A 69,102-nucleotide genomic window follows, 5' to 3' on the forward strand; every position below is an offset into this window, starting at 1 on the left:
AAACAGAGCTCCATATTTGTCATGTTGCAGCAGCTGTTTCTTAAGGTTAGATTTGCCAGTTGCTTTTTGTGATTACATCAAGTGATTCTAAGAAGGGATTCTAAAAGGTGGAGGCAAGCAAGGAGGGAGAACGTTCCATGCATGAGACACAAGCAGTGCAAAAATACAGGAGATGGAGTGTCTTGTTTGAGAAATGAGAAAGACAAAACGATTGGAATCTAAAATGAAGGAGAGCTTCATGTAAACTGATACCGAATGAAATTAAAAAAAAAAAAACAGGAGAACAATTTAAACAATAACAACAACATTGTAAAGACAGCAATGTTGAAAGATTTAGCATCTCTTATTAGTGCAGGGACCAACTATGATTGCAGAGGATCCATGATGAAGAATGTACCTATCTCCTAAAGGAGAGCTGATAGACTCAAGAGATAAAATGAAACATTCATGTTTGGGTATCAACAAAAGAGGGATTAGTTTCACTTACCTACTTGTATATTATAGAGATTTTTTCTCTTTTTTTTTTTTTCCTTGGGGGGAGGGCAATGGAGAAGGATGGAGGAGAGAGAGAAAATAAGTGTTCACTAATAAAAGTAAAAGTGAAAAACTTTGGAGCAATTTCAGACCTCAAAGTATTAACAAGAGGAAAATGGAGGAGATTAGGAGGAAAATAGCTTTTTCTAGGAGTTTGACTATAAACAGGAAGATATTTGAAAACAGGTTGAATGTAAGGTAGGGTCAAGAGAAGGTCTTTTAAAAATGGGCAAGACCTGGGCATATTTATAGGGAGTTGGGAACTAGCCCTCGGAGACAAACAAGATGGAGAGAACATGAAGCTTGTCAGTCCACAATCTCTCACCTAAGGTTGCCATGGTTCCAAAACCTTGGCAAAAGGCCACACTGCCTTTTTCAAAAGTCATCCCTTCATCCCATCCATGAAGAGTTCACTAATTCACAAGACAATGTACATTGTGGGTTAGCTCTAATTAATGTGTTTTACTCTGATGGCTGAAAAAGCATAGTATATGAATATAATTAATTTTTTTCAGTAAGAAATGAAGAATAAAACAAATTCAGAGAAATATGGGAAATACAGGTATTGCAACAGAGTGAAATAAGCAGCATCAAGAGAAAAGATATACAATTATGACAATAATGCAATTGACAAGATCTTCTGAGTGATAGAAAAACCACCATGGATCTCAGAGGATAGTAATGAAATACTCCTTCCCTCTCCCCTCATAGGCCAGAGGGATTTGGAAACAGAACACTGTATATATTGTCAGATGTGATCTCTGGGAACATGGTACTTTTTTTTTTTTGTCCCTCAGGGGAAGAGTGAAGTGGGAAATCATGACAAAAAGACGTCAATTAAATGTATTTTTAAAAATGAAAAAAAAAAGTTTTTCCTTAAAAATACCCAAACACATGCAGAAATATGCCATGTTCATGGCTAGTTTGAAGAAAAACAATTTTAAAAGTCAACATTTGCTATTAATTTATAGATTTAATTCATTAGCAATCAAAATACCAATAGGCTACTTCACAGAAGTAGAGTATTACAACAAAATATATATATGGAAAAGTAGCTGGGCAAGAATAGAAGAAACAATGAAAAAGAGACTGGATCATGGGAGACTTACTGCATCAAAATTCTGAATATATGAGGAAGAAACAATTATACAAACTGTCTGGTACCAGAAAAAGAATAGAGAAACAGGTCAATGACATAGAATAGTGAGTCCAGAAATAGAACCCAATATATAGAAGAGGATAGTACTTGATAAAAGCATGTCTAAAAATACCACTGGAGAATAGAATCAATCTTCAGTTTTTTTTTTTTTTTAAATGGTTGAGAAAATTGCATAGCTGCAAGGGCAAAAATAATGTAAAGACTTAAAGAAAAAGAAATAACATTTATTTTAATTGTGGAGGGAAGGAGTATTTTTATCAATCATAATTGAAATATGTCTCAGTGACAAAATTGATGAATCTAATTATATAGTGAACATGGGATTTTATACAATAAGTAGTAATAGTCCCCAAATTAAAAAGAAACATTGTGAAATAATATTTGTGGTAAATATAAAAGATATTTGTGGCATCTGGGATCCATAAGGCTGTTAGAGGGATATATACATTCTCCAATGGTAAAATGGTCAAAGGATGTGAACAGGCAATTTTAAAAGGTGGAAATACAGACTGCTGTAATCCATAATCTCATGGAGAGGAGACATGTTATAGTAAATAGAAAACAGGCCTCAAGTCAGGAAGAGCTGAGTTCAAATTCCACCTCTGAGAAATTACAGTTAGATGACTGGGCAAATCATTTAAATTCTCAATGACGTAGGCAACTAGGTGGTTTAGGAACTGGTTAGAGTAGTTTTAAAGTTTTCTGTTCAAGACATTGTTTTCCTAAAAGGTTGTTTGACAAAGTTTTCATCATTCAGATAAATCTAGAAAGGTATTTAGATCGAAGGAATATTTATTTCTTAATTATCCTAAAAGGAAGGAAGTCTTACTTAGTATGCTTCTACAGACCACATGAGGCAGAACAATTGATGATATACATTCATGAGGGGATCTTACCAGGAGTTTACTATCTTGATGAAATCATAAGTCTAGATGCAGATTCCCTGATACTCAAAATAACCTTAAAATACCATCTTTCACCAATTAAATTTGGGAAACAAGCAAAAACTACCCACAATCAAGGGCTGGGAGTATTAGATCTCACACAGTGAGGGAACAAACCATATGGATTGAAGAACCCTTTTTTCAAGAGAATGGATTTGCAGGTGAAAGATGCAGAATCAGATTCCTGCTTCCCAACAGTTAGAACTAGCCATAAATGGAATGGCAGTCTCAGAGGGTAGTGAATGGGTCCCCTCCTTTCTTGGAAGGGCTTCAAATAGAGTCTCAGTTTTTACTTCCTTTGCTATTGTACAGATTGTTATTTACATATAGGTGGGTGGTCAATGAGAATCCTTCTAGGTCTCTCTGAATCTGTAACTCTGAGAGTAATAGACACACACAGGAAAAGTCAAAAGCCTGAATGTGGTGAAGACCCAGAACAAACATGTGTTTTATTAATTTATTGTTCCATTGTTCATTTGTTTGGTTTTATTTACTTGTTGAAATAAAAAATAAAATAAAAATGAAGTTTTAAACTTCTTTGTTAGAAAGCTGGCTTTCTAAGAGAAGGAAGGGTAAAGGATATAATCAGAAATGGAAGTCATGTAAAAACCAAAAAAAAATCATTATTTTAAGCTTGAAATATAAAATGCAAGTATAAGATTTATTGATTTTTTTTTCCTTCCTCAGCTAATTGAGATTTAAATGGTTCAAAATCTAATGTTTTGGTTGCTCTGTTTTGATGCAATGGTTAATTGGTTATGAATGCTGACTTTACAGTAATGTGTATGTGTGTTTTTTTAATGTTCTACCTTCTACTAAGTTGAAATCTGTCCTCCTATTCTCTCCAGTAGTTATAGCTCTCAGAGTACAAATTATTGTGACAATTTTAGCTTATGGAGTAAATCAGTTGGGATTAGGGCTCCCCTAAGACAGGTGGAATTTAGGAGGTAGGCAGCAGGGAAACAGAGGCTGGAGGAAATCCTGGGGAAAATCCTAGGGAGATTTGTGCCCTGTTGCAAGTAGGAGAGTAGGATGTGGTGCTCAAGTCTATAGAAAAATTCCCTTGGAAAGGAGAAGCTTATAATGCACATGAGGCAATGTTAAGGTGATAGTATGGTGATCATTGGTGTTCACTTTTATTTGGTCCTCATCCTCAGTCATTGACCAGATGGGTCTCTAGATATAAAACCTCCTTCTTCACTCTGGAAAACATTTTATCTCTCTCTTTTTTTAATTTTAATTTTTATTATTATTATAGCTTTTTATTTACAAAACATATGCATGAGTAATTTTTCAACATTGACCTTTGCAAAACCTTCTGTTCCAACTTTTCCCCTCCTTCCCTCCATCCCCTCCCCTAGCTGGTAGGTAGTCCAATACATGTTAAATATATGTTAAATCCAATATATATATATACATATTTATAGTTATCTTGCTGCACACACACACAAAAAAAAAAAAAATCGGATCTAGAAAGAAAGAAAAAAAACCTGAGAATGAAAACAAAAATTCAGCAAACAATAACAGAAAGAGTGAAAATGCTATGTTGTGGTCCACACTCAGCTACCACAGGCCTCTCTCTGGATGTAACTAACTCTCTACATCACTGAACAATGGAATTGGTTTGAATTATCTCATTGTTGAAGAGAGCCACATCCATCAGAATTGATCATCATATAATTTTGTTGTTACTCTGTATAATGATCTCCTGGTTCTGCTCATTTCTGGAAAACATTCTTAAAAGATCTGCTATGGTCTTTATCTTTTTTTGTTTTATCTTTGTTTGTTTGTTAGCTCCAAGCCCTCAAGCAGAGACAGAACTTCAACAAAACACTTCTATATAAGATCTAGTTCTAAGTCTTCTCTCTCTTGTCCGTATTATATGTATGCCTGTCTCAAAAATGTCAGAGGTTAACACAGTTTATAGAGTCAAAATAAACATTTAAAGTAGCCTTTCCTTATGGCCAGAAGAGAAGGCACCAAGCTCTCATAAAAGAACTCAAAGGGAGAAAGGAGATACAGGGTTAACCCTTTGGGGTTTATATTGTTGATGGAGGAAGTGGCTCAGCAACACTGTTTCTGGCTCAATGTAGTTTGTGTCTGTTTGGGGAACAGGCAGGTACTTTTCTTTGTATTGGTTTCGTCTACTTGGGTTTCCATTCTTCTAGCTCTGTGTGACTTCTAACATCTTCCCATTCTTTGGTTTCCTGTGTCTTCCTCTCATCCTCTCGTCCAGTTATAGGAACTGGGGCACAGTGAAATAAATAGCACCAAGAGAAAATTTATACAATGATGAAAATAATGTAAATGAAAAGATCATTTAAAAAAAGTTCTGAGTAATGGGAAAAAACCAACAAGGATCTCAGAGGATTGATTCACTTCTTTTTTTCAGTTAAAAAGTCCTATTTTTTCCCCTCCATAGAGAAAAAAAAATCAATACTCTTTTAACAAATATGCATAATCCAGAAAAATTTCCCCATTGGCCTTTTCCAAAAATACATGTCTCATTCTGTACCTTTAGTCCAGGTACCTGTCAGGTACAGGATTCATTATGGTCCTCTGAAATTGTGATTAGTCATTTCAATGATTAGAGTTTTTTTTTTTTTAATTGAAGTTTATTTTCAAAACATATGCATAGATAATTTTTAACATTCATCTTTGCAAAATCTTGTTCCAATTTTTTTTCCTTCCCTTCCCCTACCCTCTCCCCTAGATGTCAAGTAATCTAGAATGTTAAATGTGTAATTCTATACATATTTCCACAATTATGTAAATTAGCTGCACAAGAAAAATCAGATCAAAAAGAAAAAAAAAAACATGAAAGAAAACAAAATACAAGCAACAATAAAAAAAGTAAAAATACTAAGTTGTGATTCAATCCCCACAATCTTTTGGGTGTAGATGGCTCTTTTCTTCACAAGACCATTGGAACTGGGCTGAATTACCTCGCTATTGAAAAGAGCCACATCCGTCAGAATTGATCATCGTATAATCTTGCTCTTGCTGGATCAGAGTTCTTAAGTCTGTCCAAGTTGCTTATCTTGGGGGGCAGAGGGGAAGGGAGAGAAAGCTGCTTGTATCGATGTTATTATAGATATGTAATTGTTATAATTAGATATATAGATATATAATTGTGTATAAGTCTTTACAAGTTTCTCTGAAAATCAACCTTTTATCCATTTCTTATAATGGTATTCATTATATATAATAATTTATGATCATAAATTACATATATGCAATAAATTGTTCAGTCATTATTCAATTGATGGTCAATCCCTTAGTTTTCCATTCTTTACCACGACAGGGGAAAAAAAAAAAAAAAAGGCTGCTTTAAATATTTTTTGTATATGTGGGTTCTTTTCTTCTTTCTTTGAGTTCTCTGGAGTAGAGCCCAAGTAGTGGTATTATTGGATCAGAGTATGCACAGTTTAGTAATTTTAAGTAACTAATGGAGATAGTGCCAGTTGTATCCATTCACAAATCTACCAATTATAATAATGTGCCTGTTTTCCTATAGCATTTTCCTGTAACATCTATCATTTTCCTTTTTTTTTTTAAATAACTTTGCCAATATGATAGGTGTAAGATAGGATCTCAGAGTTCTTTAATTTTAACTTTTCTAATTGTTTTCATATGAATATAATTTGGATTTCTTCCCTAGAGATCTCCTGCTCATATGTGTTGACTATTTACCAACTATGGAACAGTTCTTATTTTTTTTTATGTGAAAAAATGTATATTGTTCCAATTACATGTAAAAACAACTTTTAACACTCATTTTTCAAAATTCTGAGTTCCAAGTTCTCTCCTTTCCTTTTTCTCCCTCCTTGAGAAAGCAAAGAATTTGATATAGATAAAATACATGTGTGACTGCAAGCTATATTTTTATATTAACTATGTTCCTAAAGAAAACACAGACCAGAACCTAAACAAGAAAAATTAAGAATCTTTTAAAAAGTCTGTTTCTTCCTGAATTCAGATCCCATCAGTTCTTTCTCTGGAATTGGATAGCATTTTTTTTTCAATCATAAATCCATCAGAATTATCTGGAATCATTGTATTGCAGAGAATAACTAAGTCATTTGTAGTTGATCATTGTATGAGATTGCTGTTATTCTGTACAATATTTCTCTGGTTCTGCTTATTTCATGTTGCATATAACACATGTAAATCTTTCCAGGTTTTTCTGAAAGTTTCCTGCTTGTCATTTCATGTAGTATAATAGTATTCTATCACAATCATATGCCACATCTTGTTCAGGCATTTTCCAATTGATGAGCATCCCATCAGTTTCCAAATCTTTGCCATTACAAAAAGAACTGCTACAAATATTGTTATTACTCATATAAATTTAATTCAGTTCTATGTAGATATTGTAAATGAGACATTTATCATAGAAACTTGAAGAAAAGGCTTTTCTTTTTCTTATCTAATCTTAAATGCATTGGTTTTATTTGTGCAAAAACTTTTTTTTAAACATTTTACGTAATCAACATTCCTTATTTTATCTTCTTCACTCCTCTTTATACCTTATTTCATGGGGAACCATTCCCCTATATCATATTACTTCCTTGCTAATCTGTTTATGATATTACCCTTTATGTTTAAGTCATATGGCCATTTGGATTCCATCTGGAATATTATCTGAGATGCTGATCTTTAGTTTCTGCCAGATTATTTTCTATTTTTCTCAGCAGTTTTGGTTGAACTGTGAGTTCCTTTTTTCAGTAGCTGGGGTTTTCTGGGTTTGTCAAACATTGTACTACTGTTTTTGTTCGCTTCTGCTTACTGTGTAGCTAATCAGTTTCACTGAATGACCTCACTATTTCTTAACCAGTAGCAAATCATTTTGATGACTACTTTGTAATATAGTTTGAGATGTGGAACTGTTAGGTCTCCTTCCTTCCCACTTTATTTCATTATTTCCCTTGAAGTGCCTGACTTTTCTGTTCCTTGAGATGAATTCATTATTATTATTTTTAGCTTCATAAAACAATCTTTTGGTAGTTTGGCATGTAACTGAACAAATAAATTCACATAGGGAGTATTGTCATTTTTATTATGTTAGCTCATCCTCCCCAAGAGCAATTGATATTTCATTCTGTTTTTATTTGTGTAAAGAATGTTTTATAGTTTTTGATAAGAGTCTTTTTGTATGTCTTGGCAAGTAGACAGTCAAGTATTTCATATTCTCTGTAATTTTTAGAATTCTATTTTATTTTCAATTCTATCTCTTCCCCTTTCTAAGCCATTAAGAAAACAAAAATAAAAAATAAAACCCATTTTTATAGTTATTTATCTGGAATTCTATTGCTTTCTGTCAGGTTTTGTGGATAATATAAAAAAATGCTGATTTCCTCTTCCTGGTTTGGTCCTGAACATTCAAGAGTCACACATGTATAGATAATTACTTCCTATTTTTGTTAATAAAGTGATAAATTCAGTTGTCTGTACCTTGTAGAAGTGAATATACTGCCATACCCTTGAAAACTGAGCCCTCTTATTTGGACATTACCCAAGTTGATCCATCTCAGTAACGGAGTAACGGCTCTACTAATACAGCCCGCCAGAAACCATATAGAACAAATCTATTCCTTTACATAAACAGATCTTCACTCATTCAAAGATAGTGATCTTGTTTCCAGACCTTCTTCCCTATCTCTCTGAACCTTCCCCCCCCCCAACTAAATCCTTAAATGACATGCTTTCTAGACTCCATACCATGCTGGTCACCCCTAATCTGGATACATTCTAGTTTATATCAGTTTCTCTCCCTTTTAAAATGAGGTGCCCAAGGTTTGATTTTCCCAAGGCAATTCACAATGGATTGCTTGCTTCTTACAAGCAAAGTAGGAGTCAAGGTCATTTGTTAAGAGATAAGATAGGAAGTGTGGGTGATGGGGCAAGCTGAGGACTTTAGGAGAAAGAAAAGAGAAGTAGAACAGGGATTCTAGAAACACTGTGTTGGCCACAGAGATGAAGAAAGCAGGTTTTTTGATTCAGACTTGGGGATTAACAAACTGAGTCCAACAGAAGGGCAAAGGCATGAAGAAGTCCTCACCGATTTCCAAAGAGGATCACAGGCAGAGAATTTAAGCTAAAAAACTGCATCACTGTTGGTGGAATCCGTGCAGTGGATGCATAGTGTGCCAGGTAGAATTGGGAGGATTACTTAGGGGTAGAGGGTTTCCAGAACCCTTTAAATCATGTCACTGCTTACAGCTTTATCTCTGATGGAGGAGCTCAAGTTTGGGCACCTTTCCAGTCCCTCTGGAGCATACACATCCCTGCGGAGGGCTTAGCAAGTGAGTGCTGCCTTGGCTCATTTGGAGAAGGCATGAAATACTTCATAATAGAAAGTTAATCGTTTATCAGGTAGGAGGAGCAGAGCTAAGGCCTTTCACACCAAACACATGGATTGACAGCAGGAGGCAATTTCATCTGTGGTCACTGTGTGGCCTGTGCTTTTTTCAACCTCCCAACAAAGAAGTAGGAAAGGCATTTAAAAGAAACAAAGATGTTCTATTAAATGAGTTTTTGACCTAGATTCAGAATATTAGCTTCAGTTGTCATTTACTTTGTGACTGTGGATGAGCCACTTTTTGGTTCTCTGAGCCTCAATTTCTACATCTGGAAAATGAGGGGTCCACATTCTCCTAGCAATCTTTCCATCATACAATACCTAGAGAAGATATTGACCAGAAACATCACCTTGGTTTCCAATAGTTGGAAATTTTTCTAGCATTCCTGACTCCTTTCTTGGATTTTGTCTCTATGCCTTTTTTTTGTCGGTGTCTTGTTTTGGTATATCTAATAAAGTCACCACAAATAATTAGGGTGCTTTACATTTTATATCCATGCTAACTCCATAACCTTCCCCTCAGATCTCTCCATTTTAACTTCTTTATCGCAACTGGAGGATCACTTAATCCAGGAGGCTTTCCCTGATCCCTTCTCCTCAATACCATGTGGCAATGACCTTTCTTCGTCATGATCCTCCAGAAGTACTTTGTTCTTAAAGCACTTCCATTGTGCTGTTCTTTATGAGAGGGGGGCAGGTTCATCTCCTTCAGATGTCAGCTCTGAGGTGCTTACCCTAAATTTCCCATCTCCCTAGCCCTTCTGACAAGTCTTCTATAGACCAGGAGCCTTTAATAAGTAGCAGTCTTGTTGAATCAATTTCCATGGGCGTTTTGTTCTTGCCACAATTCTCAACCATTTTTGGTCTTGGAACCCAGGACCCTTTTATATTGTTAATTATTGAGAATCCTGCTCACAAAGAGTATTTATGTGAGCTGTTTCTGTATTATGGGGCATATTAACTGTATTAGAAATGAAAATGTCTTGCCATTATTGTAAAGTTTTGTCCTCATCCCCTTAAAACATCCAAGGATACCCAGGGTGTCCCTAGACCACACTTTGAGAAATCATAATTACAAATAGCTGAGGGCCATCTCTCTGGATCTATATCTGGCCACTGGACCCAGATAGCTCTGGGAGGGGAATTAAGGTAGGTGACCTTGCAGACCCTCCCTCACTTCAATCCAAGTCACTTGCATGCCATCACTTCCCTGATATCATGATCCTCTTCAAGAAACAGTTATGTGTCAAGGCAGCCTGGTGGCTCAGTGGACAGAGCACTGGGTGTGAGTTAAGGAGACCTGAGTACAAATCCAGCCTCAGATCTTCACTGGGTGACCCTGTTTGAGACACTTAACTGAAGTTTGCCTTAAATCTACTGGAGCAAGAAAAGGCAAAGGGGTCCAAGATTTTTGCCAAGAAAACTCCAATGGGCTCAGAATCTGATATGAGTGAACAGCAAGACTATGTGCCAGGTACCGTGTAAAGCATTTAGCCCTCACAACATTCTTGGCAGGCAAGTTACTGTTACCCACTTTGCAGATGAGGAAATTGAGGCACTTACCTCTCACTGCTCAAATTTCTCATTTGCCCAAAGGGTCAAATAAATTCTGCTTAATAAGGTGGTTGACATTTGTTGCTCAGTGTTATTAAGGAGAATCCAAGCCTTTGGTGCACAGCTATATAGAAACAGCTTTCCTCCTTTGGGTCTACTTCTGTAGTTACCTGTTCAATCTGGCAGAAGGAATATAGGATTTACCTGGAAGTTAAGGAAACCTGGGGTCAAGTCTCACTTCTGCCATTTAGAGCTGTGTGACCACAGACAAATCAATTCACCTCTCTGGACCAACTTCCCTGTGGTTTTGTATATCGGCAATAATCCCATAATTCCTTGATGAACTTTCCTTAGTTTGTCTGGGACCTCACAGGAGACAAGACATGTAAATCATCATTTCAGGGTCAGCTCTTGTCAGCCTGCTGGCCTGGTCCTTCCAGAGCCACAGCTCCAAAGCTTTGCGCCTCAGCATTTTACTCCCCTTTGTTTATGTTCTCCCAGTCATTCCCCACTTCCTTCACCCCTTTATTGGTCCATCTTGGTGTTTCTTCCTCCATCTATATCTTGGCTTCTACACCTGACTCCTGTTTCAGGTTCCCATCTATCTCTGCCTGTTTTTGCATATCGTGTTTGTCCAGTCCTGCTCCTGACCTATCTGTAGCAACCTTCTTTTCCATTTCTGCCGTGTCTTTCCTATTTCCCCCCTTTCTCTTTTTTGCCCTTGTTTCTGACTGTTCTCTTCAAATGCTTCTTATCTCTCATCTCCCACCACCCAGTCACTGTATTTCTGCCTCCTCTGTCTCCCCCCCTTTGTCTATCTCTATCCCTCTTTGTCTCTGCCCGTTTCCCCATTTTGGTCTTGCTGTAACATGTCCTTCTCGGTATCTGGGACTCCCTATCTCTGTTCCTGCTTCAGTCTTTTTGTTACTCTCCTTCTCTTTCCCTCTTTCAGTTGTCACCTCTATGTAGTATCTCTTACTTCCTTCTATGTGTATCTCTCTTTGTTCCCCCCCCCCATCATACTCTCTCTTTGTCTAGCTTTCAGTCCCTCCGTTCTGTCCAGGGGGAGGGCTGTCCCCTTCATTTGGAGCAGAGGAGTGACTGGGAACTGATGAAATTTCCCATAAGCTAGGACATTTTCTTGGAGGAAAATGACCTAATAAAAGTGAAGATACTGACAATATGTATGAGGGATGGGTTCCTGTACAAGTTCTGAAAGAAAGATGTTCCTTAACCCTCCCTAGGTCCAAGGGGTCCTGCCCTCTCTTCTCAAAAAGAGAGCCTGGCTCTGAGTGGTTCTATGCTCTTACATGGCCCAGAAGAAGAAAGATCAGCTCCAGATTCAGAGTTCCTGTATTTTCTTTAAGGAAGATAGGGGTGGAGGGATGATGAGTGAAGAATTAGGGTCAGGGGCAAACAATGATCAGTGCAGCTAAAAACAAATCAACAATCTTGGGACCCTGGTGCCCACCATTCCTATGTGTCCAGATTACCCGGACTATTGGCTATTCCCACTGTTTACAGATAGCAGCCAGGGGATCACCATCCGTGGCCATGTTTTTGTAATGGCTGAGTCTGCCTGGTATGACTTTTCTATCCCCCTACTCAGACTGCCGCCGAAGGGTAAGAAGCCCCATTTACTCCATCAGTTTCAACTGGCTCAACGATTTCTACGTCATCTGCCTGCCCAAATCGTAGAGAGCCAGCCTGGGTAGGGAAAACTGTCTCATGAGAAATGTCGAATACCAGTTAATGTTCCCAGTTCAGCTGTTAACACTAGCACCTAGGTTCTTGTCCCAAGGGTTTGGGGCCGAGTTCCGGTTCTGCTCCTAGAACTGCAGGACTAAGCGAGCCCACAGCACTTGGTTCATCCTGGGGCCCAGGGGATTAAGTAGCACCCTCCTTCCTGACCTTAGCCTCTTGGTCGAGGAGATCCCAAGTCCAGCTTAATCCTGCCTCTTGGAGGAGGCGTCCTCTCTGTGTGAAGGCCTGGCGTAATCATCCCTCCCACGTTCCCAGGTGCTTCTGGCCTCCTTTTTTGTGGGTGAGGCTGGGGCCCAGGGGCCACTGCCAACCAGATCGGTGAGTAACTTAACACTCATGATGGTGATGCTGAGCAGCCCGACTCCCCAGAGAACATTGAAGGAGAGGGGGAAGTGGGGGTGGTGCCATAGCAGCTGCAGGCTCATCCATCCCAAGGGCAGGAGGCGGAAGACCAGCAGGGTGGCCAGCGTGGCCCAGCTGGCCAGGCGGCAGAGCAGGGCAGACCGCAGGCCGGCCAGCAGAAGCAGCGTCCGGAAGTGCAGGCAGGCCGAGTTCACCTCCAACAGCAGCGGCACCACTGAGATGCTCAAGCAGCTTCCAGGCAGCACAGCCAGACCCAAGCAGCCCACCGCCTAGGAGTCAGAGGCCAGGGGTCAGCGACCTTTCTCTCAGGACCCCCTGTCCTGGCCAAGGCCAGGCTTCAGGATTCTCGGGCTTCCCATGAGACTTCAAGCACTCATTTTTCTTCTCCAGTACTCACTACCCCCTGCCCCATCCCCACTCCCCATCCAGGTGATTGAGGGACTTTCAATGATTTTGATGGAAGGGATAGTCTTCATGTCGTGTACTTACATGACATATTCTGAACTGCCTTACCTCTGCCCTAGTCCATTCACTCTCACTCTGCCTCAGGCCTGTACTTACACTGTACACTCATCCCCAAATAGAGTAACGCCTTCCAATGTGGCGGCAGGGAGAGTCAGGTGGGGCCCCTCAGGGGCTTCAGGACCCCACTCACGCTGTGGGGGAGGGGTTTCATGGGAGCAAGACTCTCCCAATGTCAGAGACTTAAGAGCTTAGAGCACAGAACTCAAGGCCCTAAGCCAGCAATTCCAAGACTTTTTGTACTCTAAAGTTCTTCCGTGTTAGAAACTCAGAGTGGGATAGCCAGAGTGAGACAGGCAGAGACAGAGGCAAAGGGAGAGGCAGAGACAGGAGAGGCAGAGGCAGAGACAGAGAGACAGACTATTTTCTCCTCTGACTCTGAGGAAATGCTGTCCGGGTCAGATCCCAGAAATAATCTGGGCTGCCTGAGTGGGGGGTGAGGTCCCCATGACCCGGAGGTCTTTAAGCACAGGCTTGCTCGATCACGTGTGGCAGAGATTATAAAGGGGATTTGCGCTACAAGGAGTTAAGGGCAGATATTCCGGGAGATCCCCTTCGGGCTAATTCGTTAAGGCAGCGGAGGCCGGCCGAGGTGAAAGCTGGGCCCCGGCCTTCCCCCGTGGGGCGACACCTCCCAAGCCCCTGGAAGGCTGGGGGTGAGGCAGAGCTCAGGCTCCGAGGGCTCTCAGGATTCCCCCCGGGTGGGAGCCGGAGGCCCCCAGAGTCAGAGGCCCGCGCGGGCAGCAGAGGAGGCCGCGCCCCCGCCGACTCCACCCCTTCGCTGCCATTCCCACTCCCACCCCCGCCTCACCAGCGCGTGGTGACAGAGCAGGTGCCACGATCGGCCCAAGGGCTGATTCCATAGGAGATCCACCCCGTCTGCCAGGAAGTAACCTGCAGGGTGGAAGGGAGGAGGGGCTGAGAGACCCCGGCCTCAGCCCCCACCCCCGCGTGTCCCGGTGCTCCGCCCCCGCCTGCCCCACTCACCGATGGACAGAGAGACCAGAGCCGCAGTCCTGGGGGGGCAGCTGTGGCTGAAATCCGTGACCAGGTGGGAGTACTGGGACATCCTGGGAGAGAGGACGGGCAGAGGTCAGAGCCTGCGCTCCCGCCCGAGCCCCCCCGGGGGCCTCCCCCGCACCCCAGGCTCTCGCGGCCCCCTCACCAGAGCAGCGCCCCGGCCCCGGACAGCAGGCTGTGTACGAGGGAGGCGCAGATGTTCCTCCACATCCAGCGGTCCTGGGGGTCGGCGAGGCGCGGGGTGGGCGCTAGCTCGAGACCCCGGTGCAGCCCCCGGAACAGAGCGAAGGAGACGGCGGCCACCGTGAATCCCGCCGGCGCCATGGAGGGTCGCCCGCCTGTCCGCCGGTCAAGTCTGTCAGCGCTTCCGTCCGCTCCGGCCCGCGCGTCCTCGTACTCAGTCCCAGCGCGGCAGCCGCCCGAGGCTCCGACCTCGACTCCGGCGCTTTCCCGCCGCCGCTTCCAAAACCTCGGGAACTTTTTTTGGAGTTGGGCCACGCCCCCACGTCCCGATCTCCATCCCCATTGGCTTCAGCGCCAGGAGCCCGCCTCCGTAACCACGACAAACCGCCGGGGCCCGCCCTCGCGTGGTGCTGGCCGGGGACACTCCCACGTGCGCCGTCGAGATTTCGGGCGCTCGGAACTTCCACTCGGATCCATCCGGAGGGAGGGACTGCGCGCCCGGGACGGGGCGGAGCCGTATATGGGGTTCTGGGTACCCCGATCTCGCCGACAGCTGGGGCCCCGCCCCTGTACCTTTCGCTGGGTTCCACACCACCTCCACTCCGAGCTTCAACTATAACCTGCTTTTAGTCTTCCGCGTCAGACCTGGAGCAGAGGCGGGGAGAACCCTGCCCCCCAGACACCTGAGCCTCTCCGCCGCCTCCCCCCGGGAAGACCCCAGAACCCCTTTCCTGTGAGTCCCGAGTGCCGGGAGGCCCAGGTGCCCCATGGCATCATCAACTGAGGGGGAACACAGGACAAGGGTCCAGGGTCAATTTTTTTTCAAATTAATTTTATAATTATAATTTTTTGACTGTACATATGCATGGGTAATTTTTTTTTACAGCATTATCCCTTGTACTCACTTCTTTTCCGAATTTTCCCCTCCCTCCCTCTACAGGGTCAATTTCTTACAGACCTTCCCGGCTCCCCTCCGCAGATTACCCTGGCAATATAAAATCTGGTGTAGGGGATGGAGTTCAAATCCTTCACCTCGTTAGCGTGTGCTAACGCTTAACCTAAGCCTCAGTTTCCCGATTAGGAAAAGGGGTTAACCACCCCTACTTCTCAGTTATTGTGAGGATTAACCGAAACCTATCCAGTGCTAGAGGAGAAAGAGCCTCGTTTTCCCCACAAAAAGACCGGGAAGAGGAGAGCAGAAGTTCCTTAGGACCCTGGGTTGGTGGCTGGGCAGTGACTTTGGGAGCCGCTTGTTGTTGGTACCGAGAAACGAACGCTCCCAACCTTCACCACGGTCTGACCCCTCCCCCTTTCACAAACACCTCCCTTGGCTGCCCCCCCCCAGACTTCTTTACCCCCTCAAGGCCTTTCTTGATGTCCCTTTTAACTTGATTTCACATGGAAGGCACTCTGGAGAAAAATCAGTGTTTTTTGCCTCACTCACACTTGTTTAGAGACGAAATTGAGGAAGAATTGACTGGGCTGGGCTGAACCTGCCCAGGAGCCAGATTTTCAGCCTTGGTCAGAGAGGGCTGCTCTTGCTGCCTTAATCGAAGTTTGCTGTTTATAAATCAACTTTTCCCCTTTCCAGCCAGCTCCTAGACAGGTAAACTTTGTGCCTGAGGCTACTTTCACCATCCAAACCAGTTTCTAGGCTTGGACAAATGCCAGCTTTCAGCCCCCTATTCCCTGGAGTGTCCCACTGCACACATTCCTCCCCAGGTATCAGTGTGTGGAGCTCCTAAAAAAAGGTGGCTGGGGGAAAAGGTCATCTCCTTGGGACAGGAGAGGCCATAAATGCTTTTTCTCACTGGGGGTTGAGAAGCAAAGCCCCACAACTTACCAGAGCAAGCCAGTTACTGTCTATCCCAGAGCTTTTAGAATAAGCCTCCCTCAGTCACTCCAAATGTAGCCCTATTCACCCAAACCCCTCAGAATCTCAAGTTCTGAAACCAGTAGAGGCACTAGTAGATTTGAACCTTTTCTGCCCCCCAAAGAACAAATGTCTTCCCACCCATTTTTAAGTTTTTGTTCTTTGCCGCTCAAGAAAATACACCAGCTTTCCACTTCACTTATAATCTTCTTAAAACCACTAGTAAATACAAATTTCTTTCATTACAACATCACAACTTGAAATTTGGGCCACATCTGGCCAGGCCAGGGCTGCCGGGGCTAGAGATTGGGTATGGGACCAACAAGCTTTCCCTGCCTTCTACTTAGGGTGATTAATTAATTATCCTCTTCATAGCCATTCTGTGTTTGGGAGATACTTGGCTTCCCAACACCCAGCAAAGAAAACTCTGTATATTTAAGAGTTGTGTTTTTCCTTGTTCTAGCAACTCCCCTCTCAACCTTGGCAGCAAGGAGCAGCAGTATGGACAGAGCAATTATTTCAGACTCCTTCAGGAAGTGCAGCCTCATTCTTGGTCTGGAGGCTAGGTGAATGAACCAGAGAATAGAGTTCTTCCACGCTGCCTCCCCTAGCTCTTCCAGAGTGGATGGCAGCAGTCTAGTACCTGAATAGCCTTCCTTTACCCACCCCCACTGGAATTTCTAGAACCTAGTTCTAGACATAGTCTTCCCCTAGAAGTTCTAGACAACAAAGTGAGATGAGAATAGGGTTCAGAATACACACACATGCAAATACAGCCCTCTAAATTTAGACAGAATGCTTTCTAGCTTATTTCTTTTCACATTTCATTTTATTCAGACTAGTCTTAGTTTTCACTATTACTTGGCCCCCACCTTCCCATCCTCTTCATAAAGTCCTAAAGGGATTATTAGGTGGCCTCTAGGCCTAGAAGCCCAGAGTAGCCCAATGGGAATAAGGATCTGAAAGGAAGGCCAGTGGATCTATCTTTCCCTTCTAAAGGAGCCCGTTTTGAATTTACACCCAGTCAGCAAGACTAACTGGGATAAAGAAAACTGCTAGAAACACAAACTTCAATCCACAAGCATTTATTAAGCATCTCTGGTGCAAGAGATACAAAGACAAACAGGAAGCAGTCCTTGCCCTCAATGAGTTTACACTCTAGAGGAGGGGGGGGGGGGGAGGAAGATAAACCCATACAGAAATAAATACAAAGTGTGATTCCAGAAAGTGCTAATATCTGAGGGGATAGAATGGTCAGAGATGTAGAACTAGATGGGCCCTTTTCACAGATGAGGGGCAAAGCTAACCCCACTGGGATGAAGCAGTGAGTGTCCTAGGTGGGATATAAATTCAAACCATTCTTCTAGCCACTCACTCTGAGCAGAGCAGGGAGAGGGGACACCTGAACTGGTCCCTGAAAGAAGCTAGGGAGGGAGAGAATTCCAGACTTTGGGGCCACCTGTGCAAAGGTAGGAGATAGAATGTTACATACAGGGAACATAGCAGAGCAATTTAACTGGAACAGACTGTTCAGGACAGACATAATGGAAAAAAGGTGAGTCTCTCCTGTGGGGTCAAAATCAGCAGGGGAGCAGACAGCAATGTCCCTCAGGCCCCCTCCCCCTGCCCAGTAGTTTGGGTCCTGCTGGAGGCCCCCCCCATCAAGGCTCTGTCCCCTCCCCCCACCCCCCAGGCCTTTCACCTTCTAGATGGCAGGGCAGCAGCTCTTCCTCAATCCTCGAAGACAGGAGCAGAGCTCAGCAGTTCTTCAACTGGCAGCTTTAGCTGGGACAAGACATAAAGCTCGCCACTGAAGAACTGCTGTGGCTCGGCCAGGAGTGTGTGGGGGGCACAGGATCCTGGGGGGTGGAGGGAGGAGGGGGGAGAAGAGGGAAGAAGCTGGTCAGAGCCATCCTGGGGCACTAATTGCCAGGCAGGGCCATGGTCCAGTTGCTACCATCGCACCTTTTCGAGGCCTTTTCCCCACCATATCACGTCCCCAGCCCATAGTTGGACTTTAATGTAAAGGGCACTATGGGAAAAAAAATCAACAGGCAGCATTTAGCTCAGCAGCACCCCCAGTCACCTACCCCGTCCTCCCCCTCCATGGTGACTCCAAGAGGGCCCCCCCCACTTGTACAATTCTCAGGTGGGATGGGGGAGGGCAATGAGGCTGGCCCCGGGGCACGCGCTAGGCGAGCTGGGCTGGTTGGCCTCTGTGGTCACTCCTGGGCCTGTTCTTGGGGACCTCGGCTGGGTCTGGAAGAAGGTAGCTAGGGGCCCAGGGAGAAGAGGGGAAGGTGCGGGAGGAGAGGGGGAGGCAGGGTTCCAGGGCTCGGGAGGAAGCCGGCAGGGGGGAGGGTGACTCAGGCGAGGGGCCCGAGCGGAGGGCAGCAGGGGGCGGGTGGATGGGCAGGTTCTCCAGTCCTCTCGGATGCCAGGCATTCCGCTCGCGCATTCCGGGTACATCTGGTATGAATTCCAGGCTGTCTGCCGGCCCCTCCGAGTCTGAACTTTGTTCCAAGTCCCAGGCCCCGCCCCCAGGTTCCAACGCATGAATCAGCAGGAAAAGCCACGGCCCTGCAGCATGGCCCAGGGAGGGGGCTGGGGGCGTGGCTGGGGCTCAGGAGTCGCCCCCCTCCCCCTGGGCCCTGGCTTAGTCCAAGGGCACGGCCCCCAGGGAGGGCAGAGCTCCCTCAGAACCTCAAGTACCTGGTGGCATTCTGCTTCCCCGGGTAGGAAGCGGGGCAGTGCCAGAGGCTGGGGGCAAACCCAGCACGCACGTTCTCCAGAGAAGGAGCCTTAAGAGAATGTGCCCTCTGTACCAAGCTCTCCATCTCCCCCCCTCCCCCCCAGCCCTTCAGCCCACAAGGCTCTATTGCTGACAGTCCTGAGACGGGCAGGTGCCCTTGGCAGGAAGGCAGGACCGGGACCAGGGCGCTAACCCTCTGGCCAGTTACTCTATCACCCCCTTGGCACCCAGACAGCCCCGAGGACAAGCCATGGTGGCAGCTGGAGTCAGGGACTGGGTCTTAAGGGTGGGGGAAGACAGCAGGGAGGCCACCGGGAGAGGCCAATAGTAGGGGGAGTGGAGGGAGGAGAAACGAGGAGAGGAGGCGGGGAAGGGAGCCCAGTGATGACTAACTCAGACCGCCCCACCCAGCCAGCCGGCTTCTCGGGCGGTCTGGGCCGGGCCTGGGTTGGGGGCCGCTCACTCGGGCGGGGCAGGGGGGGAGGTGCAGAGGTGACCTTTCCGAGGCCCAAGCCCGCCAGGCCAGAGAAGGGGCAGAGGGGGAGGGAAGAAAGAGTTTCTAGGCCCCCCCATCCCCCCAAATGAAACCTTAGCCTGGGAGTTGCATAAGACCCCGCGCCGCCGCCCCTAACTACCCCCCTTTACATAAGGCTCCCCCACTCCACCCCCGCAGGGGAGGGGCCGTCCCGTCTAGCGACCCCTCCCCGGACAGGGGACGGACTCGGGACAGTGGCGGAGCCTTCTCTAGGTGGGGGGGGGACATAGAGAGGAGCGATCCGCCCGCCTTACCCCGCCCGGTCCGGTCCGGCCCCATCCATGAACTTACCCCGGGCCGGACCCACGCCGGCTCCCGTCCTAGACCCAGGACCCTGGTCTTTGCTCGGCCCGCGGCGGGGCCGCTCTGGCTCCTTAGTACCATCTGATAGAATTGAATCTCCCCCACCCACTTCACCCCCCTCCCGGCGAGACTATCCCTGGCCAACCTCTCCCGGACCGGACTTGGGTTGACGCCCCTCTCCCGGGGCTGGCACCCACCCACCTCGCCGCCCCCTCTTCGGCCGGAGTGCAAGGGTGTGGCCAACAGACCCCGCTGCCCGCCCGGACCCAGCTCCCGGCGCGGCGCCCACGGCTCACACCCACCTGGTCCGGGGCGAGGGCGAGGGCTAGGGAGAGGGCGCGGGAGCCCAAGCCCTGGGGGGGAGGAACTGGACTAGGAGGGAGCGGGTCCCACGCGTCCGCTCCCCTCGGCCGGCGCCGCCGTCTCTCCGAAGCGCCCCGCACACACCGGCTCCAGCCTCCGATCAGCTGGCGGCGTCGTGACGCAGGACACCCGGTTGCACCGCCCTCAGCCAATCACCGCCCGCAGCTGGCGAGCGTGGCCACGCCTTGGGGCGCCCCAACCCCGCCCCCATCCCCGCCTACATGGCCATTTCAGCTCTGATTGACACCGAGGTCACCCCCTTCCTTCCGAGCAAAGTGTCTTTCAACCCTGCCTCCCAACTCGCGAGATGGCCAATGGGTGGAAAGACCCTCACCCAGCCCTTAACTCGGACCTCTTGTTTTGATTAGCGCCCCACAAAGCCAATCAGCTACTCGGAGACGAAGAGGAAGAAAAGTGATGGTGGGCGCAGTGCATGCCGGCCAGCGTAGTTCTCACACTGGCACTACAGTTCCCAGCACCCTGGGCGCTCTGTGAGTTGGCATTTTTAAACGCAATCCGGATCATAGCCCAGGAAAGTCCTTAAAGGGCCAGCGCCCCTCCCCCAAGGAGGAAAGCCTGCTCCCCTTAGACGGGCCCCAAGAATGGGCGAGGTGGCAGGGCAGGCGGGGATTCCCACTCCGTAACCTCTGAGAAGTGGAAGAAGTTGGGGCAGGAACCCCCCGAGGGAAGGGTGGCTAGACCTGGAAAGGAGAGGCCTGGACACGTGGAGGGGAAAGAACTCGTGTCCCGAGGCAGCCAGGACTGAGACTGAGTGGAGTCCCCTGGTGGACGCCGCCTGGCTTCCAGATGAACAGCTCTCCCCTACGGCGGGGGGCGGGGAGGAGGGGAGGAGGGGGGGAGGTGAAGAACTTGGACAGCCTCCTCCTCGATTTCCTAGAAGAGGGAGATGGGGTAGGGATGAGCATGAATGTTGCAAAAAGAGCCTCACTTAAGGCCCCTGAATAGAGAAAAGCTGCCGGGAGGTGTGAGGGTGGGCGCAGAGAACAGACTCCATCCAGCCCTCACTACCTTCATAGCTCTAATGCCCTCCCCCCGGGCAGAGGGACTCCAGCCCTCCCCCGGGACGGGCTCTAACGAGACTTTCAGCTCAGCCTTCAGCTGGGTGGGGGCGGCTTCCTGCCACAAACCCGGGAATTAGCGGGGCTGAAGGGGGCCTGCTCCCTCTCCCTCCTTCCTCACCCCTCCCTTCTGCAATAAGAAAAAAATCTCTCTCTTGACTCAGGCTAGGAGCTGCTGCAAAGATGGAGGCCAATAAGGAAGCAGCTTCTTCCCCGGGGACCAATCAGGGCCCACAGTGGGAAGGACGGGCAAACTTAGCTGAACCCAATGACTTGGCAAAAGCGACTCGGAGTCGATGACTTTACAGGTTATTTAAAGAGACATACCTGGGGGTGAGAGGGAGGAACTGATGGTACCGCCAGAACTAAAGCTAATGATTTATAGCTGGAAAGGCCCGGAGTGCCCGATGGTTCCCCCCCCCCCCCTTATTGTAACATGAGGAAACTGAGGCTGAGCTTGCTCAATTAAAGGCAGGCTTTTCTTCTTCTTAGTCCGGCTCTCATTCCAAGGCCGATTCCAGGGAATCCTCGACATTTTCTTCAGCTGAGATGAGCTTGGAGGGAAACAGAAAAGACTTTCCTTATCTGTCAAATCAGGGGGCGAGGCTAGATTCGGGGATTTCCCCAGCTCTGAGCCTGGGACTCTCAGGCAGGGCAGAAGCAGCTTGTCCCTTTAAGGAAACTTCCTGCTTTTAGCCCTGGTTACAGCTGATTGCTGGAAAGTGTGTGACCTCTGGGCGAATCAGCTGTTTACACATCCCCCCCCTCCAGCCTCCGTGCCTCCCCCTCGCCGCACACGTGACGGCCCCTTGGGAAAGGGAGGTGGAGAAGAGCTGGACCCAAAATCGCCCAGCGGTTTTCTGTCCCTCCCCGGGGGTCCTGCCTGGACCCTGGCTACGTCTCTCTCCTGAGGCGGAAAGGGGGAGGGCGAGGTCTATCTGTCCATTCCAGGGGGGATGGAATGAGAGGCATTTCCTGTCAATGCTGTCAGTGGGGGGAACGCCCCCTCTGGGGAGGACAGGGAGAAGCTGGGGACCAGGAGCAGTGATGGGAAGGGGGGGTGGTATGGAGCAGGAGCCTAGCCTGCCCGGCGCCCTAAGGGGTACGCGATGGGAGGGATACCCTGGGCTGGCGACTCCTAGCTGCGTTCCCACGTCCTGCTGAGGCTGTTCAGGAAGCCCCCCTCCCCCCTTCTCGCAGGTGGTCGATCACCGGAGGTTGTTAACCATTTTGACTTCTGCGTTTACCCCCGAGAGCTTCCAGTCCCCCCTTTGGGAAGTGTCCCTAGCCCAGCCTAGGACGCTACCAAAGATATGGTTACCCTTCCAATGGCTGTGAGCATCATATACCTTAATAGTAGTAGCAGATGCCAGGGTTCCTCCCCTCCCCAACTTCATCTTTCCGGAGCCTTGGCTGGAAGGCTCCACAATGGAGCCCAGGTAAATACCCTGGCCTTGGAAGGCGGGCTCCACCCAGTCCTTGGCAGGGAGTCAGGGTCATCCTAGGACAGGCAGAGTGTGAATTCCTGGGACCTCAGACGGACTTGGATGTCCCAGGGCAGGGAGGTGGAGGGGATGAAGGGCAAGGCGAGAGCCAAAGTGAGAGAACTGGGGACTTTTACCAAAGCCCTCCACTCCAATCTCCCGTCCCAAATCCCAGAGGAGTATCATGGAGCCCCTCCGCTGGAATCCTACCCACTCCTCCCCCAGCTGGCCAGGCACCTCTCTGAGTTGATCTTCCTCCTCCCCTGTTCTCCGGCCAATAAGAGCTAATCCCACCCATAAAATGGGGCCAATGCTGGGGCAGCTGCTCTATTTTCTGTCTGGCCAAAATATGATCTACTTGGGGCCTGGGGGAAGGAGTGCGACACTTATTCCTAACTCTGCAAAGCTGGGATTGTTTTTGCTTTGGGGGGTTTTATTTTGGCTTGGGAGTGGGGTGGGGAGAGAATACCTGGAAGTCTCAGGGGAACGGGACGGGAGTGAGACTGGGATGTGGGCTCAGTGGGAATCCAGTCTCAGGAGCAGCTAGGAGCTTCTCCGCATATTTCAAGCGTCGAGAAGGGCTGAATTGGGATGGGCGTGGGGGGGGGTAGAAGTGGATTTGGCTCGGGCCACCTCTTGAAGTATAAGGAAACGCCACTAGAGGGCAGTGCACCCCAAGATTTGGATAAGGTGGGAGGCCAGGCGCTCCAGCCAGAGGAGGGAGCAGAGTCTGATGAGTTTGTCCAAAGTTTCCTATCTTGACCATGCTCAGTGCAGGCCGCGCTAAGGAAAGCTCCCCCACCCGCAGAGGGGAGGCTGTTTGTGTTTGTAAGAGCGAAGAGTGGGACTTCCTGCCCGTCCCTGTGACCAGGGGCCGGCCCATTTCTAAGAACTGGGGAAGGAGGTTGGAGTCACACGTTACACAGCCACGTCAGAGCCCCCTGGGGGCCCCTCCTGGGGAGCCGGTCCTTCATCGGACGCAAATGCGCGTCTTCAGCCCGCGCCCTTTCTCCCGAGTGGCCGAGGGTGCTTCCCGGGAGGCGGACCTTTGAACTCAGGCATTCTAGCTGACCAAGCAATGTCCTGGCGTTTCCTGGCAATGCCTTCCTCCGCTGACCCAAGCAGGCCTAGCGTTTCCCTCCCGGCTCTGTGAAGCAAGTTCGTTTCACGTGCAGAAATCGAGGCAGGGCTGGATCCCAAGAGACTGGCAGCTGGGGGGGGTGGATGGACCCCGGGGCCAGGGTTCTAGTCCGGATTGGGCACTGGGCACGTGGCTGGATGGGTAAGGAGGCGGGGCTGTAGGAGGAGGCAGCGACCGGCCCAAAAGAGCAGGGACGGCGTAAGGAAGTCGCCAAGATTCTCCCGGAGCCCAGGTAGGGCTGAAGTGATGGGGGGAGGAACTCTTTTTCGAGCGGGCGGGGCACAAGAAGCGCTCGAGCTGCCCCGCCCATCAGAGCGCGGGGGCGGGGCGATTGAGGTTCCGCCTTTCCGAGCGCGGGCGCGGGAAAGAGGGCGCGAGAGCGGGCGCTCCGCCCCCTCGCTCTCGCGGCGCCCAACTCCGCCCTCGGCCCAACCTCGTCCCGCCTCTCCCGGAGCCGGGCCACGTGCGCTTGTTTCCCAGGCCGGGGCGGTCACGTGACCCGCGTCAGCTGACCCGTCATGGCTGGTACCCGCGCCTAATGGGCTCTGCCGCCCTGAGCGCCCGGCTGAGTGGTCCCGGAGCTTTGGTGAGAGCGGCCGCGGCTCCGGCCTTGCCTGAGTAGGGTTAGACTTGGGGTGGGGAAGAGGGGGGCGGAGGAGAAGGAGAAGGAGGAGAGGGGGGAGAGGAAGAACAGAGAGGGATGAAGAGAGGGGCAAGGAACAGAAAGGGGAAGAGAGAGGGGCGGGGAGGGGGAGGGGGGAGGAGGAGGAGGAGGAGTGCTGCAGGAGGAAGCGGGGAGAAGGGAAGAGGAAAGGAGGCAGAGGGACCGGGAAGGCTCCACAAATGGGAGGGAGAAGGGAGGGGAGAAAAGGGGAAGCGGAGGGCCAGGGGAAGCAGGGGCGCAGGGCAGAGAGAGGAGGAGGAGGAAGTGGGAGGGGGCGGCCCAAGTGGGGAGGGGGCGGAGCCTGCTGTGGAGCTGAGGGTTCCTCTGTCCCTCCTCCAGGATCCCGGCCCCGCCTCCTCCCGGGACATGGAGGGGCTGCTTCGGAGAGTGGAGCTTGACTTGGGCATAGACCCCCGGCAGCTGGCCCTGGCCCCGGGGGGCGCCTGCGTGGTGGCGCTGGTGCCCGGCCGCTGGCTGGCCGGTCTCCGCGAGAGGAAGGTGCCGCCCGGGCCGTGCCCCCGCGTGGAGGGCCTGGGGGACGTGGAGGCCAGGACCCTCCTTCAGCGCTCCGTGCAGAGGCTGCCGGCCGGCTGGGCGCGCGTGGAGATCCACGGGCTGCGGAAGCGCAGGCTCGCCTACCCGCTGGCGCTGGGCTCCGCCCCTGCCCCGGAGGAGCCCGCCGGGGGCCCCGAGACTCTGACCAGATTTATGCGGGACACCGCGGCCCAGAACTACCGCAACCTGTGGCACGGCGCCTACCAGGCCTACGGGCGCCCGTATCGGCGGGGCCCGGCTCCGCCCGAGGGTTCCGCCCTGGGCGCCGTGAGGCAGGCCTTGCAGAGGGTGTACGGCTGCCCCTTCCTCCCGGTGGGCAGGGCCGCCCAGTGCCCGTCTCCCGCCCGGGAGGCCCCCTCCGCCCCCAGGCCCGCCCCCGTGTGCCCCGACCTCCTCCGGGCCGAGGCCCTGTTGGAGTCTCCAGAAATGCTGTACGTGGTGTACCCCCACGTGCGGTACTGTCTCCACGACGTGGTCACCTTCAGCCCAGCCAAGCTCAGCAACAGCCACGCCAAAGTGCTCTTCATCCTGTTCCACGTGCTGCAGGCCATGGAGGCCTGCCACCGCCAGGGCCTGGCCTGCGGGGCCCTCTCTCTGAGCCACGTGGCCGTGGACGAGAAGCTCTGCAGCCAGCTCCAGCCGGACCTGAGTGCTTACGAAGCCCCCGAGGAGGAGGAGGAGGAAGGGAAAGCTAGTTTGAAAAACGTCCCGGAGGCCGCGCCTCTGCGAACGCCTGAGCCCAGGAAGGGAGAAGGGCCCGGGGACCCCATCTGCCAGGAAGAGCTCAGGAGGCTGGTGCTAGACTGGGTCCACGGCCGAATCAGCAACTTCCACTACCTCATGCAACTGAACTGGTTGGCGGGGCGCCGCTGGGGGGACCCCAACTACCACCCTGTGCTGCCCTGGGTGGTCGACTTCACCACCCCGAACGGGCGCTTCCGGGATCTGCGCAAGTCCAAATTCCGCCTCAACAAGGGGGACAAGCAGCTGGATTTCACTTACGAGATGACCCGGCAGGCGTTCGTGGCCGGCGGCGGCGGCAGCGGCGGAGAACCTCCCCACGTGCCGCACCACATCTCCGACGTGCTGTCCGACATCACCTACTACGTGTACACGGCCCGGCGCACGCCCCGCGCCGTGCTCTGCGGCCACGTCAGGGCCCAGTGGGAGCCTCACGAGTACCCAGCCAGCATGGAGCGCATGCAGAGCTGGACTCCCGACGAGTGCATCCCTGAGTTCTACACCGATCCCACCATTTTCCGCTCCATCCATCCAGACATGCCGGACCTGGATGTGCCGGCCTGGTACAGCTCGGGGGAGGAGTTCGTGGCGGCCCATCGGGCGCTGCTGGAAAGCCGAGAAGTCTCCCAAGACCTCCATCACTGGATCGACCTCACCTTTGGCTACAAGCTGCAAGGCAAGGAGGCGGTAAAGGAGAAGAACGTGTGCTTGCACCTTGTCGACAACCACACACACCTGACCAGTTACGGTGTGGTTCAGCTCTTTGACCAGCCCCATCCCCAGCGCCTGGTGGGACCCTCGGCCCTGGGCCCTGAGCCGCCAGTCATCCCCAGGCCTCTCATCCAGAGAGTCCGAGAGACTGCTGGGCGAGAAGATGTCTCCGGCCAACTGACCGATGGGCCTAACGGTTTAGTCCTGGAGGCCACACCCTGCGAGTCTTCCTGGGCTGGAGACCGACCTCTTGGGGGCGATGATGACTTGGAACAGGGGACAGAGGCCTTGGACTCCATCTCTCTGGCTGGCAAAGCTGCCGAACAGTCTTGCCCTTCTTCCTTGCAGGCCTCTGGCCACCCTTTCTCATCAGCGTCAACGGCACGGCTAGGTCGAAGAAACAAGGCTGCCGGGGTAGACGTAGGGGAGGGGGATGATGGGAGGATTGTCCTTCCCGAGGGCTTCAATCCCCTGCAAGCTCTGGAAGAACTGGAGAAGTTTGGCAACTTTATGGCCAGAGGCCTGCGTGGCAGAGTGGAGGCCCCAGAAGATAGCCCGGCCGAGCCGGCCCTAAAGCTCGAGGATCTCCTCCAGAGGGACATGCAGGCCCTGGGGGTGCTCGTGGCCGAAATCGTGTTTGCAGCCAGGCTACGGACGCTGCGGCCTCACGCCCCGTTGAGGGAACGTTTCCTGACTGTCCACGGGCTCTGTTCCCGCTACCCCAAGGAGATTCCTGTCCCCTTGCAGTCTGTTTTAGAGACCCTCCTGCAGCTGAGGGAGCCTGTGGAACCTCCGCTGCCCAGGGGGCCAGGGAGGGGACGGCTCTCTGCCTATAAGCCCATCTCCCAGGGCCTGCCCCCACCCAGCCCCTCGCAGCTGCTCAGCCCGTACAGCTCCGTTGTCGCCTTTCCCTCTTACTTCTCGTCACTTTACAAGTTCATCCTCCTGTACCAGACGAGGAAAGTGGAGGACGAGGTTCAGGGGCGAGAGCTGGTGTTTCAGCTGTGGCAGCAGCTGGATGGCATCCTGCGGGAGATCACCCCCGAAGGCCTGGAAATCCTGCTCCCCTTCGTGCTCTCCTTGATGTCGGAGCAGCATACCGCGGTGTACGCAGCCTGGTACCTGTTTGAGCCCATTGCCAGGGCCCTGGGGCCCAAGAACGCCAATAAGTACCTGGTGAAGCCCCTGATCGGGGCCTACGAGAACCCCGGCCACCTGCACGGCCGATTCTACCTGTACACGGACTGCTTTGTGGCCCAGCTGATGGTTCGCCTCGGGCTACAGGCCTTCCTTTCCCACTTGCTGCCTCACGTCCTTCAGGTCCTGGCTGGGGTGGAGACTTCTCAGGAGGAGACCAAGTGCCTGGGGGGAGTGGCGGAGGATGAGGAGATTGAGGACGGGGAAGAAGGTCCGGGTCCCTGCGGCTTTGGCGAGGCCATCCAAATGGAAGGGGACCCGGGCTCGTCGGGCCTGGGCCTCCTAGACTACACGTCGGGCGTCAGCTTCCATGACCAGGCTGACCTGCCGGAGAGCGAGGACTTCCAGGCGGGGCTGTACGTGTCGGGGTCTCCCCAGCCTCCGGAGCCCGAAGCTCTCAGCCTGGGCCGGCTCAGTGACAAGAGCAGCCCCAGTGAGGCGTCCCTGGGGGAGGACCGACCTGGGGACGAAGCGGGGCTGCCACGGGAGAAGAGTAGTCAGGATCTGAAGCAGAGTGAGGGGTCAGAGGACGAGGAGGAGGAGGATGTGGAGGGCACGGGGCAGGGGGGCCAGGCGGGGGAGGAAGAGGAAGAAGAGGAACAGGACGGTAGCCCGGTGGTGTCCGAGCTTCCCCTCCCAGAGACGGGTGTCTCAGTGGAAGCCGGTCTGCCCAATGATGATGGAAACGGGGAGGAAGAAGACCTGACGGATCACTCTGAAGACAAAGAGCAGAAGATTCTCCTGGGTGAGTTCTCTGGCCCGCCCCCGGGGGGTGGAAGGGGGTCCCCCGGGCCAGATGCTCAGGACTAGAGTAGGAGGAAAGGGCCCGGCCTTCCAGTCTCAGACCTAGCTCTGCCCCTGGGAGGCGGAGCGGCCGAGGCCCGAGCGACAGGGGAAGGAAGTCGGGGAGCTGCTCCGGGGGAGCCCGGCTGGGGCAGGGCGGAGTGGAGCGTGCACCTTGTCCAGCAGGTTGTTATCTGACGGCCCCAGGCCCCGGCTCCCCCCCACAGATACCGCCTGCAAGACCGTCCGATGGCTCTCCGCCAGGCTCGGCCCCACCGTCACGTCCCGCTATGTGGCTCGGAACCTTCTGCGCCTGCTGACTTCCTGCTATGTTGGTAATGTCTGTGGAGAAGGCGGGGTGTTGGAGGGCAGGGGAGGAGATGAGATCCCTTCACACTGTGCTGGGCACCCCACTTGTGCCTCTCCCCTCTCCCTTCCCAAGGGCCTCTCTAGGTGGGGGTCTCAGCTCCTCCCTGGGGCTCCCTCGCTCCTCGGGTTGTGGCCCCGGGCCAGGGGACAGGAGCAGGCACACCCGGCTCCAATTCTGGGGTTCTGCCCAAATGCCAGGTAACGGCCGCTCAGTTTCCTCCCCCCCATTCAGAGTAGCCATGGCTCATCTTTGCCTCCTCCCCAGGTGCCACCAGGCAGCAGTTCACGGGGAGCAGCGGCAGCGACGCGAGCCCCTTGAACTCGGGCAACATTTACCAGAAGCGACCGGTCCTGGGAGATGTGGTGTCGGCCCCCGTGCTGAATTGCCTCATGCATGTGGCCTGCCTTTATGGGGAGCCCGTCCTCACCTACCAGTACCTGCCCTACATCAGCTACCTGGTCAGTGCCCTGCCCTTCCCCACCTCCCCGAGGCTTCATTTAACTGGGATGGGGCCTTAGATGCCACCAGCCGGGGTGGGGGGGGAGAGATGATTGGAGGCTCCTGCTCTGGGCCCCGGAGCAGGCTGGGAGCGCTGGGGGGGGGCCCAGCTCTTCCCTTCCTTGGTCCCAGGTGGCCCCTGGAGGCGGGGGAGGGCCCAGCCGCCTGAATAGCCGCAAGGAGGCGGGGCTGCTGGCCGCAGTGACCCTGACCCAGAAGATCATCGTCTACCTCTGTGACACCACGCTGATGGACATCCTGCCCCGCATCAGCCACGAGGTCCTGCTGCCTGTGCTCAGCTCCCTGACCTCGCTCGTCACAGGGTAGGCGCCCCCTCCAGGGGGAGCTCTGGGGGTCCGGATGGGGCCCCTGGGGGGAGACCCAGCTTGGAGCCGGGGCCTAGGGGGCTTGGTCCGGTCCTGGCTTTGTCGCTAACTAGCCATGTGACCCGCAGGATATTACATCCCCTCTTTGGACCTCAGTTTTTTCATCTGGGAGTTGGACTAAGTCTGGGGTTCGCGATCTTTTTGTGCCCCGAACCCTTCTGCTGAAGCCTTGGGATCTCCTCAGAATGTTTTTTAAAAGCCCCAGAAGAAGGACACAGACTTGGGAAAGAAGCCAGGGAGATCGTTTTTCCCCATCTGAGGTTACAGGCGCTGTATCCGCTGCCCTTCCTCCCAAGGGAGTCCAGAGTCTTTGGGCCTAACTCTGGTTCAGCCTCCTGTGGCCCCAGGGCGGGCCAGGCCCAGGAAGCAGGAAGTATGGGGGGGATGACCCGGTGGTGTCGCCCTCAGGTTCCCCGGAGGGTCCCAGGCCCGGACCGTTCTATGTGTGAAGACCATCAGCCTGATCGCCCTGATCTGCCTGCGCATCGGGCAGGAGATGGTGCAGCAGCACCTCAGCGAGACGGTGGCCACCTTCTTCCAAGTGTTCTCCCTGGTGCACGAGCTTCAGGGCCAGGTGGGTGTGGGGGCAGTGAGGGACAGGGGCCCATCGGGCTGGGCCCACGGAGAGCTGGGAGTCGGCCTCGTCTTCCCTAGGTGCCGAGACCAGAGGCCCCCAGCCCCGGTGAGGGCCGGGTGCTGGAGGTGCCCTTTTCAGACGGGCAGCCGCGCCCTGTGGACCTGGCCCTGCTGGACGAGCTGCAGAAGGTGTTCACTCTGGAGATGGCCTACATGACTTACGTGCCCTTCTCCTGCCTGCTGGGTATGAGCTGCCCGGCTTGGGTTCCTTGTCCTTCACCTCCTGCCTTTCTTGCCCTCCCACCCCCCTTCCCTGTCCTCCCACAATGCCCTGCTTTCCAGAAGATCATGCCCAAGATGCTTCCCCAGGACCGAGGCCTCCAGGCTTCTCTTTCGCATTTTAGGCCACAGATATCCTAAGGTCTTTGCCCCACACAGGGAAAAGAGCATGGGCTGTGGTGTGCCCTTAACAAATGGGCAAGGCCCCCCCTCATCCTTGGGAGTTCAGTCTCCCTGTCAGTCAGGGTTGGACTTGGTCATCTTTAAGGTTGTTTTTGGCCCAGGAATCCCTGGATTCTGGTTCCTTTGGGTCATCCCGTTAACAGTCTCCAGGGGCTCTTCCCATTGGGGGCAGCAGGCCGAGTGTTAGTCTGGACCCTTTCTGGGGGGAGTCCAGGTTAGGTTATGTCCACGGCCTGGAGTCCTGCTGGTGTGGCCCGTGGCTCCTTCCCTCGTTGGGGTTTGGGCTCCCCAGGTCTGAGCCACTTCTGCCTTATTTAGGTGACGTCATTCAGAAGATCGTCCCCAACCACACGCTGGTGGGGCAGCTGGCAGGGCAGTACTTGGAGAGCGCCAGCCCCGTGGGCCAGGACCCTATGAACTTGGCCCCCATGCCCAGTGCCTCCCCAGAGCAAGACGCGCAAGGCAGGGGAGTAAACCACGATGACGTCCACTCAGGCACTTTTGGGAGCGTCCTGGTTGGCAACCGGATCCAGATTCCCATAGACCCCCAGCCGGAGAACCCGGAGCCCCACGGCCCGAGCTCAGGCGCCCCCAGCAGCAGTGGGGGCCTCTGCGACGGGGGCGGGGAGGAGAATTCACTGAAGCGGGACCTGCCTCGAGGGGCCCATGGACTGAGCGGAAACTGGCTGGCTTACTGGCAGTACGAGATCGGCGTCAGCCAGCACGACGCCCACTTCCACTTCCACCAGATCCGGCTGCAGAGCTTTCTGGGCCACGCGGGAGCCGTGAAGTGCGTGGCTGCTCTGGGCAGCGAGGACTTCTTCCTGAGCGGCAGCAAGGACAGGACGGTCCGGCTTTGGCCGCTCTACAACTGCGGCGACGGCACCAGTGAGACGGCGCCCCGCCTGGTCTACGCCCAGCACCGCAAGAGCATCTTCCACGTCAGCCAGCTGGAGGCTTCCCAGCAGGTGGTGAGCTGCGATGGCGCCGTCCACGTCTGGGACCCCTTCACAGGTGAGCCCCATCCTGCGCTCCTCGGGGGGGCCGCAGGGGAGGCCGGAGCCTGTGCTGAGGAGGAGGGGGTGATCGTTGGACCCTCGTGCTGCGGGGAAGAGAATCTTGAAAAAGGAGGTGGGGGCCACTTGGGATGCACCTGAGAGGGTTGGGGGTCTGCAACTGGGTGGCAAAGGCACTGGCGGGGGGAGTGGAAGAGTAGCCTTGGGTTGGGCACAGGGGTCTGAGAGAAGGCAAGGCTAAGGCCTAGGAGGATCAGGAGGCAGCTGGGGAATCTAGAAATTGCTCTTAGCTGGCCCTGAGAGGTACAGGGCGCTGTGGCCCTGGCCTCCTGGGCCCCCCGGCCTCCCGGGCCCCCAGCCTCCTGGGTCCCCTGGCCCCTCGGACTCCCTGGCCCCTCAAGCCCCCTGACCTAGTGCTCACACCCTCACAGGAAAGACGGTGCGGACGGTGGAGGCTTGGGACAGCCGGGCACCCTGGACTGCCGTGGCCGTCATGCCCGCCCCCCACACCAGCATCACCCTGGCCAGTGCTGATTCCACCCTGCGGTTTGTGGACTGTCGGAAGCCTGGACTGCAGGTTGGGGCCCGGGCACAGGAAGGAAGTAGCGAGCGGCCTCTGCCTTATGGGTTAGGTGGGGGGCCTATAGAGACCCAGACAGAGGGACCCTGGGACTCCTTGTGCCAGAGCAAGGGTGGCTCTCAGCGGACCTCTGGGGCAGGAATGGAAGTTGGGCCCCCAGGGGTCTGTGGGAGCAGCGAAGGAAGTGCAGAGAGGGCCGCAGGCCGGCCACAAGGGATCCGAGCCGTCCCTCAGCCCTTGTCTCTGGCCCCTTAGCACGAGTTTCGCCTGGGGGGCGGCCTGAACGCCGGCCTTGTCCGATCCCTGGCCGTTAGCCCCAGTGGCCGAAGCGTCGTAGCGGGCTTCTCCTCGGGCTTCATGGTACTCCTGGACACCAGGACCGGACTTGTCCTTCGAGGGTGGCCGGCTCACGAGGGCGACATCTTGCAGATTAAGGTGAGCTTTCCACAGCTCGGGCCCAGCCTGGACATCTTGGCCCGTGGCTCCGGCTGCTTGGCCGGGGGGTGGGCAGGACAGACCTGGGCTGGGCCCTTTCTTTTTCTGACCACCACCCCCACTTCCCTGACTCCCTTTCTTGGCGTTCAAGGCCCTAAGACTAGACCAAGGTGTGAACCAAAGTCCTGCCCGCATTTGGCCCTTGTACTTCCAGACATCTCTGGGCCTTGACAGTGGGCATCTCCATGGGGCAGGGGTTTTGCTGGTGGTAGTGGAAGAGAGGTGTCACTTCTGCCCCCCTGAGGCCCTCTCTAATGAGTAACCCTTGTCCATATTTGTCTGGCTCCAAGGGGCAGGGGTCAGTTTCTCTGTCCTTGACCTAGTTGAGGTTAAATAAAGCTCAGGGGAGGCCTGTTTACTGCCCCCGCATGGCTGAGCAGAGTCCAGGCTCTCTTCTCCTCCCCCCTGACTCTCCCTTTGGGACAATGGGGGTGGGGGAGATTCAACAGGAGCAGGACCCCCAGCTCCTGTCTTCATGCCCAGACTCAGAGTGCCGCTGAGGAAGATGAAGGGGGAGGAGGAAGGTGGCCAGCCGGGGATCTGGGAGGGCCTTTCCTCTCTTCACTCGAGGGCTTCACACTGAGCTGGGAAAGCCTCTGAGCATCCTCTCTGGCAGCCGATCCTGAGCCTTCCTAAGCTCTAAATCTGACTCCGCAAAAGGGCTCTGGGGACCAGTTTTCCGGACATCACTGATGGCTTGTGGGGGGAGGCGGGCCCCCAGGGTTCTGGCTAATCGCTGTGGCCTCCCTCTCCCTCTGGGGCAGGCAGTGGAGGGGAGCACCCTGATCAGCTCCTCCTCGGACCACTCCCTGACTGTCTGGAAAGAGCTGGAGCAGAAGCCCACCCATCATTACAAGTCCCCATCCGACCCCATTCACACCTTCGACCTCTATGGCAGCGAGGTAGTGACGGGCACCGTGGCTAACAAGATTGGCGTCTGTTCCCTGACGGAGCCCGCCTCGCAGGCCACCACCAAGCTGAGCTCCGAGAACTTCCGGGGGACGCTCACAAGCCTGGCCGTGTTACCCACCAAGCGCCACCTCTTACTGGGCTCGGACAATGGGGCCATCCGGCTCCTGGCCTAGGTGAGGGAAGGGGCAAACACGGCCTATCTTCTCCCACTTTGGTGACTTCGCCCATCTGTGTTTCAAAACTCCCCCGGCCAGCATGGTGTTTGGGCTCCGAGGGCACGTCCCAGGTGGCCGAAGGGCTGCTGGGCTCCATGCCATCCGTGCCTGATGCCAAAGAGTGGAGCCCTAGGCCCGAGACTCGCCTGCTGCGGCACCCTGCTGAGCCCCTCATCCCGGGGTCACCTTCTGGATGCAAGTCCCCCGGGCTGATCTTGTTGGGAAGCGCCGAGACCTGGGAGACCCAGGGAAGCCTTGATTTGTGCCTTGGGTGTCACTTTGCTGGCCCCTTCTCCCACCCTGAGGTGGAGGCTGAGGACATGGAGGCTGTTCCTTAGCCTGCCCTCACTGGCCCCTGGCTGAAGACGGGTTGCTCCCGTGACCTGAAGGAGCAGGCGGTGATGGCCCCTGCAGGTCACAACTGCCAGGTCCTCCCCTGGTGCCCTCCCCGGGAGAGACTCCTGCCAGTCTCTGTACCCCAGGAAGAAAGGCAGCGCAGGGGGTGAGGGGTGAGCATGGCAGCGGCTTGGACAGAGCGGGCTCGTGCTGCGGTGCTGATCTCTAACCAAGTCCTCCTGAGGGCTTCGGCCCACACGTGGAGTCTCATCTGGGACGGGCTCGGGGGCACGGCCGCCCCTGGGGACAGTTGCTTTGTCCCAGAGACTCTTGTCGGTCCCCCTCCTATCTGGTTTGGGGGAGGAGAGAGGAAATGGGGTAAGAGGGGAGTGGAGTCAGATTTGGCTTTCCAGCTAGCCCGTGGGTCCTGTCTCCTGCACCTCCTTTCAGCCCTCATCCCATAGGGATACCCTAGCATTCTGTGCCTTGAGCTGGGGCAGCAGTTTCTGGAGCCCTGCCCCAGAGGGCCCTTGGCTGTCAGACTGGGGAAGAGGTTCCCTCGGGGCAGCACTCCCAGAACCTGGGACGGGGGAGCCTCGTGCTCCCAGCCTCCCATTCATTCTTTGCAATACGTGTAAATATGACAATAAACACTTTGGAAGAGCCATGAAATGGAGTGAGGCAGTTGATGTGGGGGGTGGGGTGCCACATGAAAGGCACCTCTGTCAGACCAAGATACCCGGCCTTACAGGGAAGGGCCTCCCTCAAGGAGTCCCAGCCTCCACAAAAGGAGGGTGGGAGAGAGCCCTTCCTTAAGGCTTGTGGCCCAGCCCTTCTGTGCCAGGGGAGTGGAGACTCCAACATTCCCAGAAGTCAGGAGGCGATAGTTCCAGGTGCGGTGGGAGCCGTCACCCCCAGAACTCCAACAGAAAGGAGGGAGGGCCCTGCCTACCACTCGCTGGGGGGATTGAGCCCTTGGGTCCCCCCTGCAGCGGCTAGGAGGTATCCTCAGTGTCAAGCATTAATATTGACTGACACCTTAGAAATCCCATAGAAGGAGGATGAAGATGGTCCTGGGTTTTCCTAGGAGTTCCCGTAGCAGGTAGGATAGAGAGGGGCCAGTCCTAGCTGGCTGAAGAAGCCTCCATTAAGCCCAGTGTGAGCCCGGCCCTGAGCCAGCGTGCCAGCTCACATTCTCATGGAGGAACAGCACCCGCAGAGGAGGGTTGGGGGCGGTTGGGACAGACCTACGGAAGCTCCATCCTCATGCCCCTTGTCTATGGGGGCTGGGCTCTCCCGACCACGGTCACTGGCCAAAATGGTCATAGTGCCCAGACTGGCCAGTGGCAGCCACCAGGCTCGAGTCCTTTGGGGTGGTGAGCGCTCGGGCCCCAGTTGGGCAGCGGGAGCCCGAGCCTTTGGGTTTGGGTCCATTGGGGTGGCAGGGTTGTGCTTCCTCCCCAATGGCTATAGGGCAGAGCCTCAGACCGTAAGTCCGGCCCCCTTCTGCAAAGCGGATGCCCGGGGTCACAGCGCTGCCCTGGCCGGCTGGGGCCGGAGCCCGGTTCTCCAGAGGCGCTTTTCGTGGCAGACCGTGCTGGATTTCACAACGTTCCTTGGGCCCAGCCCCACAGGCCAGCCCCCTGCACTGGTTCCGAGCTGTCCCCTATGCACAGACAAGGGTCTCGCTGTGGCGTAGGACTTGGTGATCTTGTCAGGTCCCATTTGGGCCCCGAGCCGGGGGCTGGGGTGGGGAGGAGGAGATCAGAAAACTAAACAGCAAAGGGGGCCTGGCCTCTATACAAATGTTTAAATGGATGTGTCGGTCAATATTTGCTGAAAGGGAGAGAAATCTGGAAAAAGCCTGGGATCAAAGGTCAGGGTGGGAGGGCTGGGCAGGGCGGGAGTTGGGGCCAGAGCCCAGGACAGTGTCAAAGTGGACACATCGTGCACAACAGCCTGACCAGGTGAGTGAGGAGGTTTGGAGGTTGGGGGGTTGGGTTGTAAATCCCCCAGGGTGTCCAGAACCTGGCCCGGAGAGCTGGGCTCTGGAGCCAGGAAACGGCCTGAGGGGACTCAAAGCTGGAAGGATGGCAGACCAGAGGCTGGAAGGGCCCTTGGAGCCATGCAGACTCATCCCTTGGTTTTCAGATGCGAAGACAGGTCTGGGGGCCAGGGCTGACACAAGCCGTAAATCTTAGGCTCCGGATTTGAGGCCGGCCCAGCTCACTCCAAGCCTGGTGCTCCTTCCAACGGGGTCATGCGAGCTGTGTCCCTTACAGGGCCAGGGGAACTCCCAGCGGGACCCTGCTCCCTAGCCGGGGCTCTGGGCCCTGGGGCGGGCGCAGTGGGGGTCCACACTCTGGCCCCTGGAACGCCCTCCGCTCTAGTCCCAGGCCCAGCTTGTGGCCCTCAGGGAAGAGAGGCTGTGGGTCACTCTGAGGGCCTCGTTTCCCGTGGGAGGTCAGGGTCTGGAGGGCTGTCTGGGCAGCCTGGATGGGATTTTCCTTCTTCTGGGGGAGGTGGGCAGCCAGGGGTCTCTTTGGGAAGAGCAGAGGCTGGAGCAGGCCCGAAAGAACAAGCGTGCTGGTGGCGGGGGGTGGGGGGGGGGGAGAGACAATGGGAAAGCTGGCGTCCAGTCCTCCTTATTTCCTAGTCCTTTCCCAACCTCCAGGGCTGGGCTTCCAGCCAGGGCTGCCAGCAAGGGGGAGGAGGGCCCCTGGGTTCCTGGAAATGGGCAGGAATATCTCCTGCCTCCTCCCTTTACATACACCCCCAAGGGGAGAGCTCTAGGGAAATGGCCTTGGTCTAATTCATCCCTGCCATGCTCCCCAGCTGGGCCAGGAAAGGGTCATCGTGCCACATAGGCAGGGTCCAACAGCCTCCGGGATACTCCTGTTCCTTCCCCCAATGGGCCAAAGTGGTGGCAGTCACGGGCGCCCATTCTGTAGCCAGAGGGCAGCAGCCCCAGAAGCATCGGAGATGTGGGACCCTAAGCCAGTCCTATGATTTTTCTCAGCCACTGATTCCTTGTCTGTAAAAATGTTTGTTTTTTTTAAGGCGCCTAAGGTGCCTTATCACTGCCAGCTGCTGAAGGCCGAGGGAGATCTCATGTGCAGGGGTCACCATGGCCTCGGGCTTCCTGGAGGAGAAGGGATCTGAGCTGGGCCTGGAGGAGGGGGCGGCTGAAGGGCAGTGGGACAGCAGGGGAGGCCCAGGGACGAGGACAGCTAACGGAGTCTCTCCCTTGCTCCAGGACCATGGCACCCCCGATCTGGGCCTGCCTGCTGCTCGGCCTCTCCGTCCTCCCTAGCTCCTGTTTGTCGGTAAGGGGGGCAGGCTGGCAAGACCCTCTTGGAAAGTAGGGAATAGGGAGGGGGGAGGGAGAATCAGAGAGACAGGGCTCTGGGGTATCGAGGTAACAGCTGCTAGTCTTGGCTAGTGTTTCACCATTAAATTGTGGGTCTCAGGCTTAAGAAATGATAGCGGGCATCATACCTGGCACAAGTGAGAGCCAAAGAAAGGGCTCAGAGGGGCTGGGGTAATGGACACCGTGGCTGGGACCCCTGACCCTGTAGAAGGGGAGGTTGGGGGAAAGACAAGCCCTCTGGGAGCCTTCAGACCGAGAGAGGGAAAGGCTGAGTGTCCAAAAAGGGGCGGGATTCAACGTGCCTCCCATTCCAGGAGCCAGGCTGGGATGTCTTTACAGAGGAGCAGAAACAGGAGAAAGTACCCCTGCTTCTCCTCCTCAGGACGGCCAACCAGGTAACGGGCCGGAGCGGAGGGACAAAGGGCCAGGCTGTGGGTCGGGGGCTGGAAGTGGGGTTTGGGGGTGCTCTGTGGCCTTGGGCTCCAGGGAGACGACTCCGTCCCCCCTCACCTTCCCCAGTGTGGGCCCCAGGCCCAAAGTAATGAAAGACAGTCGGACAAAGTGTCTGCTCCCAGGGAAGCCCCGCTCTTCCAGGATTCCTGTTCGCAGATAAAGGAAGGACACAGGACACAGTGAGCCCACAGAGTGGCTTTGATGGCCCCAGCTGGGAGTGACTGCCTGAGGGAGGTGGTTCCCGGGCTGCCGCCCAGTGATCTAGGACGGGCCAGAGCTGAGGAGGAGAGAGGCCTGGCCAAAGGCCCATAGGCTGGACATTACTAGCTAGCCAGGGGAGCAATGGCAGGTGGGGTGGTTGGACTGGAGGCCACGTTAGTGAGGAGGATGCTGGGTAATGGGCATGTATCAGGAAGGCTGAGTCAGAATGTGAAGTCTCAAAACCCGAAATGGGGCTGGGGGAAGGAACCCGCTCCCTTTGGCACCCGGGGTTTTCGAAAGGCCTGGGGGGCGGCTAGGTGAGGTCATCAGGCCTCGGAGGTGGGAACTTGGTGCTCGTTTGTACAGAGGTGAAAATTAAATCCAAGGAAGCTGCTGAGAGAATGGGGGGATGTTGGGGGGAGACAGAGACATAAGGAAAGGGAAGGGGAGGAGGGAGAGAGCAACAGAAACAGAGACAAAGAAGAAGAGACAGAGAGACAGACAGAAAGAAGGAACGAGAAGGGGAGGAGGGAGGAAGAGAGAGAAACAGAGAGAGAGAGTGGGGGGGAGGAAGAGAAAAGGGCCTTGGACAGACGTGGGTTATGACTCACATTTAAGAGAGGAGCCTCAGCATTACCAGCGGGTGGCATCTTTGGGCATCATTTATCAATTTCAGCTTGGTGAGGGGGAAGGGGCAGGGGATGGTGGTTCTGAAGGAGAGAGGCATTAGTGTGGAGGGAGAATGGGGCATTAGTGGGGGGGGCAGGTGGAGGTCAGGAGGGCTCACAAAGCCCAACCACCAAGGTTCTGCCCAGGAGACCCCCAAACCCCCGTTTCCTCCCAAAGAAGCAGAAGGCTGGGCTCGTGCTGCTGTCACTTGGTGCATCCGCAGTGACCCTGGGTCAGTGGCTCTGCCCCGAGCCCCGCTCCTCCCCAGGCAGCCTCCGAAGCCTCTGGCAGCTCTAGCCCGAGCTCCTAGGACCAGCATTCCCTTCCTGCCGGGCACTTCGCCCCTGCCACTGTTCGGCCCGTCCTCCGGCCAGATGCTATGACTGACAGAGGGGTCAGAGGCTGGGGCACCCAGCCCAGAGAGAGCAGGAGGGGCAAGAGAGAGGCCTGGGTCCGAGATCCAGACAGAGGGGGAACTGAGATAGGGAGCACTAAGGACTGATAAGCGCTGTCTGAGGGACCCCCAGGTCAGTGTGACATCTGAGAGAGGGCAGACCGAAGTGGGGGAGACACGGGTCAGGGACGCCCAGAAAGCTTTGGGGGGGAGGGGGGAGGGCCTGCGCCCGGGGGCCAGGCCGGGGTGAGTGTGTCAGAGGGCACAGAGGCAGACTGACCAGGACGGGAGGAGAACCTTGGATTGCTAGGCTGGGAGGAAGATGGCCCTCAGCAATCACAGACAAGTCTGGAAGAGCCAGAGTTTGGGGGGAAAGAGAATGAGTCCAGTTTTGACCAGGTTGAGTTTAAGCCATCTGCAGGGCATCCCCTCTGAGAGTCCCAAGAGGCGGCTGGAGACACAAGGCTGGGGGTCAAGAGAGGTTAGGGCTGGATAAACGGACTTGAGAATCAGAGTAAAAATTTGCAAATTGGATCCACGGAAGTTGACAAGACCAGCAAGTGAAATAATACGGAGGGAGAGGGGAGAAGGCCCTATGGGACGATCTTGTTGCTGGATACAAAGATCTCCTGGTCTTGCTCACTCCCCTCAGCATCAGTTCCTGTCGGTCTCTCCAGGCCTCTCTGAAAGCCTCCTGCTGGAGGCCCCCAACAGTATTCCATGACATCCACCATCACTTATTCAGCCATTCTCTCCTTTTCCAAATCTCTGCCACTTGTAAGAGCTGAGGCTCTTCTGTGCCCCGCGATGTTTCCTGGGATTTAGGACGTAGGACCGTAGCCCTGGACCTGGAAGAGATCCCAGAAATCCACGCTCCCTCCTTTTATGCAGGAGGATGGTTGGGAGTAAGTCTCAGGCCCTCTGACTCTGAGCCCCATGCTCTTCTCAGTCTTCCTGAGTTTTGTTTCTCTCCTGCAGGAGTCAGACAGGATTCAGACAGCTTCCCTCCCAGAGCCACCAGCAAACCCTGGGGCTTTGAACTTTCCCCCTGACACCCAGGAGCATCCCAGGAAAGCAGATTCCTTCGGTGCTGGGGCTCCAACAGGCGCTCCCCCACAGCGGCTGGACAGCTGCCTGGAGCCCTCGGGGGAGGCCGGCCAGAGAGAAGAGGCTGACTGTAAGGAGATGCCCTCGGCAGAGCAGACCCACAAACTGGCCGAGGCCATGATGGAGTTCACTTTAGACCTGTTCACCAAAGTCCTGCAGAAATCCACCAGCCCCAACGTGGTCCTGTCACCCCTCAGTGTTGCGCTAGCATTGTATCACCTTGAACTAGGTAACTGGGCTGACCCCCCACTGCAGAGGGGGCAGAACCCTGAAATGGGGGATCTGGGAGGTACCCCAGGGATCCGCCAGGCTGGCCCCTCGTACTGTGGAGGAGGGAACTTGAGGGTCAAAGGGTGAGGCATCCAAGGTCACATGGTGAATTAGTGATGGAGCCGAGGGGAGGACTCGGCTCAGGCTGGCAGGGATGAGTGGGAAATTCCTGAATTTCCCAGATGCCTCTGAAACCAGCTATACTTGCAGTGTGGCCACTGTGGGAGGTCTGGGTGAGGGGTTACTCTCACATCTTCTATCAGAAAGGGGCTGGGGACAGAACCATCCTCTCTGTTATGTTAAGGATGCATTTATTGAGTGCCTACTCTGTACTCAGTACTGTGGGAGGGGCTGTGAGGGATACAGGTGGGAGACAGCATCCCTATGTCTAAAGTGGGTTAAGTGAGGAGTCTCAAAAAAACAGTCAGACGACCATAGAAGGCAGCTTGTACCTAAGTACCAAGATGTACCGAGGCAATTTTAAAACTATGGGCCAAGCCCTGAAGTTAGGAGGACCTGAGTTCAAATCTGGCCTCAGATACTTCCTGCTGTGTGACCCAGGGCAAGTCACTTAACCCCAATTGCCTCAACAATAAATTAATAAATAAAGTAAAAATAAATAATTTTTTTTTTAAAAAAAGGAAGGTGGGAGGGAGGGAGGTAAAGAAGGAAGGAAGGGATGAAAGAAGGAAGGAAGGAAGGAAGGAAGGAAGGAAGGAAGGAAGGAAGGAAGGAAGGAAGGAAGGAAGGAAGGAAGGAAGGAAGGGAGGGAGGGAGGAGGAGGGAGGAAGGAAGAGAGAGAGAAAGAGAGAGAGAAAGAAAGAGGAAGGAAGGAAGGAAGGAAGGAAGGAAGGAAGGAAGGAAGGAAGGAAGGAAGGAAGGAAGGAAGGAAGGAAGGAAGGAAGGAAGGAAGGAAGGAAGAAAGAAAGAAAGAAAGAAAGAAAGAAAGAAAGAAAGAAAGAAAGAAAGAAAGAAAGAAAGAAAGAAAGAAAGAAAGAAAGAAAGAAAGAAAGAAAAGAAAATAAGTTTCCCAGAACAGTTGCAGGTGCAATCGAATATGAAGGAGAGGCAGATTAAGGACAGGAGGAGAGGACTTTGCAGGGAGGGTTAATGAATAGGAACAAAGAGGTGGAGGTGAGAACTGAGAGGGGCTTTTGTAGGGGAGGGTTTAAAGCTCCTTAACCTCTTCTGCCTTTAGAGTGGAGCAGGGCCTGGTGCTGTGGATGGTCTGGTTGCAAAAGTGGGACGTGGGTGGCTTTGTACTTGGAGGGGGGGTGCCAGCCTGGTGATACCCCCAATGGGACCACAGCCGGCGTGTTCTCCAGGAGCCAGGACCAAGACGGTCCAACAACTGCAAAGGGTCCTGCGTGTAGAATCCGTGTCCTGCCTGCACCACACACTCAGTGGCGTCCGCCGGGAGTTGGGTAGCACAGCTCTTCGAATGGCTGCCAGGATGTATCTGAAAAAAGGTGTGTTATCCCGCTAACTCCTGTCTGTCTCCCTGTTTAAAGGAAATAAAACTCTGGGAAAAAAATGTCTTTCCACAGCTGACCTCTGAGCGAGGCTTCTCTCTCTAGGTTTCCCAGTCAAACAGGAATTCCTGGAGCAGTCAGAGAGATTTTTTGATGCAAAGCCTGCCATCCTAAAAGGGACCGAGAAGGAGGATCTTCAGATCATCAACCAATGGGTGAAGGAGGCCACAGAGGGGAAGATTGAGAACTTCCTGTCGGAGCTCCCCGCAAACACAGTGATGCTCCTGCTTAATGCTGTGTATTTTCAGGGTAGGAGCCAGTGCGTGCCAGAGAAGAGTCCCCCCAAGAGTGCATGCGGGGAGAGTCCCCCCAAGCTGGGGGCCAGCTGTGTGGAAGGGTCAGAAGCCTTGGGAGGAGGTAGGGAGGGGGATGAAGTCCCCCAGAGACCGTGTCAGGGAAGAACAGAGCACAGAGCTCATTAGGTGCGGGGAGAGCCAGCTTCTGGTTGGCTCTGGATGAGACTCATCTCCATGAAAAATGACAAGTTGGCTGTACCCAGCATCCCCAGGGACTGAACAGAGTCCCAGCTCTGGCTCCTGGTTGAGCCCTTTTAGTCAGTCTGGGACGGGGGTGGAGGGAAGATTCCCGGAGATACCCCGATTGTTGGAGCTGAATGTTCTCTCAGCCAGAGAAACGGTGAGTGTTCCCCAAAGCCGCATCCCAGGCCCCTGTCCTTTCTCTCCTGGTGACCTCGTCAGTTCTCGTGGTTTCGGTGACCATCTCAAGGCGGATGACTCGTGGCCAATGACTCTCTCCTTAAGAGGCTCCTGCAGGCCAGAATCACCAATGGCCTCCTGGACCCTCCAAATTGGATGTTCCATCAACATCTCAAAATCAACCTGTCCAAGACAGAACTCATTAAATCCTCTCCTCTTCCAAACTTTCCTCTATTTGTAGAAGACATTAGCATCCTTCCCTGCTCTCAGGTTTATAAACTTTTTTTTTTGTTGTTGTTGTTGTTTTTGGTTTTTTGGTTTTTTTGTTTATTTATTTATTTATTTATTTTGAGGCAATGGAGAGTCACATAGCTAGTAAATATCTGAGGCTGAATTTGAACACTCAGGTCCTCCTGACTTCAGGCTTGGTGCTTCTCACCTTTCTATTTCTACCTCCTGTTGACTCTGACCTGTTCTGCCTCCTCATACAGCTGCCATTTTAGTGAAGACTCATATAGCATAGCCTCCTGTCTGAAGTATTGCAGTAGCCTCCTAACTGGCCTCCCTGCCTCAGTTTTCTCCATATTCTACTTCGATCTCAACAATGCTGAAGAAATAATTTTCCTTAAGTGCCTCCCTGACCACTCACTTCCCTTAATCCAGGGCCTTCCTTGTGGCTCCAGGAGAAAACAGAAATTCCTCTGTTTATCTTCTAGGTCCCTTCACAACTTGGCTCCCCTTCATCATTCCATCTTCAGTGGACATTACTCCTTCTCCCACACCCACCAGGCAGCCAGAGTGGTCTTCTCTCCATTATCCCAGCCACCATCTTTGTGCCTTTTCTTTTTCTTTTTTTTCCTGAGGCTGGGGTTAAGTGACTTGCCCAGGGTCACACAGCTAGGAAGTGTTAAGTGTCTGAGGCCAGATTTGAACTCGGGTCCTCCTGAATTCAAGGCTGGTGCTCTATCCACTGCACCCCCTAGCTGCCCCTTTTGTGCCTTTTCACTTGTGGTACCTCATACCTGGAATTCACTGCCTTCTTTCCCCCCAGAATTCCTCTCTTCCTTTCAAGATGCAAATCAAGTACCAAGAAGCCTTTCTTAATCCCCCATAACTACTAGTGTCCTTCCTCAGAGGTCTTGGATTGAACCACTTTGTTTACAATTTAATTTTTTCTCTGAACACTTATCCTGTAGGTACATACACACACACACACACACACACACACACACACACACACACATATAAAATCTATATATACGCATTTCCTTATTTTCCTACCTGTTACAACTGAACTTTTTGGAGCAGGGATTGCTCCATTTTTGTTTTTGTAATTCCAGTAGCTTACACAGTATCTGGCACATTAAGTGCTTAATAATTACTAGTTGATTTAGTTGATTGATTGAACTAGCGTTAAAGTATTAATTAACCAATATGAATTAATTAACCAATATGAATTAATTAATTCGCATCAGGTGATTAGTAGCATGACTTTGTGGATAGAAAGCCAGCCTCACCTCTGGCCTCTGATGTAAACTCATTAAGTGACTCTGGGCAAATCTTTTGGTCTCAGAGTGCCGGCAAGTTCTCCAGCTCCGGAAGCTGTCTTACATTCAGGAGGGTGAATCGCCGGTGTCTAATTCAAACAGAAATGGATCCTTGGGATGCATGTTGTATTGTTATTGTCGTTCAATTCTTTGTGACCCCATTTGGGGTTTTTTCAGCAGAGGTACCCGAGGGGTTTGCCATTAATGTCAGGATCATTTTGCAGATGAAAAAACTGAGGTGTTAAATGACTTGCCCACTAATAGTGTCTAGGTCACATTGGAACTCAGCTCTTCCTGACTTGTAGCTACCCCATATGTGGACTTAGAAAAGCAGACCCTGATCTCCTGGCTCCCTACCTCTCAGAGGCCGGCCAGCCTTGGTAGCTCCTCCATTCTGCTTGGCTGCAGGTTTCTGGAAGACCAAGTTTGATCCCAGCCTGACCAAGACGGATGTATTTCATCTGGATGAGAAGTACGTGGTCCCTGTCGTAATGATGAAGGCCAAGAAATATCCTCTGCGCTGGTTCTTGCTGGAACAAGCAGATGTGCTGGTGAGTGGTACAGGGACGAGAAGAAGATGAAAGCCTCAGGGAGGCCGGTTCCCCTTTCCTGAGATGCCAGGGGGTCTGGGAGCCTGGACACTGAAGGATGGGAAAGGATGGAGTGAAGGAGGGTTCTGCTAGCTCTGTTCCAGGATGAGGGGTAAGGGCTTTGTTTTATTTTTTTTTAAATGTTAATTTATTAACAACTTTTTTTTTTCTTCTTTCCACATTCCATCCATTGGAAAAGAAAAGAAAAAGAAAACTCTTGCAACAAATATTCACAGTCAAACAAAACAAATTCCCCAGATTGACCATTTCCAAAAACTTTTGTCTCCTTATATACCTTGAATCTGTCAGCTCTCCAGCAGGAGGAGCAGATGCCATCATGGATCCTTGGGAATCATGGCCACCCAAAGTTGTTCTTACAGTTATTTCCGTGTAAATTGTTCTCTTGGTTCTTCACTCTGCGTCAGTTTGTCCAAGTCTTTCTAGACTTCTCTAAAGCCATATCTTCTGGCCCAAACTAGTTTTCCATTATCATGACATTCTATGGTTGATTCAGCCAAAGGATGAGTATTCTTTTAGCTTCTGCTTTTTGTCACCACAAAAATAGCTACTATGCTATAAATATTTTTGTATTCACAGATCTTTTGTCTCTATCTTTGATCGATTTGGGTATAGGAAGGGCTCAGTCTTTCAAGTACTCCTTGAATCCAGTCTTGCTTGTGGGATTCCATGGTCACTGGCGCTAAGAGGCCTCAGGAATATTCAGTCATCCCTTTGACTTGATGACCATCAAACTTGCTCCCTTGAATTTTTTCCCCCTGAGGCAGTTGGGGTTAAGTGACTTGCCCAGGATCACACAGCTAGGAAGTGTTAAGTGTCTGAGGCTGGATTTGAACTCCGGTTCTCCTGACTTCAGAACTGGTGCGCTATCCATTGTACTACCGAGCTGCCCTTCCCTTGAACTCTTTTTTAAAAATATTTTTATTAATACTTTCTCTTTTTTACATCACCATAATATCCCATGAATCCCACCCAGAAAGCCATCCCATAAGACAAATAGTATTTTTTTTAAGAAAGGAAGAAAAAAAAATCAGCACAACTGATCAATACATTGAAAAAGTCCAAAAATTGTTCAATGCATAAGACTTCCCACCTCCACCAAGGAGTAGTCAGGGCTGTCTTCTTATGTCTATTCATTCTTTTTTTTTTTTTTTTTTAATTCATTTTCCCAAATTATCCCCTCCCTCCCTCCATTCCCTCCCCCCCCCCCATGGCAGGTAATCCCATTATGTCTATTCATTCTAGTTTTCCTCAGTCTTTATATTTGATTTTCTGGAATGTCTGTCCATTTATGTTGTTGTAGTCACTGTGTATATCCTTATTTTTGGCACTGCTTCCTTCACTCCGTTGAGTTCATATTCTTTCCATGCTTCTCTCTATTTATCCCACACATCATTTCTTATAGCAGTCATTGTTATTGTTGATTTCCATGAGGAATAAGCCCAATGATGGAGTCTCTGATTCAAAGGACACGAACATTTTCATAACTTCCTTTGCGTAATTTCAATTTGCTTTCCAAAGTGCTCATACCATTTCACACTCCACCAACAATGTATTAAAACGCTCATCTTTCCCATAATTCCACCAATATTGACTCCTGCCATTTTGGGTCAATTTTGCCAATTTGCTGTGCATGAGGGGAAACTTCAAGAGCTGTTTTGATATGCATTTCTTTTACTATTACTGATAGGGAGCATTTTTTCCCATGTGGTTGTGATTCTTTGCAGTCTTGTTGAGAACTGTTTATTCAAAGTCTTTGACCATAGTTATGGAAATGGCTATTAGTCTCAGATGTTTATTCCTTTTTTATATATCTTAGATACCAAACCCTTCTCAAAGAAATTTGATGCAAAGATTTTTTCCTATTGAGCAACTCCCTCTAACTCTTAAAACCTCCTGTTTTTTCTTTCCTCTTCTTTTATCCTCATCTCATTTTCTAATTTTTTAAATGGCCAGCTCAACTCATTAATTTTTTCTTTTTCTCTCTCGTTAATATCAGCCTTCAGGGAAAACAATTTGCCCCCAAGTTCTGCCTTGGATGCATTCCATAAATTCTGTTAATGTCGTATATCTGGAGCGCTATCATTGTTATCTCCAATAGAATTTGTTGCTGCTTCTGTTGGTTGATCTTTAACCCTAGCATTACTCATTCACTGTGCTCTCTGCCTTCTCGCTGCTGATTATAGCAATTTAGTTTTCCTTTCTCTTCTGACTAATTATATTTGCTAAAGGTTTATCCATATTATTGGTCTTTTTTGTAAAATCCCAGCTCATTTTCTTTCTCAACTCAATTGTTTTATTTCATTTCTATTTTGTTAATTTTTTCCTTAATTCCTGTAATTTCTTGTACTTGGCTTGTCTTCAGCCTGTGAGTTTTTCCCTCCATCCTCCATTCTAGAGGAAGGAACACTGCATCATAGATAGGGATGGCAGATAGGGATCAGATCTGGGACTTCATTAGCACAGGGAACTCCCAAAGGAGGAACGTCCTTCCACCAATGCAGGTTCGCACTTGCCATGCAACTTATCTTCTTGGAGAGTCTTGGTGGGTCTTTCTGACTCTGAGGCCATTTCTTTAATCCTTTTCCTGCCCTATCTGGTTATGGATGTTGCCATACTCAGTATATATAGAGCAAACGGCAGAAAAAATGGTCCCCTTTGCTCTCCCTTCCTCTCATTGCCCATTAATCTTCTCTTCTGGGTTCCTCTTCTCCCCATCCTCTGCTGGTCATTTCCTGAGACTTCCCAAAGCATCAGAAATGCAGGTAGTCTGAGCAGCAACAGAAGCACCACAATAGGATCCTTGACTTTATTATTATTATTATAGCTTTTTATTGACAAAAAATATGCATGGGTAATTTTTCAACATTGACCCTTGCAAAGCCTTCTGTTCCAAATTATCCCTTCCTTCCCTTCACCCCCTTCCCTAGCGGGCAGGTAGTCCCATATATGTTAAATGTGTTAAAGTATATGTTAAATACAATATATGTATACATGTTTATACAGTTAACTTGCTGCACAAGAAAAATGGGGATCCTTGACTTTTTAAAACCCAAAGATGATGTTTTTAGAACTAGAACAGGAAGAGACCTTAGAGACTGCTTCATCCACCCCCAAAAGGTTGAGACCCACCCAACATTACAGAAGTAGGTCTAAGGGTCAGAATAAGGCTTGAGTCTCGGGTCCCATAATTCCACGCTTAGGGCGCCAGACCTAGACCCTCCCCTCTGTAGCAAGGAGTCCTCACTGTCAGTCTAATTCGGTCAAGCAGAGACTTAGGAAGAACCTCTTCTGTTCTGGGATGGAGGTGAAGAAATGACTTGCTTGCTAGGCAGCCAGCTGGGGCACAGCCAGAGGGACCAAGGGGGCCCGGGAGAGCCTGGAGGCCAGGCAGCGAAGGCCCGATCCATGGGATTGACCTTGTTCTACCTGGCAAAAGAGGGCAGCGCTGGGAGTCATAGGTAGGAGACTTAGAAGCAGATTTAGACTGGATCAAGAGAAGATTATGCTGGCTGTGAGAGCCATACAAATGAGGCTTCCTCTGGAAGTGAAGGAAGGAAGGAAAAAAGCATTTATTAAGGGCCTATTATGGGCCAGAGTGCCCACCCTATGCTAGGTGGGCCAGCTAGATGGTGTGCTGGAGAGAGAATTCAGGTAGACCTGGACTAAAATTCAGCCTCAGACACTAGATGTGTGACCCTGGCAAGTCACTTCACCCTGTCTGCCTCAGTTTCCTGATCTGTGAAATGAGCTGGAGAAGGAAATGGCAGACCACTCCAGTGTCTCTGCCAAGAAAACTCCAAACAGGATCATGAAGAACAGGACATGACTGAAAAATGATTGAGCAGCTCATGTGGCAGGCACTGCGCTAAGTGCTTTACAAATGTTGTCTCATTTCAACCTCAGACTTTGTGAGATGGGCCATTTTACAGTCAAGGAAACTGAGGCAGCTGGGCCAGGGTCACTCAGTCACTAGGTGTCTGAGGTCAGATTTGAAGTATGGTTATCCTGACTCCAGGCCCAGCACTCTATCCACTGTACCACCCAGCGGCCTTTGAATGAAGGAATGAATGAAAAGCATCTATTAAATGCTTACGGTGTACGAAGCATTATGTGAAATCCTGGAAATATACATTTAAAAGACAGCTGGCTAGGAGGTGGCCAGGGGTAACGTGAAGTCAGGACCTCCCTCGCTTTCCAAGATGATGTTGTAGTGGGGGTGTGGGAGTCTTGGTTTTTGAGATTCTAGGGGTGATCTAGAAAATTCCCTGGAAGTCACAGCTTTGGATAAACGAGTCACCCAGTGAGCCTTGTCAGTGGTCCGGAGGGTCTAGTTCCAGGATCCTTTCTTCTTTGCTCTGGGCTCTTTCCATCGCTGTCCCCTCTATCCCTTTATGCTTTACCAGGGTCCTTGGTTCTCCCTCAGGTGGCTCAGTTCCCCTTCAAGAACAATATGAGCTTTGTGGCCGTGGTCCCCACCCAGTTTGATTGGAACGCCTCCCAGGTTCTGGGCAACCTGAGCGGAGCTGCCTTGCATCAGCCCTTCATGAAGGAGAGGCCCACAGAGGTAATGATACCCAAGCTGCACCTGGACCACCAGATGGACCTAGTCTCGACCCTTGGCCAGCTGGGTAAGTTCCCTAGGATGGTGGGGGGAGGGCAACAGAAGATGTGGCTAGGGGGGCCTTCTTGGTCCTTTCCTGGACATGGAGGTGGAAAGTGGGAAGACAGGCTGGCTCTAGCCCTCGGATATATCCCATTTTCCTTGGCGAGGGGGCATCTGAAGAACTTCGATTTAGAGCTGGAAACAGAGATCCCTCATTTGACAGATAAAGAAACTGAGTCCCAGACAGGTTATGTGTCATATGGCTAGTAAACAGCAAAGTCAAGATTCAAAAGGTCTCTCATTCAAGGCCATTTGATTCCACCCTTTGATTTTACAGATTGTAAAACTGAGGTCCAGCAAGGCTGTGTCCCATGGCTGATAAGTGTCAGAGGCAGGATCTGAACCCAGATTTTCTTGCATCTAAGTCCAGCCCTCTGTCCACTCCCTCCCATTGGATTCAGAAACCTGGTGCTCTTGATGTACTTGGTACCTTATATTTCCATGCAGGCCGGGGTGAAACATCCCTGGCCTGGGTCCATTTCCCTCCCTTCTCTGCCTCAGGGCTGCCTCCCACTCACTGGGCGAGCCACTTCCCCTTTCCAGTCGCAGGTACTTCCTCAGAAATAAGTCAGGTCTGCTCCAGGACTCCTTAGTCATTTCTGTGTCATGGGCAGGAAAGGAATAAGTATTTCTATGGCACCGACTTCATGCCAGGCACTGTGTTAAGTGCTTTATAAATATTACTTCACTTTATCCAGAGGGTACATGGGCCTCTTTAGCAATCTAGAGAGCCTACCAATCCTATCCAGAATTATGGTTTTAAACATGCAAAATAACATTTTGGATTACAAAGAAAACCAGTCGTACGTAAATAGTTATTAAAACAACAAAAATAACAATATCGAACTGGCCAAAATGGAAAATGGAGCCTGGAGTCATAAGGGAAGGCTCTAGTTACCAAGGAAGGCCCGTGCTCTGGCCCTCCGCCGGGTCCTGCTTCTCCCCCTCGAGGGCAGCCGGGCCAAGTCACCCCTTTGGTGGAGGTTTCCAAGAAGGGAGGGCCAGATCTTCTCTCGGTAGTGACTGGCTTCTCCCGCTTCCGGACAGGCCTCCAGGAGCTGTTCCATAACCCCGACCTCCGCGGAATCTCAGAGAAGAGCCTGGTGGTGTCCAGCGTCCAGCACCGGGCCACCCTCGAGCTGGACGAGGCCGGGGTGGAAGCCTCCGCTGTCACCAGTGCCGTCATGTCCCGCATGTCCCACTTCTCCATCAACTTGAACCGGCCCTTTCTCTTCTTCATCTTTGATGATGTCACCCGAATTCCGCTCTTCGTGGGCAGCGTCAAAAACCCCAACCCCAGTGGGCAGAAGGAGATCAAGGAACAGCGGGACGCCCCGGACAATAAGGATTTCCTCCCGGGACAGAAATACTTCTATATGAAAGACAAGTTCTTTGGGCCCAACTTGAAACTCTCTCCACCCAAGGAGGAGTATGACTATCCTGAAGTCCAGAACCCCAAGTGAAGGCAGGTGGGGCTCTGGCAGCATCCCATGTCCTCTGGCCCAACACAGTCTCCTCACCGAGGTTGGGTCTGGGGCAGGGACTCTGACCTCTCGTGACTGTTTCTGCCAGTCTGCCAAAGTGGGAATGAGGCACTGGTGTCAGGGGAGGGGTCTGGGATCAAAAGTAGAGATTAAATGGGACTGGGGAGGAGAGGAGGAGAAGATCCCGTTCCCCTCCCTTCTCCTTGGGGTAATGGGGACGGGGTGGGGAGGGTTTCACACACATAGATGCTGAGGGGTGGGAGGGAGTGGCCACTTTATCCTCCTGTGTAGCCATTGCAAAAGGGCTGGAGGAGATCTCTTTTCTGGGGCTTGGGGCCGACACACTAACTGTCAGTGACAAAGGTCATTCACAAAAGAGAGTTTCACACTTCACCGTTTGTTTACACTTATTCTGGTGGAGAAGGGAGGGATACAGAAGTGTGAGGGAGGGAGCAAAAACTGCTCGGTGCCCCTTCTGGCAGAACAGGACTGGGCCAGACCCACCAGGGTTGGTGGGGCGGAGTCACCCTAATCTGAGGAAGGGGCAGGATAGCAAAAAGATGGCAACTGACTCATTAGCCTGGTGGCTGGGAGAGACCTTAGAGATCACTCAGTTAGGCTTCCCCGTATTTTACACAAGAGGAAAAAGCCCCCAAAGGACAGACTTACCCAGGTCACAGTAGCTGTTAGACCTCTGGCTTCGTGTTCCCCACTGAGGGACCAAAGCAAGAGCCTCGGACTGGGTTTTAACCCTGGTTGTTCTACGTGATCTTGGCAAGGTTAAATGAAGAGGGATAGACTAGATCATCTGCACGGTCCCTTCTTGTTCTGATGTTCCCAGAGCTGATGGCAACATCACGGTGAAATCCCAGAGGAGACCTTCATCAACCTAGTGGTGTGTTCTCCCAATCCCACAGCGTCCAGGCCTAACTCCCTCGCCTCACCCCCACCATCCCCAAGGATCCCCAAGTCACCAGAATGGCTCTCTTTCTTTCCTCCGAGTACCGCTTGTAGTGGGCAGGGAGGGTAGCTGGAGGTTTGTTTTGTAAAGTTTTTCTAGTGATTTTTATGTCATCTGAATAATAAAGAATGAATTGGCCAGGCTGCTCTGATGTCTCTGGGCTGGAGAGCCTTGGGAAGCGGATGGATGGATGGTGGAGCACTGCGGGCAGGAGGGAAAAGCAACAAGGCAGCTATATCATGAGTAAAGGTGAAATGGGGTGGAATGGGAGGAGACTTTCACTCTTTTTTCTTCTCAGTCATGTCAGTGGGCCCTATTAGGAGGCTGAATTACCCAGAAGGACTAGCTGAGAAATGGCCAGAGATGGACGGTCAGGGTGGTGGTGGATGTGGACACCAAGTTATACAAGATCACAAAACTAAGGAGAATTAGAAGGTCATGGGAGCAATAAGATGGCAGACTAAAGATTTTCTTTGAATCTCATGAGCTCTCAAACCTCTCTAAGACAGAAATTATGTGCCAAAAATTAAGCAGCACTAGCTGTCTCCATGGTCTAGGTCACCCAGAATCCAAAGAAAATTACAAAAACCAAAATCAATGAACTTAGTGCCCCTCTCCTATTTCCCACAATCCAGCAGTGAGGCAGTCCCAAGGTCCCAAAACATGGGTCATGGCTTGTGACAAAATACAGCTTTATGCCCCAATCCCATCCATCTTTTCTGTATTGTTGAGACCCTGCTCCTGGAGAAGTTTGTTCAATCAGCAAAAGCTAGCAGGGTAGCAGTGGTAGCCAGACGGATGGGGGCCACAACCCTTTAGCCCCAGTGGGGCAAAATTCTGAAATTCCAGTGCTGGGGTAGATGACCTCATGGCATCCATGCTGCAAAGCTCTGAACGGCTGCTGCCAGGGTGGACAGCTGGGAGCAGCAGCATGGCAGCTCTCTGAACTATTCAGAACCACTCAGAAGTCAGGACAAGACACCATAGATCTGTCAAGGAAGGAGTATTCAGTACTTCCTAAATCTAGAGAAGAACCCAGCATCTAGCTTGGACCAGTTCTTAACACTCAAATCATTCAGGGCAGAGACTTAAACTGATGAGCCATGAGTTGCCCAGTATAAGAAGAGACTGGGCCATTTTGAGATCCAATCCCTGAGGAAACCACTATCAGAGGGGAAATGAATCAGAAAGTGAATGCGAGAAAACCAGGAGGGGAAATGACTGAAATTACTCAAGAGCTCAGGAAGAAGAAGACTCAAATGTAAACAGATAAATCAATAGAGAAAACATTAACAACCGAAAGAAACAGATCTAGCAAATGTTTATCTATGAACAAATAAAGAAAAATAAAGGAAAATAATCCAATGCTTGAGACAGAGGACACTGTGAAATGTGAGCAGAACATGGAACCACCACATGCAGTTCCTGAGTGATTCTAAAGAGAAATGAGAATTAGAAGAGCAGAATTTGTGGTCTCTGCAGCAAAAATATTGGGTTGAATAGAAAAACCGGAATCTGAAATGTGAAACCTTAACCAAATAAAAGAGAGAACAATAGATTGGGAGTGCAGATATATAGAAGTGAAGGATAATCTAGAAGAGAAGCAAAAAATAATGACATTAAGAGAAAATATGTAGGCTCATTCAGTATGATTGCCTTGCCTAATGGTATTTATTTGAGCCCATGCTACTCAAATAAAACAAAATAGCAAACATTTGTTAAAAAGAAAGAAAAAAGAAAAAGGAAATATGCCTCTATGCAAGCAAAACATATTGATCTCAAAGACAGTATGTGAAGACACAACTTAAAAACTATAGATTTCCCAGAAGAACACAATAGGATAGGAGAAAAAAAACATAAAGAAAAAAATAGAAAAGAACATAGGAAATTAAATACCAATGAAAAGAATTCACAAATCTAGGCAAAAATTCTTCAAATATAAAGAAAAGAGAATTCAAGTACTGCAAGATTATTCAGTACCTACCAGAAAATGTAGGAGAGAATGGAATAATGTATTTTGAAGACCAATGGAAGCAGTCCATGATGATCTATTCTGCAATCTGAGCTTAATCATAGATGAAAAAAAGATGGACATTTAATATAAAGAGGAATTTGACATTAAAAAAAAAAAAGAAAACCAGGACTGAAAAAATTATTTGCTTCTTGAACCCATCAAGCAATAGAAATACAAGAAGGATAAATAAATGCAGCAGCCAAGTAATAGAGTGAAAAAAGAGAGATCAATGAGAAATTTCTTCCTAAACGTACAAACGACAAGAGTGAAAGCAAAAGTTCTGTGGAGGAAACAGTGAAGAGATAGACCTAAGGCATTATGGACAAAACCTGGCGACATCCTCCCTACAGGTGATTAATATTTTTTGTATGGGACAACATTGCAACATGGAAGAATACTTGAAAGTGGAAGAAGGGAGCACTATAAAAGAGAAAAATATCTGATGTGCCAAGGTAAAATCTAGGGCTAATGGTGAGGAGAAGTTGATCTTTGTAATCTCAGAAAGAAAAGAACATTTGGGAAGTGGAGGAGGAGGGAATGTTTGAAAAGAGAAAGAAAGAAAGGAGGTCTTACTTTGGAGGTGGGAGGAGATTATACTGAATACTCCTATGGGTAAAAAAGGATGATGATATGTAAAGAGAGATGGGGACTTTGTAGATTTGATTTCCCTTACCTTGTGAAAGGAGGAGTGGAACTCCTGGGGACAGTGGAACTTGGAAGAGTGAGAGAACATGGACCCAGGAAGGAGATTTTGAAACAAAAAGGATAAAAGTAACTAGGGGCATGTACAGATCGGTGGTGGCTGCATAATCAGAAATGTGGTAGGGTAGGATCCCTACCAGATAATTATAAGGGTCATGAATCAGAGAATCAGAAAGTGAATGCGAGAAAACCAGGAGGGGAAATGACTGAAATTACTCAAGACAGAGAGAATGAAAAGAAAGAAAATTTTCTTTTTGGAAAAAAATGAAATAAACAAACTAATAAGAGTAGTTGAAGGGGAGGAGAGGAAGAAGGAATCTATTCGACTGAAAGGAAATAAGCAGAGGAAGAATTGTGAGACCACATAAAAGTAGAAGAGAAAAAGGAGCAAATAAGCAAATAAGCCCCAATGGGAAAGGGGGTAACAAATGAGAGGAGGGGATTAATGGTGTAAAAAAAACATACTATTGAGAACAAGGACACCTTTAAAAGATTAAGGTAAGATAAATGAAAGTTCATAGTACTCTTTTTAGAGCAGAAGGAGAAAAATTTTTTTGGGGGGAAAGCAATATTAAACATATATGGAGGAAAATACAAACCTGTAGGTAAAAAAAAACAAAATTCTACAACCTGTTGCTTACAAAACACACAGACTCAAAATAAAACTGGGAAAATGGGGAAAAAATTTCTATATGTCAAATAAATCCAAAAAACAGGAGTTGTAGTTATACTACCTGACAAAGCAAAAACAAGAATCCAAAAATAAAAAGGGGCAAACAAAGAAACTATATTCTGCATAAAGGAACCATAGACAACAAATTGATATCAGTAATACACTTAAATGCTCCAAATAACTTAACATCCATATTTTAAAGGAAACATCATCTGAACTATAAAAAGACATAGAAAGTAACAAAATAGTGACAGGAGACTTCAATATCTCTCAGTTTTGGACAAGTCTAACAAAAGATAAACAAAAGAAAAATATGAAATTGTATTAATTGTTGAAGAAACTAGAGTGAAAAGACTTATGATATCTTCTAAATGAAACAACAAAAGAGTATAGATACTTTTCAGCACCACACGGAACTTTTACAAAAATCGACCAGGCACAGAGATATTGCAAACAAATTAAAAAAGGCAGAACTAGTTAACACATCTTTTACAGATCTTTACAGATCTGTAACACATAACACAGGGGACTACAAACAAAATATAGGAATCCAAATGGATATTTAACAATAAAATATTAAATAATGAGGAAGTCAAAGAAAAAAATCACATAAACAGTTACTATGTAATCATAATAGTGATAAAAATCAAGATTTCTGAGATGCAGGCTAAAGCAGCTCTCAGGGGGAAATCATATTCTTATAATCATACGTGAACAAAATAGAAAAAGAGAGGACTAATGAATTGAATATGCATTTTAAAAATTAGGCAATCAACAAATCATACCAAATCAATGTATCCAAAATCAGATGATCATCTGAATAGATGCAAAATAGATGTACTTTGGCTTTGACAAAGTACAATGCTCTTTTATGCTAAAACAAAATACAATACTCTTTTATGCTAAAAGTCCTATAAAGTATCAGCATAAAGGAACCCTTTTTTAATATCATAAAAAGCATCTATCAAAAACCAAAACTAATGTTGTTTGTCCTTTGTTTGTTGAGTATCGATGACATCATGATGTTGGGGTCAGGGTAATAATCTGTGTTCAACTGTGGCTGATCAGTACAGTATGAGCTCTGCCATAGGTCATACGCAAATAGTCCATTTGAACATTTAGATATCTGGGTCTCTTGTTTCCTTTGTTCTACTGTGATTCTGTTTTGATCATAGAGCATAGCTCTTTCTTTGATGTGGACATGTTAGTCCCATGCCATTGTCTCCTATTTCTTTCTTTCTTTTTTTTTTTTTTTTTTTTTCTGAGCCTGGGGTTAAGTGACTTGCCCAGGGTCACACAGCTAGGAAGTGTTAAGTGTCAGATCAGATTTGAACTCAGGTCCTCCTGAATTCAAGGCTGGTGCTCTGTCCGCTGCGCCACCTGGCTGCCCCGTCTCCCATTTCTTATAAGCAATATTAAGTTCTTCAGAGAGACCTAGAAAGTGTCCTTGTACCTCTTTTTCTGAACACTTTGTGTGCACTTACCTTGTGAGAGTTCTCCATAAAATAGGCTTAGTTAAACATATGTTTAACATTCAGGCAGTTCAGTTTGAGAGAGGACCTCAGTGTTAGGTACCTTATCTTGCTAGGCACTCTTCAGAATCTTCCTAAGACAATTCAAATTGAAATAGTTCAATTTTCTGCTATGGCACTGGTATTCTATCCAGATTTCACAGACATACAGTGATGAAGTCAGAACAACTCATCTGTAGATCTTCAATTTGGTAGGCAGCCTAATAATACCTTTTCTCTTCCACACTTTCTTTCAGAGCTTTCCAATACTGAGCTAGTTCTGGCAATGCATGTGTTAACTTTATCATTTATCCATATGGACAGTATACTATCATCAAGGATGGCACACTTATTTTCAGCATTCAAAATGTCTCCATTTTCTGTAACCAATGGCTTAACGCCATCAAAAGTAAAGTTCAAGTGAAGCTTAGGGAGATGCAGCATTTTTGGATCAGTAAGAAGGCAAATGAAATTCGGTTTTATGTTCATAGCAACCATCCAGAGCACTTCTATGATGCCCCGAAGACTATTTATGGGCCAAAGATCTCCAGTGTCTTAACTATCCAGACACAGTGTTTTGCAGTCATACTGATCAGTCAGTGATAAGGACATGAAAACCAATAGCAAGCATCATATGCAAAAGGGATACACTAGAACTTTTTTGAATAAATACAGGAGTGGAGCAAGAATGCTCACTCTCTTCCCTGTTTGATATAGTTATGAAAAGGCTATAATATTAAGACAAGAGAAGGGAATTAGCTAGAAAGATAGATTGAGAGGAGATAAATCATTCCCCTTTAACTGATGATACAATGGTTTGCTTGGGGAATTCTATGGAATCAAGAAAGATGCTAATTGAGACAATAATTTTAGCAAAGTTACAGACTACAAAATAAATCCTCAAAATTCCACAACACTTCTATATAATAACAACAAAATACAAGGGAAGTCCTATTCTAAATAACTACAAAATGCATAAAATTTTTGGGGGTTGACTTATCAAAACACAAAAAGACTTATATGCAAAAGAAAAACATAGGCTAATATCATTATTGAACATTGATTCAAAAATTTTGAACAGCCTACAGTGATTTATCCAAGATACCATTTAAACAAGTAGGATTAATACCAAGGAAGCAAGAATGGTTCCACTTTGGAAAAATAGTCAACATAATTAATAATATTAAAGACTTCCAAAATTATAAAACATTCTTTAAAGAAATAAAGAACAACTTAATTTGTTAGAGGAATATTCAATGTTCCTAGATAGACCATGCTAATATAATAAAATGATAATCCTACTAAAATGAATTTACTCTTTTAATGTTACACCAATTTAATTACCAAGGAGATACTTTATAGAAACTGATAATATAATAAAAAATTAATTGGAAAAATAAAAGATCTATAATATCAAGGAAAATAATGAAAAGAAATAGTGGTGAAGGGGGAGTAGTACTTTCAGATAACAAACTATATCATAAAGCATCAGTCATCAAAACTAGTTGTTCTCAGTTAAAAAAATAGATAGGTCAATGCAACCGACTAGAGAAGGGAGAATGAGAAACATAGAAATCAATATTCTAGTACTTGATAAAATGGAAAACAAATTAACAAGGAAAAAACTACTTATTTGATAAAACTATGGGAAAATAGGAAAGCAATCTGGCAGAAATTAGGCTTGGACCATCACTTTATACCGTATTCCATAATACATTTGAAATAGATATGCAACCTTAATAATAAAGATAATAGTATAAAACAGGAGAAAAACAGATTATATCTCTCTCACAACCATGAATAGAAGATGCATTCTAAACCAAAAGACAAAAGCAATTACAAAAGATAAAATAGATAACTTTGATTACCTGAAAATGAAAAGCTTCTGCATAGACAAAACTAATCTTCATATCAAATTTTACTGGTGAAAGTTTACTATTCAAGCTACATCAACTATATATAATATATATATATATATAACACAATAAGCTATGTGTTATATATGTGTATGTGTGTATATATGTGATTAATATTCATCCCCCAGTATATAAATTTTCTTTTTTTTTTAATTTTACCTAAACAGATTATTTTTAATAGCAATTATTTTAAAAGTAAAAAGATGTCAGGCATGTTTTCAGTGACTAGAACTATGTCTTTTTTTTTTTTAACAGAATATTAAAGAGTGTCTAGTCTAATCTCTTCATCTTACATATGAAGGAACTGAGGCCGATTCCTGATGGGTATTTCTGTAAAATGCAGAAATATTAATTGGTGTGCCTTATGTTCTCCCAGTATATAAATTTTCAAAGCTTATGAACAAACAGTTCCCAAAAGAATTACAAAGTATTCAAAATCATATGAAGAAATCTCCATATCACTAATAATAGAAGAAATACAAATCAAAAACAATCACTAAACACTCTGCAAATTAGCAAAAATGACCCCAAAAATGGCAATAGTCAATGTTGGAGATTTCGTAGAATAATGCACACACTGATATTTTGTTGGTAGAACTATGGAATGGTGTGCCATTTTGGAAAGCAATTTGGAATTATGCAAATAAAGTTACTTAAATGTCCATACTTTTTGAATCAGAGACTCTTTATCATTGTGCTTAGGAAGCCATCAATAAGAAGAAAGTTCCCATCTACTTTAAAATATTTATAGTAGCACTTTTTTATGATAGCTAAGAACTGGAAAGTAGAAGCCCATCAGTTGGGAATTGACTAAACAAAGTATTGTACGTGAATAGAATACAAAAAAGCATGAAAAGATGAATATGAATTGGGCACAGGGAAGGAAGCAGAGATAAGAAAAGAATATACACAATGATTGGAACAATGTAAATGGCTAGAACAACTGCATACCAGAAAATCACAAATAAATTAACCAAATTTTAAAGATTAAGAAGAAGAAGTCTGAGAAAACAGCTCCAATTTACCCTTGGCAGTGGAGGTAGGAAGTCTATAGGTTTTATACATTGTACCAATTTTCAGATTTTTTTTTCATTGTATTGATCAGTTTTGCTCATCCTCCCCCCCCTTTCAGATAAATATTTGTCATATTTGTCCCTCTCTAGGAGGGAAAGGGGGAGGATACTTAGGAAGACTATAGTGGTGTAAAAAAGATACCAATAAAAATTGATTTCAAATAATGTAAATGGGAAATGGTTAACAAAATAAATAAAAACACATCCTAACATACATAGCTTTAAAAAAGGGAAAGAACTAAACATGTTTAGGTTGGAGAAGAGGAGACAGAGTGAACATATGACAACTGTCTTTAAGTATTTAGAGGACTGCCATTTGAAAGAGGAATTGGATCTATTCTACTTGGCCCCAGAGGGCAGAAACAGGAACAGTTGCTGGAAATTGCAGAGAAGCAGATGTTGGTTGGATGTAAGGAAAACTTCCTAACAATTAGACCTGTCTGAAAGAAGAATGGACTGCTGCAGGAAGTAACAAACTACTTCTTCCTAGAGATCTTCAATCAGAAGCTGGATTTCACTTGTCTGAGATGTTGAAGAGAATATTGTGGGTTTAAATTTTTTTTTTTACTAAGAACAAAGAGATCTTTTGTTCTTACATCATGAGGGGACTCTTAATTAGGATCTTATTTCTAATGGACCTTAAAGGCTACTTACTGTACCCTCAAATTTCCAGATCAGGAAACTGTGTCAAAGACCAGATGGGATGCTCAGCTATCATCCGAGTTGGGATTGGAACCCAGAGCCCCTGACTTTATTGTTAGTGCTCTTCCCAGTGCATACTGCTCTTATGGAGATATTGGATGGGCAAGATGATCTCTCAGGACCCTTCTCCCTCTGAGATATTGTATCCTGAGGAGCAATAGAATAGACTGACACATTCCTGAAGGATGCCCATGAACTGTGGGCTTTCCTCTCTTTTCCCTCTACCTCATCCATTGCTTTCATTCTCATGAGTCTCTATCTCACCCACGATCTCACCTCTTGGTCCCATTAACTCAGCTGAGACCCCCTCCGTCTGCAGGATGCCTTTCCCTGGTCACCCCAGCTGCTGCTCTCTTCTCTGAGAGTACCCTCCATGGTCTCTGTGCACATCTTGTTTGTATGACTTACACATTCTCTATTTTATTAGAATATAAGCCTCCAGGGGGAAGGATTTTGTGTTTGCTTTTCTTTGTAACCCAAGAGTGCACAGCATCTAATGCATGGAAGGCATTCAATAAATGCTTACTGACCGATGCTGGGACTACTTCTGCTTTTCAATCTCACTTCTCCCTAACCAGTCTTTAAACCAGTAATACCAAGGGTAGAGTAGGAAGTGGTGGTAATGGGAAGTATCCAGTCTGGGGCAACTCCCTCTGCAAGCCCTGAATGTCTCTCACACACTTTATTCTCAAGGGAGGTTGGCCTGTGGTTCTGAGGGTTCTGACCAGTTTTGGAAAACTGGAAAGCTGCTTTTTATCAGACCACCACAAAGGATTGGTTGCCTCTAGCGCTCCTGTAGAAGCGGAGGTCTGCCGAGAATAGTGCCCTCCTTCACCATTTGGAAAGAGGGGGGGTAATTACAGAGCCTCTAATCCTGAGATGCTTGCCCTTAACCAAGAGCCGGTCCTTATGGCCATAGGGGAGACCACATAGCTGGCGCCAATGCAGAGATTGTCTGGACCCAAGACCTCTGGGAAAGCAAATGCTGGGTGCTGGTGGGAGTATCTCAGGCCGGGGAATCTGCTGCTTGATGCTAAAGCAAACCACCAGGATTTCCAGGGGAGGCTTTGGTTCTTGCCACAAGGGGAACCAGGAGCCTGCTTTCCTTAAGATAAAATTGTATCTATCTGCTCCCTTAAAGTTATTCGTCTAAGGGATGTGGTTTTTCAGGTTCAAATTAAAAGTCTGATTGCTGTTCACTAATTGAGGGAAGGAGGAAAGGAGACCCCCATGCTTTATATCCAAGAGTTGACCTTTTCCCACCAAATGCCAGTTCCACAATGAGCATATATAATAAATAGCAAAGAAACCATTTATCCAAGGGGACAGGGCAAGGATTTCTTCCATTACTATGGAGCAAATAGCTCAGATGGTGCCTTCTACAAAAAGAAGGATGTTTGGAAGAAAGGAAGAGAGAGTCTGTGAAGAAAGATAATGACTTCTGCTTTGGACACATTGATTTTGAGATGCTCGTGGGACATCCAGTTTGTAAAATCCAACGGACAACCGGTGATATGAGGACTGAAATTTAGTCAGAGACCAGGGCTAGATTTATAGATCTGGAGAGGAAGAATGGATTGAGTAGGGAGAGGTTACAGAGGGTTTAGAAGAAAGAAAAAAAGGGAATGAAGTAGATATGAGTATAGACAGCTTTTTCTAGGACAATAAAAGAAGGAAAACTAAGCCTTTGTAATGAGAATGACCAAGCTTGGCCTTTTTTTTTTTTTGCCCCTTCTTTGTATCCTCAGTGCTTAGCACAGTGCCTCACTTTACTTTTCTAAAATATGAGGTCTAGATTGTCTCTATAGATCCTTCTAGTACTGACCTTCTGTATTCTGTTACTCATCATAGTACTCCAAGGAAAGAGAAATCCCATAAAGTTTGGAGAATGGGGGTCCTGCAGGGCTGCTGGTGTGGAAAGGTGGTATATGCAGGAGGGGGAGGGTTAATATTAACTCTACAGTTGCATTGTCCAATATGAAAATCAGTTGATTTATTTTTAAATTTAATTTAATTCAACTGGGGAGCAGGTTTCCCACTTTCTTTGTCTGACAGGGAGACAATAGGAACTAAAAGTCCTCTATAGCAGTTATTGGAAGGAAAGATTTATTTAAAAGGGAGACAAAATTCTTGCTTCAGGGCTCTTATGAGTCTATAATTAGGACAACAAAACACATACACGTAATGATTACAGAAGTGACAGGAAATTTATACTTGTGTAAGGAGAGCAGAGACTTGATTTAATTTATGTTTATCTTAGCAACACAATGATTTTAAAATACAAATGATGTCCACTTTAAACCTATGTAATTATCACATTATTTTTTTTTTTGCCTTAAAAATTCTGTATCCATTCAAAGTATTATTGACAATTCTACTTTTTAAAAAAATTACTTAATAGTATTACCCCCCCAATTATTGTAAAGGTAGTGTTCAATACAATTATACCTCTTAAGATCATGAATTAAAATCGACCCCCCACACACACACCAATTGAAGAGGAGGATTTTCATGATTCCCCCTTAGGCAGTGGGTTCAGTACTTAAATTTTAATTCAGAATAACATCTATGCACAGCAATAAATTATACAGAAATAAATGTGGCATATCAAAACACAAATTTGTTGGTTTTTCTCTTTTTTTTTATGTGTTCCCTTCCATTACCATCCATCCCCACAATGAATAAGTTTTAAAAAGAAAAGAAAAAGAAAGCCCTTAATAGATAACTGCATAATCTGGGAAACTAAATTCAATAAGATGCTTTAAGAGAGAAAGGAATGGCTAAATGACTTTGCAAGATAAAGAGATCCTAGATATTGATATAATGGAAAGAAAACTGGCTCTGAAGTTAGAGGTCAGTTCTCATCTCCAGTTCTTACCCTCTGTGTGATATTGGATATGTACCTCTACCTCCTTTGAACTCAATTTTCTCTTCTGAAAAATGAAAGATTTGGATTAGCAGCTTCTGTTGTGCCTTTTCACCCTAAAGCTGCAATCCCATGATATTCAGAGAGAACATGCTTGGCAGAAGGACCCAAAGATGGGAAGGCAAATGGTGGACTCTTCAGGAAAAGCATGGTTTAACTGGAACAAAGTTTTTATTTAAGGAAATAATATGAAGTAAAACTGGAGGTCTAGCTTGGAGTCAGATTTTGGAAGTCTGCTGAAGAATATGCATTGTATCCTAGTGGCAATGGGGAGCCAATGAAGGTTTCTGAGGAGGGAAATGACATATAAATAATCTGGCCTTAGCATGTAGGATATACTGGAGAGAGGTGTCTCATGCTATTACCATGGTCCAATTGTCCAACCTTATCCCACAGAGCTGTGTTGTCTGGGACACATCAGGAGCAGTGGAACTGGGGAGAGGGTTTCCCTCTTTCCTTGTCTGACAGGGAGACAGTAGGAACTAAAAGTCCTTTATAGCAGTTATTGGAAGGAAAGATTTTTTTAAAAAGGGGCACAAAATTCTTTTCTTCAAGGCTCTTACGAGTCTATAATTAGGACAACAAAACGCATACATGTAATGATTACAGAAGTGACAGGAAATTTATACTTGTGTAAGGAGAGCAGGGACTTGATTTAATTACTGCTCCTCTGCCCCACCCATCCCTGTTGTTGTAATCATGTAGCTTCATAGATGACAAGGTTTAAATGTGTTAACAAAGTATTAACACTCCCCAATCCTTTAGCAGTGTGAACACCTCTCTTTGATGAGCCAGAAGGGTACAATCTCATTTCTTTTCTTTTCTTTTCTTTTCTTTTTTTTTTAGCTTTTTATTTTCCAGACATATGCATGGGTAATTTTTCAGCATTGACAATTTCAAAACCTTTTGTTCCAACTTTTCCCCTCCTTCCCCCACCCCTTCCCCTAGATGGTAGGTTAACCAATACACGTTAAATATGTTAAGGTATAAATTAAATACAATATATGTATACATGCCCAAACAGTTATTTCAAAAAAAAATTTGATTATATCTTTTAATTGCTAAGTCCTAGAAGAAAACTCATGCCCATAGGTTTGGGAAGGTAGTAGGCAGTCCTTGGAGAAATTGTGGAATGAAAGGATTGGGAGGAGAGGATTCCTTGATTTTTCTCTCGTTCTCTGTTCTTCATTAGCCACAGTGTGTACAACAAGACATCCCAAACGTAGCATTTGGATTCAGTTTGAGAGAGTTAGAGCATAGTTGAGGGAGCAGAGGTAAACACTAGACAGACATGCATTCAGAGACCCAGTTATTCATGGCTGGAAGCTGTTTCAAAGACCTGGCTACAGACTTAAGTGAGAGATAGTTGTAGTAATCAGATGAAGAGCTTTGCTTAGCAAGGCTCCCAGGAAAGAAGTTGGTCCTAGTAGAGTTTTTGGAAATTTTCGAAGAAGAGAAAGGATTACTATTATAATAGTAAATAATAACTTGGTCACATGTATTCATGACATCTCACCATCATTATGCTCTTTCTTTATGCCCACTCTCCCCAGGGACATTGTGTAGACAGCCCAGGTTTATGAGGAGAATGGTCTGTAATACTTCTCTTACAATGTCATTTTAGCAAATGTTTCTTTTTTTAGCTGATTGTGCTACTAGCTGATTGTTCATTGGAAGTACCCTGGTGGGGGCTTGTGGCCTACAATAGTAGAGGAATAGCCATTCCCAGGGTATCCCAGAATCCATGGTAATAGCTGCCTCTGAGGACTCAGTCTTAGGGTATGAGTGCAAACTGGGGAATCAAGTCTAGAAAGTGTTCTGTCCTTATTAGTCGATATAAATCAAAGTAGTATCGACTGTCGACTATAAATTGACAGGAATATTTTGTCCAGTCCTGGGTGCCGCATCTTAGGAGGGACATAAGTAAGACAGAGCGTGCCCAGATAAGGATCAACAGGAGTGGAAATCATCATAGATGAGACTCCATTGAAAAAATTGGGCATGTATAACCCAGAAGGCTTAGTAGGGGCATGAAAACTGTCTTAAAGGCCTATTTAAAGGCCTATAATGTTGGAGAGGGATTGGATTTTCAGAGAGACAAATGTCAAAGGCATAGAAGTTTCCAAAAAATCAGAGGGTTACAGATGTGGAATAGACGTCACCAAAGGCCTTCAAGCACAGGCTGGAGGACCACTTGTCAGGACTGTCAGAGGGGAGAATTCTCATTCTTGTCTGATCTAGACTCAGGTGCCTCTAAGGGTCTTTCCAATTCTGAGCTTATGCAATCCCGCCTTTAAATCCAGTATCTTTTCACTTTGTTATGTCTCCTTTTTTAATGAAGAACATGAAGAACCCAATCATCTCAAATTCAGATTCCTTGGAGTGATCTTTTAGGGATGCTCTTTTCTTCCTTCCCTGCTCTGGTCTCATCTACCTCACTTACCATAGATTGTAAGTTCCTTGAGGGAAGTTTGCTTTCCTTTATACATTCAGGTCTTGTTAGGTACTGAGGCAGAGAAATACTTACTGACTTGACTTGACTTCCTTCAACCTGTCCTCCTTGACACTTACTAACTTGTGACCAGTACTTTCTCTGCCCAGGTCTCAATCTCCCTATTTGTTAAATGAGGGGATTGGGCTAGATGCTTTATTATTATTATTAATACATGTTTTATGAATTATGTTGGAAGATAAAAATCAGAGCAAATGGGAAAAACCGTAGAAGAGATTTAAAAAAAGACAGCAACAGAAAAAAGGAGTGAACATAGCAAGTGCTGATTTACATTCCTTAGTTCTCTTTCTGGAGGAAGATGGCATTTTCTGTCCAAAGTCTATTGGGTTGCCTTGGATCACTGAACCACTGAGAAAAACCAAGTTTTTCATAGTTTAACCCACACATTCTTGCTGATTTTGTGCACAATGTATTCCTGGTTCTGCTTGTTTTGCTCAGCATCAGTTCATAGAAATCTTTCCAGGCCTTTCTAAAATCAGCTTATTCTTCATTTTTTGTAGAACAACAATATTCCATTACTTTTATATACCACAATTTGTCCAGACATCTCCCAATTGATGGGCATCTACTACTTTTCCAATTTTTTGCTCCCACAAAAAGGGCTGTCACAAACATTTTTGCACATATGGGTCCTTTTCCCTCCTTTACAACTTTCTTGGGATATAGACCTAGTAAGTACAATGCTGGGTCAAAGAGTATGTGTAGTTTGATTGACCTTTGGGCATAGTTCCAAATTGCTCTCTAGAATGGTTGGATCATTTCACAACTCCATCAAAAATGCATTGGTGTCCCAGTTTTTCCACAACTCCTCCAACATTTATCATTGTCTTTTTCTGGATCTTATCCAATCTGAGAGGTGTGAGGGTGGTAGCTCAGAGTTGTTTTAATTTGCATTTTTCTAATCAACAGTGATTTAAAGCATTTATTCATATGACTAGAAATGGTTTCAATTTCTTCATCTGAAAATTCTCTGTTCATATCCTTTGAGCATTTATCATTTGGAGAATGGCTTGTATTCTTATAAATCTGAGTCAATTCTCTATATATTTTAGAAATGAGGCCTTCATCAGAACTCTTGGATGTAAATTTCCCCCCAGTTCTCTGCTTTTCTTCTAATCTTGTCTGCATTGATTTTTCAACATTCATTTTTATAAGATTTTTGAGTTTCAATTTTTTCTCCCTCCTTCCCTTTCCTCTCTCCTCTCCAAGACAGCAAGCAATCTGATAGAGGTTATATATGTACAATCACGTTAAACATTTTTCCACATTAGTCATGTTGTGAAAGAAGAATTTGATCAATTTCTTTTTTAAAAATGTGTCTAGTAACTTTAACAAGAGAGAAACGAAACCATTTGGCTTCTTTCTGTGAGTTTCCATGAGAAATTGATGGCTTTCATTTTAAAAAAAATTCATATTGATTTTCTATCACGTTCTTTCCAAATATACGTTTCTACTTTCCAAAAAGCTATTCTTGAGAATGAAGATTAAAAAAATAAGAAAAAAAGGCAGTTCAGCAAAGGAATCAACTTATCAACTGAATCTGGCTGTGTATGCATCATTTCACTCCTATAATCCCCTACTTCTTCAAAGAAGAGAGGGAAGTTCATTCACTTACTTCTTTACATCTGGGCTTGATCCTGAAAAGTACATAGTGCTCTGTTTTGTCCAAGGCAGGATACAGAGTATGGCTCACTTCCTTATTCCTGAAATGTGGGTGCCTCTTTTAATATGGTTTAATGCTGTATCATAACATAATAACAATAGCTAATATTTACGTAGCTGCTTAAGATTTAAAAGACCTTTCACAAATATTATCTATTTTAACCTTATAGCAGCCCTGCAAAGTAAATGCTATTATATCCCCTTTACAGATGAAGAAACTGAGGCAAGCACTGAAGTGACTTACCTAGAGTTACACAGCCACATTTGAACTCGGGTCTTGCTGGCACTCTATCCTTTGCACCACCAGGTGCCTCACAACCTATTAAAGTCCCCAGATGTTTTTCAAATGAACATCCTTGCACTTTCCATCTTATCCTTCCTCCCTCCCCCAGTAAATTTATTTATTTTTAATACATAATACTTTATGAATCATGTTGGGAGAGAAAAAAATCAGAGCAATAGGGGAAAATCATGGGAGAGAAAAAAAAAACAGAAAAAAGAAGTGAACATATCATGTGCTGATTTACACTCAGTTTCCTTAGATCTTTTTCTGGATGCAGATGCCATTTTCTGTCCAAAGTCATTTGGGATTGTTTTGGACATCTTCTCCTTTCAAAGTTGATGTTTTTAAGAGCAAATGTAAGACTTGCATTTATTCCTGTAAAATTTCTTCTTTATAGAATCATAGATTTAGAGTTAGAATAGACTTTAGCAGTGTTTTTATCCAAAAGTCTTATTTTACAATTGGGGAAACTGAGGTCACATAGGTGGGATTTGGGCAAACTAAGATCAGAACCCATCTCCTTTGCCTCTAGCTCCATCTCTTTTTCCATTTGGCCCAATGCTCTCACACACGGTGTCAGAGCCAAATAGAAACTGGCCCACTAAACATTAGACAATGAGCTCTACAGGCCACATATTGATATTGACTTAGAAAACCCACATATTAACATTGTGTTTTATTGCATTTTTCTTTATTTTGTTAAGTATTTCCCAATTTGATCCTCCTCAGATTCCAGTAGCCCTTAGAAGTGATTTGTGTGGCTATTTCAAAGTCCGATT

General features: G+C 48.5%; 3 protein-coding genes and 1 long non-coding RNA gene across 7 annotated transcripts; 2 read left to right on the plus strand and 2 right to left on the minus strand.

The window, feature by feature from the left end:
* Positions 1 to 11,498: 11,498 nt before the first annotated feature.
* On the minus strand, positions 11,499 to 15,207 carry TLCD2 (TLC domain containing 2). Its single transcript, XM_074263854.1, has 4 exons — positions 14,367 to 15,207; positions 14,189 to 14,271; positions 14,013 to 14,095; positions 11,499 to 12,948 (listed from the first exon to the last, which is right to left on the minus strand). Exons 1-4 carry the CDS (start codon positions 14,543 to 14,545, stop codon positions 12,499 to 12,501), a joined length of 795 nt encoding a protein of 264 aa, XP_074119955.1. The 5' UTR covers positions 14,546 to 15,207; the 3' UTR covers positions 11,499 to 12,498.
* Positions 15,208 to 17,346: 2,139 nt separating this feature from the next.
* Positions 17,347 to 22,996, minus strand: LOC141540163 (uncharacterized). The gene is made up of 2 exons (XR_012481471.1): positions 22,659 to 22,996; positions 17,347 to 21,863 (listed from the first exon to the last, which is right to left on the minus strand). It is a non-coding gene; the product is annotated as an uncharacterized LOC141540163 (long non-coding RNA).
* WDR81 (WD repeat domain 81) lies at positions 20,499 to 35,103 on the plus strand. 2 transcript variants are annotated; one of them, XM_074263856.1, is made up of 11 exons: positions 20,499 to 20,721; positions 24,938 to 28,547; positions 28,813 to 28,920; positions 29,220 to 29,413; positions 29,586 to 29,776; positions 30,248 to 30,413; positions 30,494 to 30,659; positions 31,196 to 31,891; positions 32,325 to 32,470; positions 32,729 to 32,908; positions 33,733 to 35,103. In XM_074263856.1, exons 2-11 carry the CDS (start codon positions 24,965 to 24,967, stop codon positions 34,051 to 34,053), a joined length of 5,751 nt encoding a protein of 1,916 aa, XP_074119957.1. In that variant the 5' UTR covers positions 20,499 to 20,721; positions 24,938 to 24,964; the 3' UTR covers positions 34,054 to 35,103. The 2 variants fall into 2 exon arrangements, with proteins under 2 accessions (XP_074119957.1, XP_074119956.1); XM_074263855.1 differs by lacking the exon at positions 20,499 to 20,721 and adding an exon at positions 23,240 to 24,520.
* A 1,239-nt stretch (positions 35,104 to 36,342) lies between these two features.
* SERPINF2 (serpin family F member 2) lies at positions 36,343 to 52,487 on the plus strand. Of its 3 annotated transcripts, none has more exons than XM_074263857.1 (9): positions 36,343 to 36,398; positions 37,688 to 37,757; positions 38,116 to 38,196; positions 40,497 to 40,854; positions 42,221 to 42,364; positions 42,473 to 42,676; positions 45,039 to 45,181; positions 49,665 to 49,869; positions 50,952 to 52,487. In XM_074263857.1, the coding sequence occupies exons 2-9, from the start codon at positions 37,692 to 37,694 to the stop codon at positions 51,365 to 51,367; spliced, it is 1,617 nt and encodes a 538-aa protein (XP_074119958.1). In that variant the 5' UTR covers positions 36,343 to 36,398; positions 37,688 to 37,691; the 3' UTR covers positions 51,368 to 52,487. The 3 variants fall into 3 exon arrangements, with proteins under 3 accessions (XP_074119958.1, XP_074119960.1, XP_074119959.1); XM_074263858.1 differs by lacking the exon at positions 36,343 to 36,398 and adding an exon at positions 37,227 to 37,463; XM_074263859.1 differs by lacking the exons at positions 36,343 to 36,398; positions 38,116 to 38,196 and having other exon boundaries at positions 37,226 to 37,757.
* The last annotated feature ends 16,615 nt before the right edge of the window (positions 52,488 to 69,102 follow it).

The sequence above is a fragment of the Sminthopsis crassicaudata genome, chromosome 4 (genome assembly GCF_048593235.1).
Source record: "Sminthopsis crassicaudata isolate SCR6 chromosome 4, ASM4859323v1, whole genome shotgun sequence".
Lineage (NCBI taxonomy): Eukaryota > Metazoa > Chordata > Mammalia > Dasyuromorphia > Dasyuridae > Sminthopsis > Sminthopsis crassicaudata.

Coding starts and splice junctions, on each gene's coding strand:
- TLCD2 (XM_074263854.1), bottom strand. CDS start 14,545: ATGGCGCCGGCGGGATTCACGGTGGCCGCCGTCTCCTTCGCTCTGTTC. Junction 14,272..14,366: donor GGGGCCGGGGCGCTGCTCTG/GTGAGGGGGCCG, acceptor CCTCTCTCCCAG/GATGTCCCAGTACTCCCACC. Junction 12,949..14,012: donor TGCTCTGTCACCACGCGCTG/GTGAGGCGGGGG, acceptor TCTGACTCCTAG/GCGGTGGGCTGCTTGGGTCT.
- WDR81 (XM_074263855.1), top strand. CDS start 24,473: ATGGGCTCTGCCGCCCTGAGCGCCCGGCTGAGTGGTCCCGGAGCTTTG. Junction 29,414..29,585: donor TGCCCTACATCAGCTACCTG/GTCAGTGCCCTG, acceptor CCTTGGTCCCAG/GTGGCCCCTGGAGGCGGGGG. Junction 29,777..30,247: donor CTGACCTCGCTCGTCACAGG/GTAGGCGCCCCC, acceptor TGTCGCCCTCAG/GTTCCCCGGAGGGTCCCAGG.
- SERPINF2 (XM_074263857.1), top strand. CDS start 37,692: ATGGCACCCCCGATCTGGGCCTGCCTGCTGCTCGGCCTCTCCGTCCTC. Junction 42,365..42,472: donor CAGGATGTATCTGAAAAAAG/GTGTGTTATCCC, acceptor TTCTCTCTCTAG/GTTTCCCAGTCAAACAGGAA. Junction 42,677..45,038: donor TAATGCTGTGTATTTTCAGG/GTAGGAGCCAGT, acceptor GCTTGGCTGCAG/GTTTCTGGAAGACCAAGTTT.